A 72,089-nucleotide genomic window follows, 5' to 3' on the forward strand; every position below is an offset into this window, starting at 1 on the left:
AAAAAAAAAAAAAAAAAAAGGACTCTTTCACGATAAGGCTCCCAACTGAGAAACCTGCCTAGCCGAAGCCAAGGCCAGCAATAACGTTACCTTCCAAGAGAGATATTTCAGGTCTGTTCTCGCTAACCGCTCAAAGAGTGACGATTTCAAAATTCCAACACCAAATTGAAATCCCATGGCGCAGTGGGAGGACGAAAAGGGGGCTGTATCCTCAGAACCCCCTGTAAAAAGGTTTGAACCTCTGGCAAGGATGCCAACCGCTGTCGAAAAAGGATGGAAAGAGCCGAAACCTGAACCTTCAGAGAGCCCAGCCGCAGACCTAACTCTAGGCCGGCCTGAAGAAAAAATAAAAGTCTGGATAAGTGGAAGGTCGTTGAATTCCACCCCCGTTCCTGACACCAATCCATGTACCTCTTCCAAATTCTGTAGTAGTGCATGGCTGTGACCGGCTTCCTAGCGGCAATCATTGTAGGAATGGCCGTTCTAGGTATCCCTCTGCTTCTTAAGATCCGGGTCTCAATAGCCACGTCGTTGAACGCAGCCTGTTCAGGTCCGGATGGTGAAACGGTCCCTGAGATAGCAGGTCCTCTCTCTGAGGTAACCGCCAAGGATCGTCCGCTAATAACCCTCGTAGGTCTGAGTACCAACTCCTACGGGGCCAATCTGGTGCGATTAGAATCGCCCATACTCGTTCTCGTTTCAACCTCTTCAGAATCCTGGGTAGGAGTGGGAAAGGTGGAAAGATGTAAACCTTCTTGTAACACCAAGGAAGTGTTAATGCATCCACTCCTTCTGCTGCTGGATCCCTTGTCCTGGACACATATCTGGGCAGTTGGTGGTTCTGCCGAGACGCCATTAGGTCGACTTGAGGTAGGCCCCATCTCCTCACCACCATGTTGAAAATCCGTGGATGTAGGCACCACTCTCCCGGATGCATAGCCTGGCGACTGAGATAATCTGCTTCCCAGTTTTCCACACCTGGAATGAACACTGCCGAGAGGATTATGTTTCGCCTTTCTGCCCACAACAAATTCTTTGTGGCATCTTTTAACGCCATCCTGCTCTTTGTTCCTCCTTGACGGTTTATGTAAGCCGTCGCTGTGACATTGTTCGACTGAATCCTTACGTGTTGACCCATGACCAGGTCTTCGGCTAAGAGAAGCGCATTGTAAACTGCTCTTAGTTCGAGAATGTTTATGAGTAATCTGCTCTCCTGTAACGTCCGTCTTCCCTGGAACCGACGGTCCTCTAATTCAGCACCCCAACCTCTGAGACTGGCGTCCGTTGTCAGGATCCTCCAATCCCAAATGCCGAATCTCTTTCCTGCTGCGAGATTTCTGTGAGCAATGAGGTTCATCTGGAATGGTCGGGAATGAAGTCCGCCGTACTGGAGAGCTTCGAACGACGCCACCATTTTCCTGAGAAGTTGCACACAGAGGTGCAGAGACACCGTCGGTGTCCTTAGTACATGAGCCACTAACTTCTGTATGTCCTGGATCTTGGACTCCGGCAGGAAAATTCTCAATTGCACCGTGTCCAGGATGAGACCGAGGAACTGAAGCCGTTGAGTTGGAATGAGGTTGGATTTCTGGAAGTTCACAATCCACTCATGTTGAATGAGAAATCGGTGAGATGTCTGAGCATCCTTCATCAGCTTCTCTGGAGAGGAGGCCTTGATCAAAAGTTCGCCCAGATAAGGTGTTATCGTGACCCCTAATAGCCTCAATCCTACAACCATGATCTTCGTGAAGATCCATTGAGCTGATGATAGACCGAATGGTAAGGCTCTGAATTGGTAATGATCCTTCACCAGTGCAAACCTTAGGTAAGCTTGGTGGGGAGACCAAATTGGGATATGCAGGTATGCATCCTTTATGTCCATGGACACCATGAACTCGCCCTGTTCCAAACCTGCAATGACCGACTGGACTGATTCCATTTTGAATTTGTAGATTTTTAGACACTGGTTTAAAGCTTTTAAATTGAGTATCGGCCTGACCGTTCCATCTGGCTTTGGCACGACGAAAAGCTTGGAATAGAAACCCGTTCCTCACTGAGAGGCGGGAACTGGAGAAATGACCTCTGACCGTAGTCATTTTTGAATTGCTGTCAGTAGAGCTTTTGCCTTTTGAGGGCACCGAGGCAAACCCATTGTAAAAAACTGACTGTGAGGTCTCTGTTGAAAATCCATCCAAAGATCTGGTGAGGTGTTGGCCCAGATGTCCCGAAAATCTTCCAAATGTGCGCCCACTTAGGGTGATCCCAGGTGGGCCGGGAGACCATCATGCCACGGTCTTGTTAGCAGGTTTATCCTGCTTTCTGGCTGCTGCCTGTGAGCGTCCACTACCTCTGCCTCCGCGTACTTGTGCACCAAAGCCTCTTCCTTGGGCTCGAAAGGACTGCAATCTAAATGAATTAAACGCTGGTCCCGAATAACCTCTCCTAACCTGCGGAGTGGCTCTCGTATAAGGAGTAGGCAAAAGGGTGGATTCCCCTGCTGTAGCCTGCGAAATCCACTTGTCCAATTCTGAACCGAAAAGCATGTCACCCCCAAAAGGGATGGCTTCTACCGCCTTCTTGGTTTCAGAGTCTCCCTGCCATTCTCTGAGCCATAAAATCCGTCTAGCCGATATGGCCGATGCGGAGATGCGCGATGCTATTCTGCCAAGATCCTTTGAGGCTTGACACAAGTATGAAGCAGATTCTCGAACGTGTTCCACCAGTTGGGTAATCTCTTCCAAGCTATTTTCCTCCTGAATAGCCTGTACAATACGCCCAGACCATGCACCCATGGCCTTGTTGACCCAAGCACATACGATCGCAGGTCTCTGTGCTGCACCTGCTGCTACCAAAATAGACTTTAAAGCTGTGTCCACCTTTCGATCTGACGTATCCTTTAAAGTCGTCACATTAGGTATTGGTAAGATGGTCTTCTTCGACAACCTTCCTAGGGAAGCATCCACTACAGGCGGATTCTCCCACTTATCCATCACACCCTTGGGTAGGGGATAAGTCGCTTGAAACCTCTTCGGAAATTGAAAGCGTTTGTCCGGCTGTTTCCAAGCCTCCTCCATCTGAGATTGGAGGGATTGTGTAATGGGAAACACTGCTGAACGCGGCTTTTGGGATTCTAAGAAATTGAATTCTTCTGGCTCCTTTACCCCTCTTACCTTAAAGTTTAGGATCTCCTTTACCGCTTCAATTAAAGACTCAATACCCGAGATTGCCGTGTCCTCTTCTGGAAAATCGGCGTCTAGAGTAGATTCAATTAACTCACCTTCCTCTGTATCAACGAGAAGGCTCTCTTCCTCCTCTAATTCCTGTATAATAGGAAGGTCTTTTAACTGCCTTGCGCACATTCGTTTCTGCATGTGCGGGTGGCGTTAACTTGATGAGAAATTCCTCCACTGTCTTAGAGAATCCCGCAGCTCATTCTGATTGCTGCTTCCGTGATTCTGCCATCTCCATGGAGATTCTATTCGCAAGGTTGTATGACCTAGGCGGAGCACTGCTCCCAGGTGGGGCGTCCTTGTCTAAGCAGGAATCGCACACTCCCGAGCTGCCAACCCGCGTGCTCTTCCTGTTACATTTCGTACAAACATAACAGGTCTTGGAAGCCTTGTGCTTTAGACATGTTATTTAAACCCCTTACCCGGGGTATTACACAGCTCTTTCACCCTTTAAACTAGGAAGAGAAAGACTGAGAGATGACGGAAGTGAAGGCGTCGGATCCGGCTGGAATTACCTGTCCCTTCCCTATATATAAAGGGATTAGGCCAATAAATATAAAATAAATAAATAAATAAATAAAAAAACACACCAGCTGACTCACAAATCCCCACACCCTAACTGTAAACCAGTTACGATGTTGGAGTTGGTATCCGCTCACTTCCATGTATTTTCGTCAGGATCTTTGCAATAGAATTCCTTTGAAAATATAAAATTATAATTATATATCAGGAGATCCTCATAGTACTGAACATACAACGTTTTGCCAGCGGAGGGAGCTGTTACTTTATAAAATCGCTCTTCCATCTTATTGGTTACTAATAACAGGGGCAGGGCTCACCCACACCACTCAAATTTGGCACCTGTAAGGAATTATTAAGATGGCCACCACTAAGTTTGGACATCTATTTAATCAATGCCCCATAGATTAGTCTATATGAGCCTTAACCCACTAAACTACAGCGGCACTTCTCTATATAACCGGGGCCCTTCCGCACTGTAATGTGCCCCTCAATTACACCCTCACGCGGCTGATGGAATCTCCTCAGCTGCGCGGTACTTAATTCACAGCAGCGTCTCTCTCCACTGGCTGGCGCGCGCCGGGACTGTTCTCACCAGGTCCCGTAGCAGCGCCTCACACTGTTCTGTACTCAGTCTCTGCGCGCGCCGGGGCCGCTCACACCGGGTCCGGTAGCGGCGCCTCAGTCTTCAACTGGCTGGTCTGCACGCGCCGGGGCCACTCACACCGGGTCCCGTAGCGGCGCTGCTAAACTACAGGGGAGACACTCTCTGCAGAGCCCCACGCTTGCCGCCAGCCCTAGTGGGGGATCTCACACTATTATCTTGAGCTGCCTACAACCAGTACTCACTCACTCAGTTGCCAAGGATCTCCTGTTGAGATACAGATCCCTTCAAAAGGGATCTTTGTCTCTCAGTATTCAATGGTCTTTGTCACCCTTTTCATTAGGGTGACGCAGCCAATATTCCATTTTAGTCAGGAGCTCTGTGCTCCCACGTGCTGTCCCTCCAGCACAATTTTCAAAACTGAGGGAGGAGGGATGTGAAGGGGGAGGAGCCGGCTGTGCAGACAATACTAATTTTAGATTGTGCCACACCTCCGGTTGCAAGCTTCACACCCCTAATATATGAGTGCTCCAGTGTCCCCTAGTGGATGAAAGAGAAAAGGTGGTTTTAACTGTTCCTGGTGCAACCGCTTTAAAAGAGCCGGCTGCCCGCAAGATTGAGACTGCACTCAAATCACTATACACAGTTGCTGGCGTAGCTTTACGGCCCATTATTGCTTGTGCATGGATTTCTAAAGCCATAGTAAAGTGGTCAGGCACATTGCTAGAGGACTTGGATACCATGGATAGGAGTGACATTGATTTGTTCTTGCGTCACATACAGGATTCTGCAGGGTTCATGGTGGAGGCCATGAAGGACCTTGGCATGCTGAATGCACAGGCTACTTCGAGGATGGTGCAGAATCCAAGGGAAGCGTGGAGAACCTACCCTTCACAGGTCAGGCTCTGTTTGGGGACGCATCGGATGCATGGATCTCCACAGCAACTGCAGGTAAACCAAACTTTCTTCCCTCAGCAGCACCACCGGCTAGGAAATATTATCCTTCACCTACACTGCAGTCCTTTCGGACCGCAAAATTTTAAAAATCCAAACCCCGCCCACCTTCTTTAGAGGAGGTCGGGGAAAGTCCAAAAAACCTGCACCATCAGGTTCCCAGGAACAGAAACCAGGTTCTGCTTCCTCAAATTCTTCAGCATGACGGTGGACCTCCCAGCCTGGAGGTCGGGCAGGTGGGAGCGACACTAAAAGCTTTCAGTCACATTTGGGCATCATCATTCCTAGACCCCTGCGTAAAGGATATTGTTGCCCAGGGACACAGACTGGAGTTTCAAGAAGTCCCACCTCACAGATTCTTAAAATCAGGCTTACCAGCTTCACTGACAGAAAGTGCCATCCTACAGGAAGCCATTCAAAAATTGGTTCAAACGAATGTCATTGTTCCAGTTCCACTTCACCTACAACACAAGGGTTATTACTTAAACCTGATTGTGGTACCAAAACTGGACGGTTCGGTAAGGCCAATATTAAAAATTCAAATTCAAGATGTAGTCTCTGAAAGCGGTGATCTCAGGTCTGGAGGAGGGGGAATTCCTATTATCCCTGGATCTGGCCACCTCACCAGGCTTATCTCAGATTTGCACTGCTGGACTGTCACTATCAGTTCCAGGCACTGCCATTTGGCCTCTCCACTGCACTGAGGGTGTTCACCAAGGTCATAGCAGAGATGATGCTACTCTTCCGCAGACAGGGAGTGAACATAATTCCATATCTGGACGATCTGCTGATAAAAGCATCTTCCAAGGAGAAGATGTTGCATATTATTGCTCTCTCAACTACTCCAAGATCATGGGTGGATCCTGAACCTTCCAAAGTCACATTTGGAGCCGACAAAGAGACTGCCCTTCCTCGGGATGATACTCGACACAGAAGTGCAGAGGGTGTTTCTACCGGTGGAGAAAGCGTTGGTGATCCAATCAGTGGTCCAGAAGCTCCTAAAGCCAGCCCGGGTATCGGTTCATCAGTGCATTAGCCTTCTGGGGAAGATTGTTGCATCCTACAAGGCTCTTCAGTATGGAAGAAACCATGCGAGGTTCATCAAACTGGATCTCCTAGACAAATGGTCGGGATCACATCTTTACATGCACCAACGGATACGCCCGTCACCGAAAGCCAGAATTTCACTCCTATGGTGGCTGCAAACTTCTCACCTACTCGAAGGCCGCAGGTTCGGGATTCAGAGTTGGATCCTTCTAACCATGGATGCAAGTCTCAGAGGTTAGGGAGCAGTCACCCAAAGGGGAAAACTTCCAAGGAAGGTGGTCCAGTCTAGAACTGAGGGCCATTTACAACGGCCTTCTACAAGCGGCACATCTTCTGCAAGATCAAGCCATTCAGGTTCAGTCGGACAACGTCACAGTGGTGTTCTACATAAACAGGCAGGGCGGAACGAAGAGCAGAGCTGCGAGGTCAGAGGTAACAAGAATCATCCTCTGGGCAGAAAAGCACACGGTAGCGCTGTCAGCAATCTTCATTCCGGGAGTGGACAACTGGGAAGCGAACATCCTCAGCAGACACGGTCTCCATCCAGGAGAATGGCGCCTCCACCCGGAGGTGTTCGCAGCAGTAACAAACCAATGGTGTGTACCTCAAATAGACATGATTGCCTCTCACCTCAACAAGAAGCTTCGGAGGTACTGTTCCAGGTCGAGAGACCCACACGCAGTGGCGGTGGACGCACTGGTAACTCCGTGGACGTACCAGTCAGTGTATGTGTTCCCTCTACTTCCACTCATCCCAGGGATTCTCAAGCTCATAAAGAGAACAGGAGTTCAGGCGATCATCATTGCTCCGTACTGGCCAACAAGGGCTTGGTACGCGGATCTTCTGGAATTACTGCTGGAGGATCCGAGGCCTCTTCCTCTTCGCGAGGACCTTCCGTAACAGGGGCCGTTCGCCTATCAAGACGTACTGTGGCTACGTTTGACGGCATGGAGGTTGAACGCCAGATCTTAGCTCGGAAGGGCATTCCAAAAAAGGTCATTCCTACCCTGATACAGGCTAGGAAGGGAGTAACGTCAAAACATTACCATCGGATTTGGAAAAAGTATGCGTCTTGGTGTGAATCCAAGAAGTTTCCTACGGTGGAGTTTCAACTGGGACGGTTTCTCCTCTTTCTGCAAGCAGGTGTGGATGTCGGCCAACGCTTGGGCTCCAAAAAGGTCCAGATTTCGGCCTTGTCCATTTTCCTTCAGAAACAATTGGATGCTCTTCCTGATGTTCAGACATTCTTGAAAGGGTTTCTGCATATTCAACCACCCTTTATGCCGGCACCTTGGGATCTTAATGTGGTACTGCACTTCCTGCAATCAGATTGGTTCGAGCCTTTACAGGACGTGGACGTCAAGTTTCTTACTTGGAAAGCGGTCACACTGTTGGCTTTGGCGTCTGCTAGATGTGTGTCAGAATTGGGGGCACTGTCACCCATGAGCCCCTACTTGATTTTATATGAGGATAGAGCGGAGCTCAGAACGCGTCAGCAATTTCTTCCAAAGGTTGTGTCAGCCTTTCATATCAACCAACCTATTGTGGTGCCAGTGGCTACTGACTCCTCAATTACTTCAAAGTCCTTGGATGTTGTGAGGGCTTTGACAATATATGTGAAGAGAACTTCTCATCATAGGAAGTCGGATGCTCTGTTTGTCCTTTATGATCCCAACATGGTTGGGTATCCTGCTTCTAAGCAGACAATTTCTCGCTGGATCAGGTTCACGATCCAGCATGCTTATTCTACAGCAGACTTGCCGTGTCCAAAATCTGTTAAGGCCTACTCTACTCGTAAAGTGGCTTCTTCCTGGGCGGCTCGGCTTTACAGCTTTGCCGAGCAGCAACTTGGTCGAACACGTTTGCTAAGTTCTACAAGTTCGATACTTTGGCCTCTGAGGACCTAGTTTGGTCAATCTGTTCTGCAGGAACCTCAGCACTCTCCCTCCGTACTGGGAGCTTTGGTACATCCCCATGGTACTAAAATGGACCCCAGCATCCTCTAGGACGTAAGAGAAAATAGGATTTTAATTACCTACTGGTAAATCCTTTTCTCATAGTCTGTAGAGGATGCTGGGTGCCCACCCAGTGCTTCGTATTCCTGCTTTGTTACTTGGTTCAGTTTATTGGTTCAGCCGTTGCTGAATTGTTCCGAGTTGGTTAGTTTGGATTTTTGTTGTGTGTGAGCTGGTGTGAATCTCACCACTATGTCCTTCTCCTTGGGCACAGTTTCTAGACTGAGTGGTAGGAGGGGCATAGAGGGAGGAGCCAGCCCACACTATTAATCTCTTAAAGTGCCCATGGGCTCCCAGTGGACCCATCTATACCCCATGGTACTAAAATGGACCCCAGCATCCTCCACGGTCTACGAGAAAAGGATTTACTGGTAGGTAATTAAAATCCTATTTTTTCTTTGGGCACCTTAACAGCAAGCCTAATTTCTCCAAAAATTTGTATTGTAAAAAGAAAAATTATCAGGACTTGCTTCAGAGACCTTAAGACAACCCCCTAATGACTAATTAAGCATTTGACAGTTTCCAAATACATTAATTAGTCCATAATTACTTACATTCTGCAGCGTTGACTTCCTCCATTTCCCCAACATGCTGGTCTGCTGCACCTGTGTGTGAGACCCCCTGTCAGGTGCGACACACGCATGTGTGTGATTCCTATCAGTGAGCTTTGGTGGTGTGCTAGCCACCCCCATCTTGCCGCTGGAGTTCCTTCTAGGTTGGTGCTTGGGTATTCCTGCGGACTCGGAGCTCCTGTACTGGCGGCCATATTTAGTGCACCTGTTGGTGGAGTCTGGCTCCTTCCAGCATAAAGGTTTGCAATAGTATTCTGGCACTCCGGGTGCTTTTCCTGTGCATTGGCTGCCTGATACCTCCCACTCCTGTTGGTAAGCTCTGGTGGTGTACTTGCTGTCGCCATTTTGATGCTGTCTTCTCCCTGCTGTACTGGAACTCCTACGATGGTTGTTTAACACCTTAAAGATGGCTAGCTCCTTACAGCAAATTCTGCAGGCTATTAATGCCTCCACTCAGAGACTTCTCATTAAGACTGAAAACATGCTGACTGCATCCTCAAGTGCTGCAGTTGCTATATGCAACTCTTCCATGAAAGAGCAACTTCTGTATTTATCCTGTCCAAAGGCTGCATTTACTCCTGAGCTGGAAATCCTCTCAGTTTCTGTCTTTATTCCAGTGTGGTTTTTCAAATATCCATTTCACATTTCTAATGGTGGGGTTGAGGCTCCAGGATTTATCATTCAAGTACTCCATGTACTGTTCCTTGGGAGGACAGGAAGCTCCAAGGAGGGGAGATGGGGGGGGGGGAGATTAATTTTTATTTTTTTGGTATGCGGCTATTATATCTGGGATCTATAGTGGTGGGTATTTTGTTTTCTGTACTGCTCTACATCTCCCGCTATGTGAGCCCAAATGGCGCCTTGGGGAACTTGCTATGTATTATTTATACGGTGTGGGGTGCTGTGTATAGCCTGGATCTTGTATTATGCGCTTTAATAGTATATACTGTTCCATGTTATTTTCTCCTGGATGCCCCTTTTGCTTACTCAGTTCTTGCCACATACCCGTTGACTATTTTATTTTAATTGTTGGGTGTATTTAAAAAAAAAAAAAAATCAATAAAGAATAACTCAATTTAAAAAACAAACACGGAATACAATATGTTGAAGACTTTGCTCGTAGTAAGGAAATTATTTAAAAATAAAAAAAAAATCAGATCAGGAAACAAACTCATTTAACAGTTTATTAAAGTAGATAACGTCAGGTTTTGGCCTTTAAAGTGCAAGTCTGTATATTTTACGGAAAGAAAACTGTATTTGCAAAACATGCATCAAATAGTTACATATAATAAATATGCAAAAAAAGGAAAAAAAAAAACAATAATGTCCCTCCAAATCTGGGAGCTTGTGCTGCAATTTACATTTTATTTTCTGTCTTCCTTCTCTTTGCACCCGAGTCTCCTGCCTCACTTCTGTACTGATGCCTGCAAAACAGAGAGACTGCATAAGTCTGCATAGCCGTAGTATTAATGGGCTGATTACCTGCATTCAGGGGCGCCAGAATGTTCAGGTTTGGGGGGGGGGGGGGATACATATTGGCGCTCCCCCCAATCCCCATAACCAGTGTACGGGAGCGCTTACCTCCGATACCCGTGGTGACTTGTCCTTTAAAAGGTCTGCTGCCGCACAGCCGCAGTGTGCTATGCTGTGCGGTGTCCAAGCCGGCTCTTCACTGATGCATTACTGGGAGGAGGCGTGGCCACGCTGAGCCTGCCAGCTTGGACGGCACACAACATAGCACGCCGCGACAGCAGACGTTTTAAAGTACAAGTCACCGCGGGTATCGGAGGTAATTCTGTCATATTGACCCCCCCCCCGTTCCAACGCCACTGCCTGCATTTCTCATACCAGTAAGTGGATGTGATATATTGTACCAAACTCATCTGACCGTTTGTTATTACATGTGCAGTGTTAAATGCTCCTCATTCCATGTCAGTGCATCTGACACTCCATAGGAACATACATAAATCTCAGCAGGGGTGCAGGGTAAATGCAAGGAAGGGATGCGGTCAGCATCCCAGCAGCCGGAACACCGACCGTTGAGATCACGAAGGTAAGTGTTGCGGTGATGTTTATGGTCTGGGGGGCGGGGGCTAGCCGTGATCGCCATGACCTAACATGTCAAAGGGACATTACATGTGGACCTACAGCAGGCATTCCCAACCACGTTCCTCACGGCACACCAACAGTGCAGGTTTTAGTGATATCCAGGCTGCAGCACAGATGGTTAAATCTGAATAACTGAGCTACTAATTAAGTCACCTGTGCTGAAGCCTGGATATCACTAAAACCTGCACTGTTAGTGTGCCTTGGGACCGTGGTTGGGAATGCCTAACCTACAGGAACAGCAGCATATAGTATTGCAGCTCAGCCAGTGCCAATGTTAGACATACAGAGCCGATCTATAATTATATAAATATGTGTTCTTTTTTTTGGCCGCACTATGAAAAACGGGACTAGAAAAACAAAAACAAAAATCTTTGAGATGGAAGAGTAAGCTTCTTCTTTTTTTTAAAGTATTAATGACAATATGCGCACACGTACACAATATAATGGAGACTGGGAAATACAGCACTCTTCTGAGCCAGACAAAACAAGAAGGACATAAGTGCAGCTATCCCCATACTCACCGGGATTGCCACCTCCTTCCACTGTTCCACACCCTACCGAAGGACGGAAGCCAGCCCTCATCTGTTGGGGCACTGTGATCAAAGTTTGCCCCCACTCTGTTGGGAGGAAGCTTTTTCAGCTTCATCTTCTCCTCTGATATAAAACATAAGACGGAGCAGTCAGTCACGGGTGGGGAAAATCCTGATTCTCTAGTCAACGCACCTCTATAGATTTACTCTACGGGAAAGTACAAGATGCCACCATCCAGTTCCACAAGAACTCAACATGCTGCCCCGTGATTTCCACATAGAACAAAACAAGCGAAGTGAACAGAGAGCTGCCCATCGTTTTATAGCGCATGCTGCATTAATGGTACAAGTTTAATAGTCCCTAATTTCCCCGGCCATTCCAGGTTTTAGAATTTAGAGTTTCCCATGAAAATATCAATCTTAGGAATCCAGTATATTATAATGCATAGATTTGTTTTCCTATTATCCGGTCAGTGCACACTGCTGCGCCTACTCTGTATCTGTCGCACAGAATAAAAGCTGTACAGGATGGATTTGGAGGTAACTGGAATGTTGAGTAGTTTTATTAAATCAGACCCATTTACATGCAGTTTACCAACATTAAAAAGGGCATTTTAAAAATACAGCCGTTGTTTGCTTACTGTGCTTTAAAAAGTCCTCGAGAGATGGGCCAATCCCCCGTTGCGTTTCAGTGACCTCTTCATCAGGGACCATCCAGGGAGGGAGGGCACCTGAAACATTCCCAGTTGCCAATGACAAATCTTAAATCACTGCACAGTGCGCATTACAATGCATTACATAGGCATATCACACTTTCGGAGATTTTGCATATAGCAGGGATGGGGAAACTTTGGCCCTCCCAACTATTGCTGAACTACACATACCAGCAAGACCTGCTACAGTTTTGCTATTTGGCCATGCTAAAACTGTTGCAGGGCATGCTGGGAGGTGTAGTTCAACAACAGCTGGAGGGCCAAACGTTCCCCCATCCCTGGCGTATAGCTTCCATAGACTATCACCAATAAAGCGTCTGCCATCTGCAGTCATCACAAGAAAAGCCAGCTTGTGCCAACATCCCTTAGTGGTGTGCCTATGCAGCCTGTTGAACATTGGCATAGTAGAATACAATACAATGTGTTATGTATGGGGGGAGTGGGGATAATTCACTTCAGTTCAATTTGCATGAAACATCTGTTTAGTAGTTTGTCAAACTTTTCCCCATGCATCAACGGCCCCGTGTCCCCGATCTGCCGGCACCCGCCAACCTAGCCCCAGCGATGAGCGACAATCCATTGGGGAAACTAAACATGTTGGGGATGGGGAAACTACACCAATTTCCAGCTGATGTATGCCTGTAACTGTAAACGGGAAGGGGGGGGGGGGGATGCAGCAAGAGGTGGTGTAGACAGGCCAAACACTATCCAACCACACAGTGGCTGCCATCCAGAACCAGTTCTGCTGACAATCCCTAAACACAGTACAGAATATCTCGCACAGACTGGAAGGCAGAAGACGATGGGCTCTTCAGTATAATCAAGACATTCTGCCCCGATGCAGCTTGTAGGCTAATGACACGAACAGTGCCACACAATACAGAAGCCATCAGTGTATTCATCAGGAAACCATCTATCACCTTCCAGGGAATGGATATAGCACAGACCTAGATAATTACTTCCAATGGCTGGAGCTCTAGAGACATTTGTTCTCACCTGTGTGGATGTTACCGTTGTTAGACATCACCTAAGGGAGACAATGGCAAACATTATACCAGCTAGATAAGGAACTTCTAGTAGTAGTATACACCCATCTGCTAAGAAGTCCAACATGATAATTGTTTTTTATACTGAGGGATGTAAAAACACATTGGGCGGTATCCTATTAGGTGCAGTGATTTTCTGCACGGTAATGATGAATAATACTACCCGTTATCGGGCGATAACACATGGAATCCATGATAACTTTGCAGACCCATGTGTTACTGTCTGATAACGGGTTTCCCGGGGCTGGTTATTGGGGCACGTAAAGCAAAATCCCCAATAAGTGCGGGCTACAGGCTAATAGAATAGCCCCGGGGGAACCCATCAGCGGCAGTAACTCACCGCAGCCAATAGGATTCCGCCCATTGTATTTAGTTAGCTGACTAAGTGAATAGATATACACCTAAGACAGGACAGTCATATCTTGTCAGCTTCACATGTTTTACACAATCAGGGAACAGGAGGGACCTTAGAATTTGGAGCAATAAGATTACCTGGTGACCAATAAATGTGAGAAGTGGATCTGATCCCACGGGTTGGTTTGCACGTGGTAGGGTCTGTCCGTTGCTGGGACCGGCGTTCTCCATGTCTAAACCTGGCGTCATTCTGGTAAGAAACAGTCCTTAATAAACACTTGTAGTACTGCGACTTTAGTGCACATGGTTTCCTCTCTGTTATCACAAAATGGAGATAAGATGGTTCGGTAAACCCACTTCTCTCTGAAGCAGAGGAACGCCGACATACTCTATGAAGCCAGCTCACTGTCACTACTTACCAAGGGGGTTATTCAGGTTTGTTAGCAAACCAAAAAAATGACACTAATGGGCAAAACCATGAGAACTGCAGGTGGGGCAGATGTAACATGTGCAGAGAGAGTTAGATATAGGTGGGTTATATTGTTTCTGTGCAGGGTACATACTGGCTGCTTTATTTTCACACTGCAATTCAGATTTCAATTGAAACACACCCCACCCAAATCTAACTCTCTCTGCACATGTTACACCTGCCGTGCACATGGTTTTACCCATGAGTGTGCTTTTTTTGGTTTGCTAACCAACCTGAATAAGGCCCCAAGTTGCGTACACAGGAGAATAAAGGCACATGCAAGGGACTTGGAGCAAAAGAGCCGTAATACTGTATTACCACCACAATTCATGTACCCATCCTTCAGGTATTCTCACCTCAGGATAGGGCAATCCACCTAAAACAAGTTGCTGGGAATAGCGGAATTGCCAGATCCTACTAGAGATAAAAGCATTTGCCAGTAAGATAAGGAACCCCCCACCTCTAACCATTTGGAACTGTAAGACCTACAAGGATGGACATCCCCCATTTAGTGAATCACATGCTTTAATGGACAAATAAAGCCGTCTTCGTATATAAGATAACACACGCAAGCAATATAATCTCAATACAAATATACAATGCTAAGACAGGTACCAGTAACCAATTTTAAAATACTAGGTGAAGGTGCGTCCACAGGACAGGTGAAGGTGCGTCCTCAGGACAGGTGAAGGTGCGTCCTCAGGACAGGTGAAGGTGCGTCCTCAGGACACAGGACAGGTGAAGGTGCGTCCTCAGGTGTGTTCTTACTTTTTTCACATTGCATTACGTCTTCTAGCCCAAGGGTTGGCAACATTTGTTTTTTTTTTGGAATCCCCAAGGTTTAGTATGACACGATACTGGGATCCTCAACTATAGGCGTTCCCCAAAAGAATGTATTACATAACCAACAATTAGAGAACGGTGTTACCAAGTTGTACACGTCTGTACAGTAACATAACTATAATGTACCCCTAAGCATGGCCTATGAGGAAGGAATACAGAGGCAATATGGAGAGGATGGGACTTATTTACGTATAAGCTCCAACCTCAGCTCTGTGACAGCTCTTGAGATGGGGAGACGTTTCCGCCTTCTTGACTCGGTGCTAGCAATATCCACCAAGTGAAGTGGCGAAGGCTCTAATTACACCGCTCGTCATAGTAACTGCCAGCACAGAGCAAAACCCAGGACCATAACGCAACCAGTGCAAGAGGGGAGTACACAAATTAAAGGGGGGGCATGGATGATTGGAAAGCATCATTCTTATTGTTACCAGTAGGTCACTAAATCTAGGATCTAACTGCAGCTACGTGTTGGCCATCCACTTATTCTTGCAGGAGAAATACATTTCAGTGAAAACTCCGATAACTTTGTGACATGTTCCCTAGATGTGTTTTCTTCTGTAAAACTTCCTTTGCCTATGATCAGCAGAATAGTGGGGACCCAGACCTTACAGAGCACTGTAATTTACAGATACCGGTGCTTGGAGAATCCACACCGGGAGTCGGACATACTCTCTGGGTGGCAGGACACAAGTCTTACCATTGTACTACTCAATGCCAAGCAACACATCCACTGGCATACAGACGGCAGAAGGCTTTACATCAAATCTATGCATGTGTATATGTCACAATGCTACAACTTGCTGTCTATTAGGACAACGCTGCCGTAAGGGTCTAATACTACTATTAATATAGTTATGTCCTGCTGGCGCCAACAGTCGTGTCAGCTAGGATACAACAGAAAAGGGAAGATTGTACTATAGCTCATTTTATGGAATATCTCGTCTCATTCAGTTCACCCACTTGGAACATGGCATAAATAATTAAAATGAAAACAATGGAAAATTACAAAAAAAAATAAAAAAAAAAATCTTAAAACCAAACTACAATTCTAAAACAATACCCATTTTACACATAAACCCTGGCTTTAACTCGGCTCGGAGCCGGAACACTGAGCACAGGTTGAAGCCAGGACTTGCCCCCCTTTTACACAAGGGTGAAGGACCTAGGCTATTCCTGGGTTGTCACTGTTCACAGTGGACCTGGATCTTCCAGTGACTAGGGTCTTCTGACTTACGGGTTAATTTACTAAAGCTTCTAAAAATGAAGAGTGGTGATGTTGTCCATTACAACCAATCAGATTCTGTCTATCATTTTCTAGGATGCAGTAGAGACAGGATAGACAGAATCTGATTGGTTGCTATAGGCATCATCAACACCTAAATTTTTAGAAGCTTTAGTAAATTCACCCCTTAAAGTGGACAACATTACTGTGCCCGCCAATCAGCCCCTTTTAGGCATGGCCCGGGTAACGCTGTTCACACTACATCCGGCCCAAGTTGGTCCCAGGAATAACCTAGGGGCCGATGTATTAACCTGTAGAAGGCATAAGGAAGTGATAAACCAGTGATATGTGCAAGGTGATAAAGGCCCCAGCCAATCAGCTCCAATATGTAAATTAACAGTTAGGATCTGATTGGCTGCTGCCTTTATCACCTTGCACATATCACTGGTTTATCACTTCCTTATGCCTTCTCCAGGTTAATACATCTGCCCCCTAGTACCGATCAGGTTTGCAGACCCAGGACACCTGAACCGGGTCAGGTCTGTTCACGCATAGCAGTGGCCCGGTTCTAGCTGCAAGCCCCGGCAAAAACCCAGGTCCAAAGGCTGTGTGTGAAAGGGGTATTAGCCACTGCTTTAAGGCACAGAGATTTAAGGGGACGGTACATCAGCAGAATATCATGGCAATTCTCCTGATGGCTGGGTCGGGAGATTGGGGAATTCCAACATTTTGGAAATTCTCGATGCACAGACTCCAACCAACCGGCTGATGTATGGTCCTCTTTAGCCAACTTCACATTGAAGATCAGACACTGTAGGTGTCATTGTACAGAGTATATAAACAAGTGCGACTTGAGGAAGAGAATAATGTCTCCTTACCCAAATGGCTCTCGTTCAGTGCTGCTCCAGGGCTCCTCTTCCTCTCCCGTAGGCTGTGTCACAGGCTGGGTGCAATTCAGGAATTATTAACAATTTTCTCAATTATTTTGCTTATGGTTCTCAGAGGGCCACTGCCTTACGTGGGAAATACATGAGCCCTGTCCGGACTCTAAAAATACTATGAGATTTGTACTGATCTTTGTCAGATAACGGACTCAAGACAGGGAATAAGGTAGGAAGCAGCGGCAGACAGAAGAGGAGGGACTGTTCAAGACAAATCGAGGAGCTGAACTAGCAACTCTTCCCACTCCATTCTCTACTTAGTGGGTTCTATTAACCAAACACGTCTCTCCTATCTATTAGTGACTGTCTATATTCACATATACTGTGTGTTGCTCCAGCAACACACAATAATAGAGTACAGAACCACATTTTCAGCTGATGATTAAACAAGTGAATTTTAAGTACTGTGTATTCATTTCTGCACAAAATATAACACATTATTGTTCATCAGCAGCTAGTGATAATTGGGGCGGTGTCAGGCAATAATACATAATGGTTAATCAGAGATTAGGGATAACCATAAAACAAACAGGAGGAAATGACAGCCCTCCAGAGCACATCAGCTCCTGAGAGGCCCAGGCAAGGCAATGGCAGCTGTTGCTATACAGCCATGGCAACTATCCAAATGAGTTGGAAACGTGGAATCGACATTCACCATGATATATGAGGTAAACCTCGTCGACAAGCCGGTGTCTGCAATTTGGGATCAACATAGAACTGTTGATCCCATATCTACTTCCCATCCAATCAAATGTGAGCATGTGTTACTCTGACAGTATATGGTTTAAATCAGTGGTTCTCAAACTCGGTCCTCAGGACCCCACACGGTTCACGTTTTCCAGGTCACCCAGCAGCTGCACTGTGTATCACCAACTGTCACTTTTTAAAATCTACAGGTGACCTGCAAAACATGGACCGTGTGGGGTCCTGAGGACCGAGTTTGAGAACCTGTGGTCTAAATAACTGCAGACGACCCACAGAAGGGACCTGGACGTTCTACTAGGTAGGGTGAGGGAATTATATCAAATCTGCTCAAAATGTAGACACGTCCCCCAGTGAAATCTGACTTCATTAAAGGACAACTAAGCGTTACATGCAAACGTATGTATATAGAAGCCTGTTACAGTGGTGTCTATGTATCAGGAATATCGGTCAGACTGCACATCATTGGGACGCCTGTCCTTCTAGGGCATTTGTGCTTTCTATTAGACAGTCTGTTAGATGGGCATTAGCTAGTAATAATATAGATTAGCAGCAATAGGGCCAGAGCCCTTTTTTTCATATATATATTTAACTTAGAATGTATGTTCAAACTGGATAAAAGAAACTTGCATTATCGGTTTAATAACTCTTACATATAAATTACATATTACATGGGCATAGGATTTAACACATTTGTGTAACAAGGTGTCTCAAAAAGGATACTGGGAATCTGAAGACAATTTAAATAGAACTATCGTGATGGCCAACGCTAGGGTTATATAGTGGCAGCTTATGTACACTCTTAGGTGGGTATCCAATTAGCCGTGACTACGCGATCCGGGCTAATGTTATCGCACCTATCTCCCGAAAAATTGTGTTATTGCAGCCTGCACGCTTCCATTTATCACACCTATTCCAAAACGGCAATAACGGGATTTGCTAAATAAATCTAACCAACAAAAGCGGAGATAAGAATAGGAGAAAGTGGGGAAATCTGCCTGTACCCCTAAAACAGCCAAACTAACATAGGAAAACAGTATAGAAGTCTGTCAGTGGCCATAATAAAACTATTTGGTGTCATTAAATTGGGTCAAATGGCTGTTACATTAAAAAAAAAAAAGGGGTAAAATAGAAAGCTTTTTTTTTCAGCAAAATCAGTGCTCTCATTAAATTTGGGGAACATAAAAATTGGTATGAGTGTATATTTAGGTCATTCTAGGGTACTGTAAAAAAATAAATGTGGAAACGGACCGATTACTCCCACCTGCAAGTCTAAAGCACTCCAATATACCTGTCCCATACCTTGTACCCCAATTTCCAACATTTATCATTACATCATTCTTAAATTAAAAACTTCCAAGTACCTAATGAGTCATTCAGGGGGGTGTCCCAGGGGTTCAGAACCAAATCCTGACATTTTTAGCTTAAAATAAGAATTTACTTACCGATAATTCTATTTCTCGTAGTCCGTAGTGGATGCTGGGGACTCCGTCAGGACCATGGGGAATAGCGGGCTCCGCAGGAGACAGGGCACATCTAAAAAAGCTTTTAGGTCACATGGTGTGTACTGGCTCCTCCCCCTATGACCCTCCTCCAAGCCTCAGTTAGGTACTGTGCCCGGACGAGCGTACACAATAAGGAAGGATCTTGAATCCCGGGTAAGACTCATACCAGCCACACCAATCACACCGTACAACTTGTGATCTGAACCCAGTTAACAGTATGATAACAAAACGAAGTAGCCTCCGAAAAGATGGCTCACAACAATAGTAATAACCCGATTTTTGTAACAATAACTATGTACAAGCATTGCAGACAATCCGCACTTGGGATGGGCGCCCAGCATCCACTACGGACTACGAGAAATAGAATTATCGGTAAGTAAATTCTTATTTTCTCTAACGTCCTAGTGGATGCTGGGGACTCCGTCAGGACCATGGGGATTATACCAAAGCTCCCAAACGGGCGGGAGAGTGCGGATGACTCTGCAGCACCGAATGAGAGAACTCCAGGTCCTCCTTAGCCAGAGTATCAAAATTTGTAAAATTTTACAAACGTGTTCTCCCCCGACCACGTAGCTGCTCGGCAAAGTTGTAATGCCGAGACTCCTCGGGCAGCCGCCCAGGATGAGCCCACCTTCCTTGTGGAATGGGCATCTACATATTTCGTCTGTGGCAGGCCTGCCACAGAATGTGCAAGCTGAATTGTACTACAAATCCAGCGTGCAATAGACTGCTTAGAAGCATGAGCACCCAGCTTGTTGGGTGTATACAGTATAAACAGCAAGTCAGACTTTCTGACTCCAGCCGTCCTAACTATATATTTATATATATATATATATATATTTTTAGGGCCCTGACCACGTCTAGTAACTTGGAGTCCTCCAAGTCCCTAGTAGCCGCAGGCACCACAAGAGGTTGTTTCAGGTGAAAACGCTGACACCCCTTTATGAAGAAACTGGAGACGAGTCCCAGTTCTGTCCTGTTCAAATGGAAAATTTTAATATGGGCTTTTGTAAGACAAAGCCGCCCATTCTGACAATCGCCTGGCCGAGGCCAGGGCTAACAACATGGTCACTTCCCATGTGAGATATTTGTCAACAGCATGGTCACTTTCCATGTGAGATATTTCAAATCCACAGATTTGAGCGGTTCAAACCAATATGATTTTAAGAAATCCCAACACTATGTTGAGATCTCACGGTGCCCCTAGGGGCACAAAAAAGCTGTATATGCAATACATCCTTCACAATCTGGACTTCAGGAACTGAAGTCAATTCTTTCTGGAAGAAAATCTACAGGGCCGAAATTTAAATGTTAATGAACCCCAATTTGAGGTCCAAAACACTCCTGTTTTCAGGAAGTGTAGAAATCGACCTAGTTGAATTTCCGTCGTGGAGCCTTCCTGGCCTCACCCACGCAACATATTTTCACCACATGTGGTGATGACGTTGTGCGGTCACCTCCTTCCTGGCTTTGACCAGGGTAGGTATGACCTCTTATGGAATGCCTTTTCCCCTCAGGATCCGGCATTCAACCGCCATGCCGTCAAACGCAGCCGCGGTAAGTCTTGGAATAGACATGGTACTTGCTGAATCAAGTCCCTTCTTAGCTCCCCAGGCCCTTAGTCCTCTGTGAGCATTTCTTGAAGTTCCGGGTACCAAGTCCCTCTTGGCCAATCCGGAGCCACTAGTATAGTTCATACTCCTCTATGTCTTATAATTCTCAATACCCTGGTTATGAGAAACAGAGGAGGGAACACATACACAGACTGGTACACCCACGGTGTTACCAGAACATCCACAGCTATCGCCTGAAGGTCTCATGACCTGGCAGAATACCTGTCCCGTTTTTTGTTCGGGCGGGACGCCATCATGTCCACCTTTGGTCTTTGCCAACGGTCCACAATCATGTTGAAAAACTTCCCTATGAAGTTTCCACTCTCCCGGGTGGAGGTCATGCCTGCTGAGGAAGTCTGCTTCCCAGTCGTCCACTCCCGGAAAGAACACTGCTGACAGTGCTATCACATGATTTTCCGCCTAGCGAAAAATCCTTGCAGTTTTCACTGCCCTCCTGCTTCTTGTGCCGCCCTTCTGTTTACGTGGGCGACTGCCGTGATGTTATCCCACTGGATCAATACCGGCTGACCTTGAAGCAGAGGTCTAGCTAAGTTTAGAGCATTATAAAATTGCTCTAAGCTTATTTATGCGGAGAGAATTCTCCAGACTTAATCACACTTCCCTGGAAATTTTTTCCCTGTGTGACTGTTCCCCAGCCTCTCAGGCTGGCCTCCGTGGTCACCGGCATCCAATCCTGAATGCCGAATCTGCGGCCCTCTAGAAGATGAGCACTCTGTAATCACCACAGGAGAGACACCCTTTTCCTTGGATATAGGGTTATCCGCTGATGCATCTGAGGATGCGATCCGGACCATTTGTCCAGCAGATCCCACTGAAGAGTTCTTGCGGGAAATCTGCCGAATGGAATTGCTTCGTAATAAGCCACCATTTTTACCAGGACTCTTGTGCAATGATGCACTGACACTTTTCCTGGTTTTAGGAGGATCCCGATTAGCTCGGATAACTCCCTGGTTTTCTCCACTGGGAGAAACACGTTTTTCTGGACTGTGTCCAGAATCTTCCCTAGGAACAGTAGACGTGTCGTCGGAAAAAGCTGCGATTTTGGAATATTTAGAATCCACTCGTGCTGTCGTAGAACTACTTAAGATAGTGCTACTCCGACCTCCAACTGTTCTCTGGACCTTGCCCTTATCAGGAAAGCGTCCATGTTTCTTTTAAGAAAAATCATCATTCCGGCCATTACCTTGGTAAAGACCCGGGGCGCCGTGGACAATCCAAACGGCAGCGTCTGAACTGATAGTGACAGTTCTGTACCAGGAACCTGAAGTACCCTTGGTGAGAAGGGCAAATTTGGACCTGTAGGTAAACGTCCCTGATATCCAGTGACATCATATCGTCCCCTTCTTCCTGGTTCGCTATCACTGCTCCGAGTGACTCCATCTTGATTTGAACGCTTGTATGTAAGTGTTCAAATATTTCAGATCTCACCGAGCCGGTTGGCTTCAGTACCACAATATAGTGTGGAATACTACCCCCTTCCTTGTTGTAAGAAGGGTACTTTGATTATCACCTGCTGGGAATACAGCCTGTGAATTGTGTGAGGGGGAGACGTCTCGAATTTCCAATGTACACCTGGGATATTACATGTAGGATCCCGGAGTTCCCTTGCGAGTGTTGCTGAAACTCTTGAGATGACCCCCTACCGCACCTGAGTCCGCTTGTACGGCCCCAGCGTTATGCTGCGGACTTGGCAGAAGCCGTGAGGAGCTTCTGTTCCTGGGAATGAGCTGCTTGCTGCAGTCTTCTTCCCTTTCCTCTCCCCCTGGGCAGATATGACTGGCCTTCGCCCGCCTGCCCGTATGGGGACGAAAGGACTGAGACTGAAAAGACTGTGTCCTTTTCTGCCAATATGTGACTCGGGGTAACAAAAGGTGGATTTTTCAGCTGTTGCCATGGCCACCAGGTCCAATGGACCGCCCCTTTATACGGCAATACTTCCATATGCCGTCTGGAATCTGCCTCACCTGACCACTGTCGTGTCTTCGTCTGGCAGATATGTACATCACATTTACTCTTGATGCCAGAATGCAAATATGCCTCTGCGCATCACACATATATAGAAATGCATCCTTAAAATGCTCTATAGACAATAAAATCCTGTCCCTGTCAAGGGTATCAAAATTTTCAGTCAGGAAATCCGACCAAGCCCCCTCAGCGCTGCACATCCAGGCTGAGGCGATTGCTGGTCGTAGTATAACACCAGTATGTGTGTATATACTGTTATGATATTTTCCAGCTTCCTATCAGCTGGCTCCTTGAGGGCGGCCGTATCTGGAAACGGTAACGCCATGTTTTTTATAAGCGTGTGAGCGCCTTGTCCACCCTAAGGTGTGTTTTCCAACTCGCCCTTACTACTGGCGGGAAAAAGGGTATACCGCCCATAACTTTCTGTCGGAGGAACCCCACGTATCATCACACACTTCATTTAATTTATCTGATTCAGGCAAAACTACAAGTAGTTTATTCCCACCCTACAAAATACCCTTATTTGTGGTACTTGTGGTATCAGAAATACGTAACACCTCCTTCATTGCCCTTAACATGTAACTTGTGGCCCTAAAGGAAAAATACGTTTGTTTCTTCACCGTCGACACTGGGGTCAGTGTCCGTGTCTGTCGACCGACTGAGGTAAATGGGCGTTTTTTCAAGCCCCTGACGGTGTCTGAGACGCCTGGACCGATACTAATTTGTCCGCCGGCTGTCTCATGTCGTCAACCGGCTTGCAGCGTGTTGACATTATCACGTAATTCCATAAGTAAGCCATCCATTCTGGTGTCGACTCCCTAGAGAGTGACATCACCATTACAGGCAATTTTCTCCGTCTCCTCACCAACATTTTCCTCATACATGTCGACACACACGTACCGACCTACAGCACACACATACAGGGAATGCTCTGATAGAGGACAGGACCCACTAGCCCTTTGGGGAGACAGAGGGAGAGTTTGCCAGCACACACCAAAAGCGCCATAATGTATATAACAACCCTAGAAGGTGTTGTTTCTATATATGGGCTCTTAATATATAATTATATCGCCAATTTATGCCCCCCTTCTCTTTAACCCTGTTTCTGTAGTGCAGGGGAGAGTGGGAGCCTTCCTCACCAGCGGAGCTGGTCAGGAAAATGGCGCTGAGTGCTGAGGAGAATAAGCTCCGCCCCTTTCACGGCGGGCTTTTCTCCCGGTTATTAGGAAAACTGGCCTGGGTTAAATACATACATATAGCCTTAATGGCTATATGTGATGTATTTATTTGCCTCTAAGGTAATCTATATTGCTGCCCAGGGCGCCCCCAGCAGCGCCCTGCACCCTCCGTGACCGAGATCAGTGAGCCGTGTAGCAACAATGGCGCACAGCTGCAGTGCTGTGCGCTACCTTCATGAAGACTGAGGAGTCTTCTGCCGCCTGTTTCCGGACCTCCGTTCTGCCGTTCTTCAGCGTCTGTAAGGGGGATCGGCGGCGCGGCTCCGGGACGAACCCCAGGCTGACCTGTGTTCCGACTCCCTCTGGAGCTCAGTGTCCAGTAGCCTAAAACTTCAATCCTCCTGCACGCAGGTGAGTTGCAAGTCTCTCCCCTAAGTCCCTCGTTGCAGTGATCCTGTCGCCAGCAGGAATCACTGATTAGAAACCTAAAAAAAAACTTTTCTAAACAGCTCTTTAAGAGAGCCACCTAGATTGCACCCTCTCGGACGGGCACAAAAACCTAACTTAGGCTTGGAGGAGGGTCATAGGGGGAGGAGCCAGTACACACCATGTGACCTAAAAGCTTTTTTAGATGTGCCCTGTCTCCTGCGGAGCCCGCTATTCCCCATGGTCCTGACGGAGTCCCCAGCATCCACTAGGACGTTAGAGAAATAGGGATTTTGCACTTCTTATCCCCCTGCTCAGAGATGGTGAAGAGAAATCCGCAATAAACCCAATGGAGACTTATCACCGATAATAGGATACAGAATTATCGCAAAACCGCAATATCGCGGCTAACTGTATACCCAACTCAGTATGGTTAACACACACCCTGCATAGTTCATACACACAAATATATGTAGCTGGTTTATGCCTAGACAAGAGACTTATGTAGCTGTAACTAATGTACTGTACCCTCCTCATTATACTAATCTCCTTACCAACACAACAGCTCTCACAATGACAAATGTCACATGACCAAAACTAAATTTCATGTGGATACTGATCTGCGGATCTCTGAAAACAAACCTCTAGGACTGTTTGTAATAGATCCAGCCTGGTCTGTTCAACCTCCCGAATCTGACCAGCAACCTGAGAACGAAAGCAGTCATTTAGGCTTTGCACATGCTACAGCTATACACACAATTCGCAATGATCATTTTGTAACCTCTAAGTTACTAAGGGGTCTATTTACTAAGCCTTGGAATGAGATAAAGTACCAACCAATCAGCTCCTAATGCTGGGCACACACTTAGAGATGTATACCCAGCCGCCGGGGCCCGGCATGCGGCAACTGCATACACCCTTGCAGATGCCGGGTCCGAGTGGGGGAAGGGGGAGGGGCACGTGATACGCTACATTCTGCAGCTTGCAATTACTTGCGACATCCCCCATCGGGCCTGATAGGGAATGTAGCTAGCTACCCGCGGGGGGCACGCATAACATGGGTACACACTAGACAATGTACCCGATATGTCACTCCGATCCACGGGATCACATATCGTCTAGTGTACACCCTGCTTAACGGTCAATCCAGTCCGTAACATTGCAGTTAGGAGCGGATTGGCTGGTACTTTATCTCTATCCAAGGCTTGGTACATAGACCCCAATAGTTGGCCATACAACTTAAGAGTCAACCAACCAATTCACCTGTTGGAACAAAAATTTGGTAATGGATGGGAGCTGATGACAATTGGCTCCCAAACACTGGAAAATGCCTCAACAACTGTTTTTAACCTATTTGTCAGAATGGCCGGTTTTGTCCATTTTCCGACGTTTGGGAGCAAATGGGTCATTGTCATTTGCTCCCATCCACTACCAAATTTTCGTTCCAACCAGCGAGTGAGTGGTTGGTGGGATAGAAAATCTTAAGCTGTACGGCCAGCTCGACAGAAACCTGTGTCAGTGGCAGATAATATGGCTATATTTTTTTTTACAGTACTGAGGGCATTAAATGGGAACACATTTTCCCATTTAAACGCAATGGGTAATTCAGACTTTGACAAGAGAAGCTGGCGCTTGTTTTATATTCCAATGAATCTGGGTAGATGTTCTTGCATATCATTACATTTACCTGAAGGATGATAGTTGTGGTGCATAAACATATGCAATAAAGAGTGTATATTAAACAATGGGGGTAATTCTGAGTTGATCGCAGCAGGAACTTTGTTAGCAGTTGGGCAAAACCATGTGCACTGCAGGGGGGGGGGGGGGGGGGCAGATATAACATGTGTAGAGAGAGTTAGATTTGGGTGGTTATTTTGTTTCTGTGCAGGGTAAATACTGGCTGCTTTATTTTTACACTGCAAATTAGATTGCAGATTGAACACACCACACCCAAATCTACCTCTCTCTGCACATGTTATATCTGCCTCCCCTGCAGTGCACATGGTTTTGCCCATCTGCTAACAAAGATCCTGCTGCGATCAACTCGGAATTACCCCCAATGTCTCACTGGGTGATGAGGCATGATAAAGGTAGTAATATAGGGACCCTTGGTATTCAGTCTATGTAGTTTTAGCCTGCTACTGCTTTCTTCATGCAGATAGGAACGAAAAGCTTGGGCAGGCTGTAACATACCCACATTGATGAAAATGTTAGTAAGCTACTTCTATTTAAATTTCTGAGCTTTCTGGCTTTAGTTTACTATAAACAAATCATTAAGATGCCTCTTTTTTACTCTCTCATACATCCTCATTATTCTTTCAGCTACAACGCTTTAACCGTCTCTCCCAGTATCCCTAGAGCAGCGCTGTATACTAACTTACTGTGTATAAAAGGTGTCTGCTATATACTAACAAATCTACATTTGGGGACAAAATAAGAGCGAAAGCAGCAGGATTACTGTACCTCTATCACAATTACTACTACTACTACTACTAAAATATTTGAAATGCCAGCTACTGGAGACACTATGGGGGAGATTCAAATGTTTGAAAAGTCAGTTGGGAGTCTGTTTTTTCCTATCTAAGAGACAGGAAAAAAAACAGACAACCCAACTGACTTTTCAAACATTTGAATCTCCCCCAATGAGTGACATTGTTATGACACCTCCAGGACCAATCCCTGCTATATGAAGTGTGTTTTTAACAGTTTATGTTAGTTTGGCTACCACCTTATATCCACTTTAAAGTCTTATTTCCGGGACAGAAGAAGTAGCATACAAATCATAGAGGGGCATTTGGTCATCTTACCATCCTGTACCCACCTGTTGAATAAGAACATCTTCTGTTTCTTCGTAGCTTTCAAGTGCTTTGGTTACTGAGGACTTGAACCTATTGGCACAAAAATAGTATAAATGGACAAATACATTTTCAAACAAGACCAAGCAGACCGCAGTTGTGTTAACTAAGAATATCACATTCAAGAACTTAACATTATCTGGAAGACAGAATAGTAAATCTGCCCCTACCTGCAGTCATTTGGTAGATTTAGGCCAAAACACAACTACCTCTGAAAATCCGGTTGCTAGATGACAGCAGATAGGGATTATTGCTAACAGGCAGGAACTGCCATTTATAAAGTATATTGTATGGATTTTTGTTTTTCAGGCAGATAGAGGGAGTAGACCCCACCCGCGATGGATTTCAAGCATTTAACTTGCGTTAAATGGATTAAGAGACGTTCTTACACCCGTGACACTACGCAAAGCACTTGCACACAGTTAAATGAGTAGACATGGGTTCCAATGTCAGACCTACAGAAGGAGCCACGGTTATCTTGGCTTCTCTGCTGCGCCTAGGCACACCATGGTTTATTAGCATAAGACCTTCCTTTATTGTTCTCAGCTGCAGTACAATACAATCATTACAGCAGGGGATTACGTCCGACAGCCCTGGTTCAGTTAATCCTATTAAAGGCCAAGATAAATGTGGCTCCATCTGTATCACCTGCTTTCTATTAGGAAAAAGCTAGTACACTCATGTATGTTAAGGTGTGGTTCTTAAAGCTCGGTGTTAATGTTTACACAAAGATTCAAGTACATGCCAGGTCCTGCTGAAGCTTTGTGTAATGTGCTCCTCTGCACAATTACCGCACAGTTGTGTGTGTTTCAGTAACATTACATACAGACACATCACATGAGGCTCCAATGGGGATTTGAGCTTAAAGCAATCTGTCCCCCAATAGGGCATCTACACAAACTCTGGCATAATACACATAACTGTAGATCTAGGTGTTCCGTGCTGAATTTGTAAAGAACTCTTCCATTCCTCTTTTTCAGTGTGTAAAAAAAAAAAAAAACTTACATTCCAAACTCATCTTCAGTGATCACAAAGTGCGCCTTCAGTTTGCCGTCAGCCTGGTGCGTCCACCAAAACTTGTTCACCGCCTTTATGTGGCTTGGTCTGCCAGATAAATGTACAGAAGATTCATAAGGAGTTCATTCACAATGCCTCAATCAGAGTAACATTTCTCAGAATGTAAGTGTAGGCTTCCATCCAAGAGTTTGGGAGCATAGTTCTAAATATTACACACTAGACCAGGCTTTTTCAACCGGTGTGCCAGGACTGGTTGGTAGGTGTGCAACAGAGTCAAAGACGCACCAAAGTCCCACCAGCCCGCCCGCATCCACACCTTCCCGCCCGCCCGCTGCAGAGTGCTCACAGCACTGTAAGCAAACCCCACCACTGAGGGACATGGTGGAGCACAGATGACGGTAGGGGCCAATATTTGTTATTTTATTTTTCCTGTAGAAAGGAATGTAGCTTATGTGGGGAATAGTGGATTGTAAGTGGGGAGCAATGTTATTGTTTTTTTCAGTGGAGGCCAATGTGTGAGCTTTTTTTTTTTTTTTTTTTACTGTGGGGCAAATGTGTGGTTTTGTTTCCCCGGGGATGACTGATGTTGTGCCTTGGCAATTTTTAAGTATTGTTGGGTGTGCAGAGTTAAAAAAAAAAAAAAAGTAGAGAATCACTGCACTAGACGATATTGTCAATGATGTGCCCGATTCCAGCGGATAAGAACGCCACATTGTTCAACTCATCACGTGTATACGCGCTATGTCGCTGACGATGCACGCTCCCGGCACATCATTAGGGCCAATGTAAGACATCGCTAGCGAGGGGCGTGCGCCCCCGGAGTCTCTCCATCGCTGCCGGCATCGGCACGTGTGTATGCACTTGACAATGTCTGCTTTCCCGTCGCTCGCGATATTGCTGGGTCCACAAAGTTGTAAAGCTCGGTACACACTAAACAATGTGTGTACCCAGTGACATCGCAGGTGTCGGGACCCAGCAGCAAAGGTGGGGAAAATACTGCGATGGTGGGGACCATGTTGCATTCGGCAGCATGACCCTCGCTAGCGATATCTTCCGCCAGCCCTACATGCCAATGCGCGTGTGGACAATGTCATAGTACATATACACTTGATGATTTGAACAATGTGGCTTTCCAATCCGCCGGAATCGGGTACATCATTAACAATATCGTCTAGTATGTGCCCAGCATAATTCATAATAAACAAAGATCTAGAAGGTACAGTTATCTAAAAATACTATGGGGTAGATGTATTAAGCCTCGGAGAGTGATAAAGTGGAGACAGATTAAGTACCAGCCAATCAGATCCTAACTGTCATGTTACAGGCTGTGTTTGAAAAATGACAGTTGGGAGCTGATTGGTTGGTACGTTATCACTCCCCAAAGCTGAGTATATCTCCCCCAATGTATGAGCATTGGATATACACTATACCAGCTTACGCTACACTGTGGGAGTCATTGCTCGGATGACAGGTAGATGTGTGACTCAGGACAGAATATTCTCTCTTTACAGAGGGTAAGTGGTGCATGTAACCAAAGCCTGCCGGACCAATTCCAGATGCCACATAGGAGTCAACAAAAGATGCAAGAGAGTGTTTAATGGGCCCTACACACATGGCCAAGGTGGCAGACGGGCAACCCGGTGGCGGATGGGGGTGGGGGGGAGTGACAGGGGGGGGGAAGACAGGGTGAGTGAAGTTTCTTCACTTCCCCTGTCACCATAGCAGTGCATACTAATATGGACGAGATTGTCCATATTGGCCTGCATGCATAAGTGATCCAGCACCAACGATGAACGAACGCGGGGCCGCACATCGTTCATCGTTGGTGCCTACACACTGAATGAGAACGTTCAGATCGTTTAGTGGTATGATCTAGTGCACAGGTTCTCAAACTCGGTCCTCAGGACCCCACACAGTGCATGTTTTGCAGGTCTCCTCACAGAATCAACAGTGACATAATTAGCTCCACCTGTGGACCTTTTAAATGTGTCAGTGAGTTATTAATACACCTGTGTACCTGCTGGGTTACCTGCAAAACATGCACTGTGTGGGGTCCTGAGGACAGAGTTTGAGAACCACTGATCTAGTGTGTAGGGCCCTTTAGAGCTGGCCATACATCAGGACGATATCTTTCCAACCAGCCAACTAGTTGGCTGGTTGGAAAGATAATCTGGCAGTGTGTGGGAGCAAACGATTATCAGCCGTTTGCTCCCACACGCTGAAAAACGGACAGAAACGGTCTGTCCAACTAGTTGGGAAAATCAAACCTGTTTGATTTTCCCAACCAATCGTTCAGGTGTAGGGGAAACTTTCCCCCCAACTGAACGATAAGTAGGCGGACACTGCCTGCTAGTGTCCGCCTACTGTGCCGGCAGCATGAAAAGCCCCCCTCCCCCCCCCCCCCCCCCAATCACCTGTGACAGCGGGCTGTGCAGTGCGGGGTCTGAAAAAGGGGCGGAGCTATGGCGGCACGAGGGGGCGGGGCTACACGGAATAGAGGGGCGGAGCTACACGGGACCAGACAGTTTTGCAGTGACGGCCAGCCAGACTTGGTAAGTGGAGGGTGAGAGAGAAGTGAGTGTGAGTGTGTGTGTGTGTGTTTGTATATATGTGTGTGTGTGTGTGTGTTTGTATATATATATGTGTGTGTGTGTGTTTGTATATGTGTGTGTGTGTGTTTGTATTTATGTGAAGTGTGTGTGTGTGCAAGGTGGGGTGTGTGTGTCTGTATATATGTGTGAATTGTGTGTGTGTGAGGTATGTCTGTGTGCGCGCTTTATGGACGCCACTGCTAGGGGGGCCATTACATGCAAGGACGCTACTACTATAGGAGGGGCATTACGTATAAGGACGCTACTACTATAGGGGGGGCATTACGTATAAGGAGGCTACTATTGCTGGGGGGGGGGCATTACATATAACGATACTACTGCTGGGGGGGCATTATGTATAAGGACGCTACTATTACTGGGGGGGCATTACCTATAACAATGCTACTACTACTGGGGGGCATTATGTATAAGAACGCTACTACTACATGGGGGCATTACATATAACGATGCTACTACTACTACTGGGGGGGCATTATGTATAAGAACGCTACTACTACAGGGGGGCATTACATATAACGATGCTACTACTACTGGGGGGGCATTATGTATAAGGAGGCTACTAATACTGGGGGGGCATTACATATAAGGACGCTACTACTGGGGGGGCATTATGTATAAGGACTCTTACTACTGGGGGGCATTATGTATAAGGACTCTTACTACTGGGGGGCATTATGTATAAGGACGGTGCTACTACTACTGGGAGGGCATTACATGTAAGGATGCTACTACTACTGGGGGGGCATTATGTATAAGGGCGGTACTACTACTGGGGGAACATTACGTATAAGGATGCTACTACTACAGGGGTGGCATTAGGTATAAGGACGCTGGATCAGATGAGTATAATTATCTTTTATTTTCAGGTACCCGTGGATTCTACTTGGAGAAGAGGACCGACTGCTTCGTGTCAACATAGGTAAGTATGTGTGTGTCGACATGTGTGAAATAAAGTTTTACTGTCACGGTGTGTGTCTCCTGTTTTTATTTGGGTATTTTTTTTCCATTAGAACTGCAGGTACCAGCGGGCCCGTTTTTCTCCCGCATGCTGGTACTTGTGGTTCTCCAAGTACCAGCTTGCGGGGGAGGCTTGCTGGGACTTGTAGTACTACTGGAAAAACAATATTCTTTACCTTTTCTCAAGGCTATCAGCCCCCCATCCGCAGCCTTTGGATGGGGGAAACAGCCTCGGGCTTCACCCCTGGCCCTTGGGTGGCTGGGGGGGGGGGGGACCCCTTGATTGAAGTGGTCCCCACTCCCCCAGGGTACCCCGGCCAGGGGTGACTAGTTGGATATTTAATGCCATGGCCGCAGGGCACTGTATAAAAGTGACCCCCGGCTGTGGCATTATCTGTCCAGCTAGTGGAGCCTGATGCTGGTGTAAAAAATATGGGGGACCCCTACTCTTTTTGTCCCCCGTATTTTTTGCACCAGCACCAGGCGCAGAGCCCGGTGCTGGTTTTAAAAATACAGGGGATCCCCTGTCCGTTTTCCCCCCGGATTTTTAGAACCAGGACCGGCTCGAAGAGCCCGAGGCTGGTTATGCGTTGGAGGGGGGACCCCACGCAAATTTTTTTCGGGTTTTTCCCATTCCATTTAAAAAAAAAAAATATATATATATATATATATATATATATATATATATATATATATATATATATATATATATATATATATATATATATATATATATATATATAATAATAATCTTTTTAAAAATATATAAATAATACTTGTGCCTCCAAAAAAGAGGGCACCAGGCAAGCTGTACATTTTACTACATTGGGAGTGCCGAATATCTACATCTTTTATATATATATATATATATATATATATATATATATATATATAGAAGTCCAAAATGACACAGCGGCACTCGAGGATTTTTTCGTGCAGTAAATGAAGTTATATTTCAAAAGAAATTACAAGTAGCCAACGTTTCGGGGCTTACATGCCCCTTTGTCAAGGTGTATGATCATACACCTTGACAAAGGGGCATGTAAGCCCCGAAACGTTGGCTACTTGTAATTTCTTTTGAAATATAACTTCATTTACTGCACGAAAAAATCCTCGAGTGCCGCTGTGTCATTTTGGACTTCTGTATTATTTCTTCAGAGGGCACCGGGGTAACTTCAAGCCAGTTGGGAGAGTGCCAGACCTATTTGGGATCCATATATATATATCTATATATATATATATATCTATATATATATTTGCCTTGGCAGCCCACCCATGCTGGTATCCATAGTTCAGTATAAAAATAAGTAAATCTAATAAATGTATGGTGGTGAAAGAAAAGCCCAGTTTCACTGAAAAAAAGACACTTCTGCATGTTTTGAAATTAAAAAACAAAACAAAACTGAAGAACTGTAGGCAGGCACTGTCCGCCTACTTCGGTGACATCACAAGTTGGACAGAAGTTGGAAGGTTGGTTGGTCTGATGAAAAGTTGGTTAGATGTGTGGAGCACTGGTAAAAAGTTGGTGAGATGTGTGGGGCACTGTTTTAGTTGAACAGACAAGTTGGATGGTTGGAAGTTTGGAGTGTTGGAGAAAAGTTGGTCTGATGTATGGCTAGCATTAGGGAGAGATTTATCAGATCTTGGAGATAAAGTGAATTTGCTCATAGCAACTAATGATCTTCACCAGCCTGTAACATGACAGCTGGAAGCAGACTGGATGCTATGCACAACTGCTCCACTTTCTCTCTTTACAAGATTTGACAGATCCCCTCAATAGTGCCGACAATACATACTAAGCATTGGAATGGGTTTTTAACAAATAGCCATTAATAGAAAACATTTCCACAGTATACCAGAGACTGACAAACCTGTAGCTCTGTTATTTCAAAGATGGTGAAAAAACAGTAAGCCCAAAGCACAAGCCACAGAATGTCCTTGCTGACAAATACCTGTAATAAGCAGGGTTTTTTAATAGAAATGCCGACTTCACTGAAGTATGTTTAAAAAGCAGGAGGACAGTAAATAAGTATATTAGTATGGCGTGACATTGGCAGCAGCATAAAGCATTAGCTATACCTGTGTAAGTGCTCCAACATCCCCCCATAGAGTACGGTCAGGCTGCCATCACTTGTGTGTCTCTGTACTTCTTCCTCACAACAGTGACACCAGAATTTCCGCTCGTGCTCCTGAGGATCAAACCTTACTATTGTGGCCCCTTTAATCATCTTCCGTGCGGGGGTCACCTGGAACAGACATGGGCGGTATAACACATACACATCATCATGCAGCACAGTATACTGGGTGTGCGGGGTCACCTGGAACAGACATGGGCGGTATAACACATACACATCATCATGCTGCACAGTATACTGGGTGTGCGGGGTCACCTGGAACAGACATGGGCGGTATAACACATACACATCATCATGCTGCACAGTATACTGGGTGTGCGGGGTCACCTGGAACAGACATGGGCGGTATAACACATACACATCATCATGCTGCACAGTATACTGGGTGTGCGGGGTCACCTGGAACAGACATGGGCGGTATAACACATACACATCATCATGCTGCACAGTATACTGGGTGTGCGGGGTCACCTGGAACAGACATGGGCGGTATAACACATACACATCATCATGCTGCACAGTATACTGGGTGTGCGGGGTCACCTGGAACAGACATGGGCGGTATAACACATACACATCATCATGCTGCACAGTATACTGGGTGTGCGGGGTCACCTGGAACAGACATGGGCGGTATAACACATACACATCATCATGCTGCACAGTATACTGGGTGTGCGGGGTCACCTGGAACAGACAGACATCACCGTGCTGTACAGTATACGGGGTGCGTGGGGTCGCCTGGAACAGACATACACATCACCATGGTGCACAGTATTAGGGGTGTGTGGGGTCACCCGGAACAGACATATACATCACCGTGCTGTACAGTATAAGGGGTGTGTGGGGTCACCCGGAACAGACATATACATCACCGTGCTGTACAGTATAAAGGGTGTGTGGGGTCACCTGGAACATTCATGGGTGGTATAAAAAAATACACCCCACCGGGCACAGCGGGTGTGCAGGGGGAGCATGGCATGACTGATTTGGTGCCCTAGACAATAGGTGTGCTGGGTAATGACATGACACTGACTGGTGCGGGTCACACTCACCTTGTCACTGAAGGAACGTAGCACCAAGGCGAGCTGCTCCCGATGTGCCTTCCCATAGGCATGCTTCCTCCTGCCGCAGAAGACGGTTTTCCGACACACTGCGCACAGAAAGGCAACCATCTCCCCCTAGCCGGCGACAGCTTTGCTGCTTCCGCTTCCGGATCTGACTAGGCACGCCCACGCAGCATGTAATTCGTCTACGCAGCATGGGAATACGCCCACTCAGCATGAGATACGCCCACACACCCCAACTGGCTGTCGGTGTCCCCAACTGCGACAGATGTGACTCGACCCGCCGCGGGTGGGTGGGGCGTTGGCAATCGAGTGGCGCAAACCATCGATGGTTTAAGTACCATCAATAGTTAACAACTGCGTTTGCAATATCGACGGCAACCATCGATGGGCAACCCACGATGGCCATCCCTGGGCCCTGCTCACAAGGTTACAATTTATAGGGAAGTACTGTAGGCATTAAAACACGTATTGCGTATTGGACCAGCCAGATTGCAAAATATCTTTGTGGGCTGTATTACCAGTTACGATGTTGACCAAAGGTCAGGACTCAGGAGGATGTGAAAGGGAAGAAAGTGAAAGTATGTAAAGTCATGTGTGGACGGTATAGACTCGGGTATGTAATTGGATGGGATAGCTTATGAAGGCAATGTGGGTAGTTCTGGAATATGATAAACTGCCTGAAGTTTCCAGGGAACTTTTGAAGGTGTGGAGACTAGAGGAAAGTCTTGTGCATGGGAGTGGCTTCAGCCCAAATAAAATCCTGTAATTGTGGGAGCAAGTAATGTGTGTGCATGAGAGATGCAGATCTTGGGGGTAATTCCAAGTTGATCGCAGCAGGAATTCTGTTAGCAACTGGGCAAAACCATGTGCACTGCAGGGGAGGCAGATATAACGTGCAGAGAGAGATAGATTTGGGTGTGGTGAGTTCAATCTGCAATTTAATTTGCAGGGTAAAAATAAAGCAGCCAGTATTTACCCTGCACAGAAACAAAATAACCCACCCAAATCTAACTATCTCTGCACGTTATATCTGCCTCCCCTGCAGTGCACATGGTTTTGCCCAACTGCTAAAAAATTTCCTGCTGCGATCAACTTGGAATTACCCCCTTTGTGCAGAGCGGAGAGGTCGGGTTGGGAGACACTTTGAGATGAGTGAAGAGATGTATGTTGGTGCAGTTTGGTTAATGGCCTTGTACGTAAGTGAAAGTATTTTATATTGAATTTGGTTGAATACAGGAAACCAATGAAGCAACTGACAGACAGAGCAGCAGGCGATGAACGTTTAGCGAGAAAAATCAACTTTGCAGGCGCATTCAGAATGCATTATATATTTATATATTCATTTTCTTAACGTCTGATTTTTTCCCAACACATTTTTTTACATTTTCAGGGTCTGCTTAATAAAAACAAAAAACAAACACATTGATTCCTGCGCTAATTAATTATACAAATGATATGGCTCAGAGTTTGCTTGACTCAATAAAAACAAAACAAGAGGATAATTTAATATATTTTATATGATTCTTTTTTATTTTTATCACACATACATACATGTATGTTAAGAATTAATTATGAATAAATTAATTAGACCGGTCTAAATAAAACATTAATCAAAAAAAGCAAAAAACAGAACATAATAATAAGATAATAATAAGCTAAAGGAGGTGGATCATAAGTAAACTACTGTGCACAGAAAAATCAATAAAATTGGTAAAAATCAGTCCATATGTAGGATCGTGCAGATAATTTAACCAGCTATAAATTGCAACAGTGTCTCATTGTGTTTTGTAGTGTTAGACACTCTTCATCAAATTGCCACTCAGCCAAAATGCAATAGGTAAGTGCAACAAACGCTCCACAACGGAGCTTTAATATGATTCGCACCTGAAGCTGACATGCGGAACAGGAAAATAATATATGAGACGGTCTCGGGCTGCGGGAGGGCGCTTCACTGGCGCCTGATGTATTATTATTGTTAATTACCCCGACTTCCAGGCTCTGTGAGTCCACGTCTCCGGGTGCCGTATGCAGACACCTACGTCCCGTTGGTGAGCACACACTCACCGTTGATTCTCCCGGTGATGCCGCTGAAGCCCGACTTCCAGGCTCTGTGAGTCCGCGTCTCCGGGTGCCGTATGCAGACACCTGCGCTTTGGTGGTACTCACACGTTCACCATTGATTCTCCAGATAATGTCGCTGGAAATGATGTGCTATAAAAGTGCAATTTAGCTGGTGCAAAAAGGTCCAAATAAGCTGCTTCTCTGACGCGTTTCGCTCCTCTTATGGGGGCTTCCTCATGAGGAAGCCCCCATAAGAGGAGCGAAACGCGTCAGAGAAGCAGCTTATTTGGACCTTTTTGCACCAGCTAAATTGCACTTTTACAGCACATCATTTCCAGCGACATTATCTGGAGAATCAATGGTGAACGTGTGAGTACCACCAAAGCGCAGGTGTCTGCATACGGCACCCGGAGACGCGGACTCACAGAGCCTGGAAGTCGGGCTTCAGCGGCATCACCGGGAGAATCAACGGTGAGTGTGTGCTCACCAACGGGACGTAGGTGTCTGCATACGGCACCCGGAGACGTGGACTCACAGAGCCTGGAAGTCGGGGTAATTAACAATAATAATACATCAGGCGCCAGTGAAGCGCCCTCCCGCAGCCCGAGACCGTCTCATATATTATTTTCCTGTTCCGCATGTCAGCTTCAGGTGCGAATCATATTAAAGCTCCGTTGTGGAGCGTTTGTTGCACTTACCTATTGCATTTTGGCTGAGTGGCAATTTGATGAAGAGTGTCTAACACTACAAAACACAATGAGACACTGTTGCAATTTATAGCTGGTTAAATTATCTGCACGATCCTACATATGGACTGATTTTTACCAATTTTATTGATTTTTCTGTGCACAGTAGTTTACTTATGATCCACCTCCTTTAGCTTATTATTATCTTATTATTATGTTCTGTTTTTTGCTTTTTTTGATTAATGTTTTATTTAGACCGGTCTAATTAATTTATTCATAATTAATTCTTAACATACATGTATGTATGTGTGATAAAAATAAAAAAGAATCATATAAAATATATTAAATTATCCTCTTGTTTTGTTTTTATTGAGTCAAGCAAACTCTGAGCCATATCATTTGTATAATTAATTAGCGCAGGAATCAATGTGTTTGTTGTTTCTAAGTCACCGGAGACTTTAAAGTGCCGGTTTCTCTCTTTTTGACTTGATTTACCCCAAGTCAATTTTTTCTTGCAGCTTGAATATATATTGTATTGTTTCAAATATCGATACTAAATACTATAGCAGCACAATCATTATAGTTGGGTTGTGATATATTAGCGCCTGGTTAATTTTTGCATGCTTAATAAAAACAAAAGTTAAAAACTTTGCATTGTCTATGAAATCTCTATTAAGGCCCATATAGACTGGCCGATGTGGGAGAGATGTGTGCTAAGCGAACCGCTCAGCACACATCTCTCCCGCCGCTCAGCACAGCGCGATCTGTGCTGCGCGTGCGGGGGGAGACGGGGGGGGGGGCGCTCATTTCACCCAGCGGGTGAAATGAGCGACCCACTAGATTGGCCTGCACGGCAGGCCAATCTAGCACCAACGATAGCGATGCGCGGGGCTGCGCATCGCTATCGCTGTATGAGGTACACACGGAGCGATCCTGCTTAAATTCTAAGCAATCTAGTCAGATTGCTTAGAATATCGCTCTGTGAGTACCCCCCTTTAGTGTACAGTCAGGCCCAGGGCCGTAACTAGGTGTGTGCGGTGTGCTCCACACATAGCGCTGCAGAGTAGGGGGCGCTGTTGGCAGCACTTGTCAATTATGAATGATCTAATTACTTTTAATTCCAGCTTCCCCCCCTTTTTGAAGCCCAGCATCTCCTGACGGTCCCTGTCTCCTACCCCCACCCCATTTTTGTCACTAATACCTATACAGCATTCATGGACTTGACTTGATAGCTCTTTGTTGTTCAGTCGCACTGCCTTTTATGACAATTCGGGATGCTGATGTGCCTGGGATTCGAATCCGTTGCCTATGACATTGCAATCAGACATTTTCTTCATTGGACTATCTGCCTAGAAAGCTAGCGAATTCCAAGCTGGAGAGTTTTAACTATTTGAAGCTTACCTTGTACTTTGTGAAGGGGTGATCAGCGTTGTGGCTGGGCGGATCTATGTAGTGTGTGGCTGGAAGAGATTGGATGTGTGGCTGCACACTGCATGGATCTGCTCGATTATGGGGCTGGTTATTTTTTTACGGGGTACAGGTAGTTTCATATGGTTAGAAATCTCTTAGTTTTATGCGGGATCAAGTGGCTCAGTGGGTGGGGTGTTTGGCTGGGATGCAGCAGGTTGTGGGTTTGAGTCCTGGCTGTGGAAATATATGAAAATGTGTTATTTAATGAGGGGTATTGTGGCTGAATGGCAGCGAGCTCTCAGGTTGAGTGCATGATTGTGGAATAAAGAGGATTTGTGTCCAAATCCATATTCTATGTGTGTGGGAAGGGACATCATAGCATGGGCTTTCTCTGGGATCAATTGTGTCGTGTCCCTTCCCTATGAGGAATGCACTTTATGTTCCTATTGAAAAAATGGGGGGCGCCAATTCTCTTCCTGGCACAGGGCACTAAGAAGTCTAGTTACGGCCCTGGTCAGGCCCAACAGGCGGGTGGGGGTGGGGGGTCAAAGGGGGCACAGGTAATGGGCCGTGAGATTCCAAGGGATCCCCGAACCCTCAGGAATCTCATGAGTCCAGTCCATGCGTCCCCCATGCCTGTGTCGTGCAATAGTAATCAGTAAAGCAGACAGTCTCTGTTTAATATAAGCTGAAAGTAACTGTCGAATCAGCTGCTGTGAGGGGACACTGATACATATGAATACAAAGTTGCAAGTTGCTACATTCTAGTTTAGAAACAATGGGGGTCATTCCGAGTTGTTCGCTCGTTATTTTTTTCTCGCAACGGAGCGATTAGTCGCTAATGCGCAATGTCCGCAGTGCGACTGCGCCAAGTAAATTTGCTATGCAGTTAGGTATTTTACTCACGGCATTACGAGGTTTTTTCTTCGTTCTGGTGATCGTAGTGTGATTGACAGGAAGTGTGTGTTTCTGGGCGGAAACTGGCCGTTTTATGGGTGTGTGTGAAAAAACGCTACCGTTTCTGGGAAAAACGCGAGAGTGGCTGGAGAAACGGAGGAGTGTCTGGGCGAACGCTGGGTGTGTTTGTGACGTCAAACCAGGAACGACACTGACTGAACTGATCGCAGATGCCGAGTAAGTCTGGAGCTACTCAGAAACTGCTAAGAAGTGTCTATTCGCAATTCTGCTAATCTTTCGTTCGCAATTTTACTATGCTAAGATTCACTCCCAGTAGGCGGCGGCTTAGCGTGTGCAAAGCTGCTAAAAGCAGCTTGAGAGCGAACAACTCGGAATGACCCCCAATGTTGCTGATCTAACCACAGATCAGGACAGTATGATGTAAGAGAGGTTATTCATATGCATACATTATTAAAGCTAATTAAAGGGCCCTACGCACTGGCAGACAACACTGCACGATATGAACGTACTCGTTCATTAATGAACGAGAACTCGTTCATATCGTGCAGAGATTGTCCATATTAGCATGCATTGCTATGGCGCCGGGTGACGGGGTGAGTGAAGAAACTTAACTCCCCCCGTCACCTCCCCCCGCCACCGGGTCGCCCATCTGCCGTATCGGTGGTTGGGCAGGTCGCCCAGTCTGTAGGGCCCTTAAGTTGCTTTGATCAGATGCTATCAGCACACCTCAAGGGGAATTTAACCCTATTTAATCAGTCATAGATGCTGGTATTGTGTTGTGTGACACACTGATATTTGTAAAAATAAAGCACTGACAGCCAGCGGCGGCTCCTACCTCGGTGGAGGAGGGGGGCTGCTGCTGGGTGTGCTGCCGACTCCCTGCTCCCTTGACCCTGCCGCTGGGTCCCTGCTCCCTTGTCCCCACTGCCAGCCGGGTCCGGGCATCTGTAGTGTACAATGTAGTGCACAGATGCCAGGACTGGTGCATGCGCAGTAGCGGCGACGGTACTGCATATGCGCAAACTCCCGACTTCTATGGACTGCATCTGCTGCAGCTTATAGGTAAAATCCACCACTGCAGTCAACACATTTCATGGAAAATTATTATTTTTCTGACGTCCTAGTGGATGCTGGGAACTCCGTAAGGACCATGGGGAATAGCGGCTCCGCAGGAGACTGGGCACAAAAGTAAAGCTTTAGGACTACCTGGTGTGCACTGGCTCCTCCCCCTATGACCCTCCTCCAAGCCTCAGTTAGATTTTTGTGCCCGGCCGAGCTGGGTGCAATCTAGGAGGCTCTCCTGAGTTTCTTAGTAAAAGTTTAGTTTTAGGTTTTTTATTTTCAGTGAGACCTGCTGGCAACAGGCTCACTGCATCGAGGGACTAAGGGGAGAAGAAGCGAACCTGCCTGCTTGCAGCCAGCTTGGGCTTCTTGGCTACTGGACACCATTAGCTCCAGAGGGACCGAACACAGGCCCAGCCTCGGAGTCCGGTCCCAGAGCCGCGCCGCCGGCCCCCTTACAGAGCCAGAAGCAAGAAGAGGTCCGGAAAATCGGCGGCAGAAGACATCCAGTCTTCACCAAGGTAGCGCACAGCACTGCAGCTGTGCGCCATTGCTCCTCAGGCACACTTCACACTCCGGTCACTGAGGGTGCAGGGCGCTGGGGGGGGGGGCGCCCTGAGCAGCAATAGAAACACCTTGGCTGGCGAAAATACATCACATATAACCCCCAGGGCTATATGGATGTATTTTAACCCCTGCCAGAATACAGCAAAAAGCGGGAGAAAAGTCAGCCGAGAAGGGGGCGGAGCCTATCTCCTCAGCACACGGGCTCCATTTTCCCTCACAGCTCCGCTGGAAGGACGTCTCCCTGACTCTCCCCTGCAGTCCTGCACTACAGAAAAGGGTAAAACAAGAGAGGGGGGCACTAATTAGGCGCAGTATAAATAAAACAGCAGCTATAAGGGGAAAAACACTTCTATAAGGTTATCCCTGTATATATATAGCGCTCTGGTGTGTGCTGGCATACTCTCCCTCTGTCTCCCCAAAGGGCTAGTGGGGTCCTGTCCTCTATCAGAGCATTCCCTGTGTGTGCGCTGTGTGTCGGTACGATTGTGTCGACATGTATGAGGAGGAAAATGGTGTGGAGGCGGAGCAATTGCCTGTAATGGAGATGTCACCCCCTAGGGAGTCGACACCTGAGTGGCTTAGCTTATGGAAGGAATTACGTGACAGTGTCAGCTCTTTACAAAAGACGGTTGATGACATGAGACAGCCGGCTACTCAGCTCGTGCCTGTCTAGGCGTCTCAAAAGCCATCAGGGGCTCTAAAACGCCCGTTACCTCAGATGGCAGATACAGACGCCGACACGGATATTGACTCCAGTGTCGACGATGAAGAGACGAATGTGACTTCCAGTAGGGCCACACGTTACATGATTGATGCTATGAAAAATGTTTTACATATTTCTGATAATACAAGTACCACTAAAAAGGGTATTATGTTTGGTGAGAAAAAACTGCCTGTAGTTTTTCCTGCATCTGAGGAATTAAATGAAGTGTGTGATGAAGCGTGGGTTTCCCCCGATAAAAAACTGATAATTCCTAAAAGGTTATTAGCATCATACCCCTTCCCGCCAGAGGATAGGGCACGTTGGGAAACACCCCCTAAGGTGGATAAAGCGCTCACACGTTTGTCAAAACAGGTGGCACTACCGTCTCCTGATACGGCCGCCCTTAAGGAACCTGCTGACAGAAAGCAGGAGAATATCCTAAAATGTATATACACTCACACGGGTGTTATACTGCGACCAGCAATCGCCTCAGCCTGGATGTGCAGTGCTGGGGTGGCTTGGTCGGATTCCCTGACTGACAATATTGATACCCTAGATAGGGACAGTATATTACTGACTATAGAGCATTTGAAAGATGCATTTCTATATATGCGTGATGCACAGAGGGATAGTTGCCGACTGGCATCAAGAGTAAGTGCGCTGTCCATTTCTGCCAGAAGAGGGTTATGGACGAGGCAGTGGTCAGGTGATGCTGATTCCAAAAGGCATATGGAAGTATTGCCTTAAAAAGGGGAGGCGTTATTTGGGGTAGGTCTATCAGACCTGGTGGCCACGGCAACTGCTGGGAAATCCAAATTTTTTACCCCAGGTAGCCTCTCAACATAAGAAGACGCCGTATTATCAGGCGGAGTCCTTTCGGCCCCATAAGGGCAAGCGGGCAAAAGGCTACTCATTTCTGCCCCGTGGCAGAGGGAGAGGAAAAAGGCTGCAGCAAACAGCCAGTTCCCAGGAACAGAAGCCCTCTCCCGTTTTTCTGCCAAGTCCTCAGCATGACGCTGGGGCTTTACAAGCGGACTCAGGCACTCCCCCTCGCCGTTTCCAAAAGTCTGCTTTACCGACGTCTCCCTCCGACAGGGAGGCGGTATTGGAAGCCATTCACAAGCTGTATTCCCAGCAGGTGATAATCAAGGTACCCCTCCTGCAACAGGGAAAGGGGTATTATTCCACGCTGTTTGTGGTACCGAAGCCGGACGGCTCGGTGAGACCTATTTTAAATCTGAAATCCTTGAACACTTACATACACAGGTTCAAATTCAAGATGGAGTCATTCAGAGCGGTGATTGTGAACTTGGAAGAAGGGGATTATATGGTGTCTTTGGACATCAAGGAGGCTTACCTCCATGTCCCAATTTACCCTTCTCACCAAGGGTACCTCAGGTTTGTGGTACAGAACTGTCACTATCAGTTTCAGACGCTGCCGTTTGGTTTGTCCACGGCACCCCGGGTCTTTACCAAGGTAATGGCCGAAATGATGATACTCCTTCTAAGGAAGGGAGTTTTAGTTATCCCGTACTTGGATGATCTCCTGATAAGGGCAAGATCCAGGGAACAATTGGTAGTCGGGGTAGCACTATCTTAAGTAGTGTTGCGGCAGCACGGTTGGATTCTCAATATTCCAAAATCGCAGCTGATCCCGACGACACGTCTTCTATTCCTAGGGATGATCCTGGACACAGTCCAGAAAAAGGTGTTTCTCCCGGAGGAGAAAGCCAGGGAGTTATCCGAACTAGTCAGAAACCTCCTAAAACCAGGCCAAGTGTCAGTGCATCAATGCACAAGGGTCCTGGGAAATATGGTGGCTTCCTACGAAGCAATCCCATTCGGCAGATTCCACGCAAGAACTTTCCAGTGGGACCTGCTAGACAAATGGTCCGGATCGCATCTTCAGATGCATCAGCGGATAACCCTGTCACCAAAGACAAGGGTGTCTCTCCTGTGGTGGTTGCAGAGTGCTCATCTTCTAGAGGGCCGCAGATTCGGCATTCAGGACTGGGTCCTGGTGACCATGGATGCCAGCCTGCGAGGCTGGGGAGCAGTCACACAGGGAAGAAATTTCCAGGGCTTGTGGTCAAGCCTGGAGACATCACTTCACATAAATATCCTGGAGCTGAGGGCCATTTACAATGCCCTAAGCCAAGCAAGACCTCTGCTTCAAGGTCAGCCGGTGCTGATCCAGTCGGACAACATCACGGCAGTCGCCCACGTGAGCAGACAGGGCGGCACAAGAAGCAGGAGGGCAATGGCAGAAGCTGCAAGGATTCTTCGCTGAGCGGAAAATCATATGATAGCACTGTCAGCAGTGTTCATTCCGGGAGTGGACAACTGGGAAGCAGACTTCCTCAGCAGGCACGACCTCCACCCGGGAGAGTGGGGACTTCACCCAGAAGTCTTCCACATGATTGTAAACCGTTGGAAAAAACCAAAGGTGGACATGATGGCGTCCCGCCTCAACAAAAAATTGGACAGGTATTGCGCCAGGTCAAGGGACCCTCAGGCAATAGCTGTGGACGCTCTGGTAACACCATGGGTGTACCAGTCAGTGTATGTGTTTCCCTCCTCTGCCTCTCATACCCAACGTACTGAGAATTATAAGACGAAGAGGAGTAAGAACTATACTCGTGGCTCCGGATTGGCCAAGAAGGACTTGGTACCCGGAACTTCAAGAGATGCTCACAGAGGATCCGTGGCCTCTACCTCTAAGAAGGGACCTGCTCCAGCAAGGACCCTGTCTGTTCCAAGACTTACCGCGGCTGCGTTTGACGGCATGGCGGTTGAACGCCGGATCCTGAAGGAAAAAGGCATTCCGGAAGAAGTCATTCCTACCCCGATCAAAGCCAGGAAGGATGTGACCGCAAAGCATTATCACCGCATTTGGCGGAAATATGTTGCGTGGTGCGAGGCCAGGAAGGCCCCAACGGAGGAATTTCAACTGGGTCGATTCCTGCATTTCCTGCAAACAGGAGTGTCTAGGGGCCTAAAATTAAGATCCATTAAGGTTCAGATTTCGGCCCTGTCGATTTTCTTCCAGAAAGAACTGGCTTCAGTTCCTGAAGTTCACACGTTTGTCAAGGGGGTGCTGCATATACAGCCTCCTTTTGTGCCTCCAGTGGCACCTTGGGATCTCAATGTAGTTTTGGGGTTCCTAAAATCACATTGGTTTGAACCGCTTAAATCTGTGGATTTGAAATATCTCACATGGAAAGTGGTCATGCTGTTGGCCCTGGCTTCGGCCAGGCGCGTGTCAGAATTGGCGGCTTTATCTTATAAAAGCCCTTACCTGATTTTTCATACGGACAGGGCAGAATTGAGGACTCGTCCACAATTTCTCCCTAAGGTGGTTTCAGCGTTTCACCTGAACCAGCCTATTGTGGTACCTGCGGCTACTAGGGACTTGGAGGACTCCAAGTTGCTGGACGTTGTCAGGGCCCTGAAAATATATGTTTCCAGGACGGCTGGAGTCAGAAAATCTGACTCCCTGTTTATCCTGTATGCACCCAACAAGCTGGGTGCTCCTGCTTCTAAGCAGACTATTGCTCGTTGGATTTGTAGTACAATTCAGCTTGCACATTCTGTGGCAGGCCTGCCACAGCCAAAATCTGTAAAAGCCCATTCCACAAGGAAGGTGGGCTCATCTTGGGCGGCTGCCCGAGGGGTCTCGGCTTTACAACTTTGCCGAGCAGCTATTTGGTCAGGGGCAAACACGTTTGCTAAATTCTACAAATTTGATACCCTGGCTGAGGAGGACCTGGAGTTCTCTCATTCGGTGCTGCAGAGTCATCCGCACTCTCCCGCCCGTTTGGGAGCTTTGGTATAATCCCCATGGTCCTTACGGAGTTCCCAGCATCCACTAGGACGTCAGAGAAAATAAGAATTTACTTACCGATAATTCTATTTCTCGTAGTCCGTAGTGGATGCTGGGCGCCCATCCCAAGTGCGGATTGTCTGCAATACTTGTACATAGTTATTGTTAACTAAATCGGGTTATTGTTGTTGTGAGCCATCTTTCCAGAGGCTCCTCTGTTATCATGCTGTTAACTGGGTTCAGATCACAAGTTGTACGGTGTGATTGGTGTGGCTGGTATGAGTCTTACCCGGGATTCAAAATCCTTCCTTATTGTGTACGCTCGTCCGGGCACAGTATCCTAACTGAGGCTTGGAGGAGGGCCATAGGGGGAGGAGCCAGTGCACACCAGGTAGTCCTAAAGCTTTACTTTTGTGCCCAGTCTCCTGCGGAGCTGCTATTCCCCATGGTCCTTACGGAGTTCCCAGCATCCACTACGGACTACGAGAAATAGAATTATCGGTAAGTAAATTCTTATTATTACACCAAATGTAACAAAGCCTCTCTCAAGTATGACTCCTTAGTGGAGAAAATGTATATTTTTATAAATATATAAAAATCATCACTAAATTATACCCTATAGACTTTCTAGCTAATGAATAGAAGGTGATCATTTAATATGCGTAAAAGAATATTTTTGACTGCACAGTGATCTATATTAAAAGGGGAGGAGGAGAAAGAGAGACACTGAGGGATGGGGGGTGGAGGGTGCTGAGAGACACAGGGGAATGGAGGCTGCAGAGAGACACAGGGGGATGGGGGGGCTGAGAGACACAGGGGGATGGAGGGGGCAGAGAGACACGGGGATGGGGGGGCTGAGAGACACAGGGGGATGGGGGGGCTGAGAGACACAGGGGGATGGGGGGGCTGAGAGACACAGGGGGATGGAGGGGGCAGAGAGACACAGGGGTTTGGGGGGGCTGAGAGACACAGGGGGATGGAGGGGGCAGAGAGACACAGGGGGATGGGGGGCTGAGAGACACAGAGGGAGACAGAGAGACACGGGAATGGAGGGGGCAGAGAGACAGGGGGATGGGGGGGCTGAGAGACATAGGGGGATAGGGGGACTGAGAGACATAGGGGGATGGGGGGGGGGGCTGAGAGACACAGGGGGAGACAGAGAGACACAGGGGAATGGAGGGGGCTGAGAGACATAGGGGGATGGAGGGACTGAAAGACATAGGGGGATGGGGGAGCTGAGAGACACGGGGAGACAGAGAGACACGGGAATGGAGGGGGCAGAGAGACACAGGGGGATGGGGGGCTGAGAGACACAGGGGGATGGGGGGCTGAGAGACAGAGGGAGACAGAGAGACACAGGAATGGAGGGGGCAGAGAGACACAGGGGGATGAGGGGCTGAGAGACACAGGGGGATGGGGGGCTGGGAGACACAGGGAGACAGAGAGACACGGGAATGGAGGGGGCAGAGAGACACAGGGGAATGGATGGGGCTGAGAGACACGGGATGGGGGGCTGAGAGACACAGAGAGAGACATAGGGGAATGGAGGAGGCTGAGAGACACAGGAATGGAGAGGGCTGAGAGACACAGGGGGATGGGGGGCTGAGAGACACAGGGGGATGGGGGGGCTGAGAGACACAGGGGGATGGGGGGGGCAGAGAGACACAGGGGAATAGGGGGGCAGAGAGACACAGGGGAATAGAGGGGGCTGAGAGACACAGGGGGATGGGGGGCTGAGAGACACAGGGAGACTGAGAGACAGGGGAATGGTGGGGGCTGAGAGGCACAGAGAGAGACCGAGAGACATAGGGGAATGGAAGGGGCTGAGAGACACAGGGGAATGGAGAAGGCTGAGAGACACAGGGGAATGGGGGAGGCTGAGAGTCACAGGGGAATGGGGGAGGCTGAGAGACACAGGGGGATGGGGGGGCTGAGAGACACAGAGAGAGACCGAGAGACATAGGTGAATGGAGGGGGCTGAGATACACAGGGGAATGGGGGGACTGAGAGACACAGGGGGATGGGGGGGCTGAGAGACACAGAGGGAGACTGAGAGACACAGGGGAATGGAGGAGGCTGAGAGACACAGGCAGATGGGGGGGGGGGGCTGAGAGACACAGAGGGAGACCGAGAGACACAGGGGAATGGAGGGGGCTGAGAGACACAGGTGGATGGGGGGCAGAGAGACACAGAGGTAGACCGAGAGACACAGGGGAATGGAGGAGGCTGAGAGACACAGGCGGATGGGGGGCTGAGAGACACAGAGGGAGACCGAGAGACACAGGGGAATGGAGGGGGCTGAGAGACATAGGGGGATGGAGGGGGCTGAGAGACGCAGGGGAATGGAGGGGGCTGAGAGACGCAGGGGAATGGAAGGGGCTGAGATAACCTACCGGTAAATCCTTTTCTCCTAGTCCGTAGAGGATGCTGGGGACGACATCAAGACCATGAGGTATAGACGGGATCTGCAGGAGACATGAGCACTCTAAAGACTTTTCATTGGGTGTGAACTGGCTCCTCCCTCTATGCCCCTCCTCCAGACCTCAGTTGTAGGAATTGTGCCCAGGGAGACTGACATTTCGAGGAAAGGAATTACTTAACTAGTGGTGAGATATCTACCAACTCACACCCTCAACCATGCCGCACACATGGCATTCAACATAACACATGCCAACAGGCATGAACTAATTGCAGCAACATGCTGAAACCAAGATAACACAACTTGTGTAACTGTAATAACTAAACTGCAGGTAAAGTACGCACTGGGACGGGCGCCCAGCATCCTCTACGGACTAGGAGAAAAGGATTTACCGGTAGGTTATCAAAATCCTATTTTCTCATACGTCCTAGAGGATGCTGGGGACGACATCAAGACCATGGGGTCTATACCAAAGCTGCAGTACGGGCGGGAGAGTGCGGATGACCCTGCAGTACCGATTGACCAAACTTTAGGTCCTCATCGGCCAAGGTGTCAAACTTGTAGAACTTAACAAATGCGTTTGACCCTGACCAAGTAGCTGCTTGGCAAAGTTGTAATGCCGAGACCCCCCGGGCAGCCGACCAGGATGAGCCCACCTTCCTAGTGGAGTGGGCCTTTACCGACGTCGGTAACGGCAATCCAGCCATAGTATGAGCTTGCTGAATCGTATTTCTAATCCAACATCCAATAGTCTGGTTGGAAGCAGGACAGCCAATCTTGTTGTGATCATACAGGACAAACAGAGCCTCTGTTTTCCGTATACGAGCTGTTCTAGCAACATAGATTTTCAAAGCTCTAACCACATCTAGAGACTTTGAATCAGTGAATGTGACAGTAACTACTGGCACCACAATAGGTTGGTTTATGTGAAAAGCAGAAACCACCTTTGGAAGAAAAGGTTGGCGAGTTCGCAACTCTGCCCTATCTTCATGGAAAATCAGGTAAGGGCTCTTGTGAGACAAGGCCCCCAATTCCGACACCTGCCTTGCGGATGCCAATGCCAAAAGCATCACCACTTTCCAAGTGAAAAACTTCAACTCTACCTTTTGTAGAGGCTCAAACCAATCCGATTGAAGGAACTGCAATACCACGTTAAGGTCCTATGGTGCCACTGGAGGCACGAATGGAGGCTGGATGTGCAGAACCCCTTTCACGAAGGTCTGAACCTCTGGAAGAGAGGCCAATTGTTTTTGGCAGAACACTGACAAAGCCGATATCTGGACCTTGATTGATCCCAATCGCAGGCCCGTCTCCACACCATCCTGCAAAAAATGGAGAAAACATCCTAAGTGAAACTCTTCCATAGGAGCTTTCTTGGATTCACACAAAGACACATATTTTCTCCAAATACGGTGGTAATGTTTTGACATTACTCCCTTTCTGGCCTAAATAAGGGTGGGGATGACCTCCTTAGGAATACCCTTCCTGGCTAGGATACGGCGCTCAACAGCCATGCCGCAAACGTAGCCACGGTAAGTCTTGGTACAGACACGGCCCCTGCTGCAGCAGGTCCTCCCGAGGAGGAAGAGGCCGAGGATCTCCTATGAGTAACTGCTGAAGATCTGGGTACCAAGCCCTTCTTGGCCAGTCTGGGGCAATGAAGATTGCTCGAACCCTTGTCTTTCTTATGATCCTGAGTACTTTTGGGATCAGCGGAAGTGGAGGGAAAACATACACTGACGGAAACACCCACTGGGTCACCAGTGCATCCACTGCTACTGCTTGAGGGTCTCTCGACCTGGAACAGTATCTCTGTAAGCTTCTTGTTGAGACGAGACGCCATCATGTCTATTTGGGGAACTCCCCAAAGACTTGTCACCTCTGCGAAGACTTCTTGGTGGAGGCCCCACACTCCTGGATGGAGATCGTGTCTGCTGAGCAAGTCTGCTTCCCAGTTGTCTACTTCCCGGAATGAATATTTGTCGACAAAGCTTGTAGATGTTTATCTGCCCACCGAAGGATTTTTGTCGCCTCTGCCATTGCCGCTCTGCTTTTCGTTCCGCCCTGCCTGTTTATGTATGCGACTGCTGTTACATTGTCCGCCTGGATCTGCATGGGACGGTCTTGAAGAAGATGTACCGCTTGTCGAAGGTTGTTGTAAATGGCTCTTAGCTCCAGAACGTTTATGTGAAGGCAGGCTTCCTGTTGTGACCAACGACCCTGGAAGTTTTCTCCCTGAGAGACTGCTCCCCAGCCTCGGAGACTTGCATCCGTGGTTACTAGGACCCAGTCCTGAATCCCGTACCTGTGTCCCTCCAGCAGGTGAGAGCTATGCAACCACCACAGAAGCGAAATCCTGGTTTTTGACGACAGGATTATCTTTCTGTGCATGTGTAGGTGTGACCCCGACCACTTGTCCAACAGGTCCCACTGGAATACTCTGGCATGGAATCTGCCAAACTGTATTGCCTCATAGGCCGCCACCATCTTCCCCAACAACCGAATGCACTGATGGATCGACACACTTGATGGTTTCAATATCTGTTTTAGCATTTTCTGGATTTTCAGAGCCTTTTCCAGCGGAAGAAATACTCTCTGAACTTCTGTGTCCAGAATCATCCCGAGGAAAGACAACCTTGTCGACGGTTCCAACTGTGACTTTGGGTAATTTATGATACACCCGTGTTGTTGGAGTATTGACAGCGAGAGGGATATGTTTTGTAATAACTGCTCCCTGGATCTCGCCTTTATCAGGAGGTCGTCCAAATAAGGGATTATATTGATTCCTTTCTGACGAAGGAGGACCATCATCTCCGCCATCACCTTGGTGAATACCCTCGGTGCCATGGAGAGACCCAAAGGTAACGTCTGGAATTGGTAATGGCAATCCTGAATCGCAAATCTCAGATAAGCCTGGTGAGGAGGATAAATGCGAACATGCAGGTAAGCATCCTTTATGTCCACCGACACTAAGTAGTCCCCCTCCTCCAGACTGGCAATCACCGCCCGAAGTGATTCCATCTTGAACTTGAACCTTTTCAGGAAGAAACTCAGATCTTTTAGATTTAGGACCGGTCTGACCGAGCCGTCCGGCTTCGGAACAACAAAGAGGCTTGAATAAAAACCCCGCCCTTGTTGTGACAACGGTACCAGGACTATAACATGGTCTTGACATAATTTTTGGATTGCCGCTGTTACTGCTTCTCTCTCTGGTGGAGAAGCTGGCAAGGTTGATTTGAAAAATCGGCATGGGCAAACATCTTGAAACTCTAGTTTGTATCCCTGGGATACTATTTGCAACACCCAGGGATCCAGGCCAGACAGAATCCAATCTTGGCTGAAGAGTCTGAGACGTGCCCCCACCCGAGCGGTCTCCCGCAAGGGAGTTCCAGCGTCATGCTAGGGATTTGGCAGAATTAGGGGTAGACTTCTACTCTTGGGAACCTGGAGCCGGTGTGAGCTTCTTTCCCCTTCCCCTACCTGCAAAGAAGGGGGAACCTCTCGCTTTTTGTATTTATTGGGCCGAAAGGACTGCATTTGCGGGTGATAGGTCTTTTTTGCCGGAGCAGGCGCAGAGAGCAAAAATGTTGACTTACCTGCGGTAGCCGCCGAGACTAACGCATCCAGGTCATCGCCAAATAAGGCCTCACCTTTATATGGGAGAGCCTCCATGTTTCTTTTGGAATCTGCATCCGCGTTCCACTGGCGAATCCATAATGCCCGCCTAGCCGATACTGCCATGGTAGTGGCTTGTGAACTCAAGAGTCCAATATCCTTCATTGCTTCCAGCATGTAGGCGGCAGCGTCCTTGATATTCCCAACTTAAGGAGTATCTCATCTTTATCAATCGTGTCAATTTCTGATGACACGCTTTCTGACCATTTTTCAATAGCGCGACTCGCCCATGTTACAAAAGAAAAAGGAGGTCCCTGTGGCGCAGATAAGAGTTACATGTATCACGATATATATTGGAAACCAATCCTTAGTCTCAAATCCTTCAGAGCAAGTCCTTGTTGTTGTTCAACTTGAGGTACCTCAAACAGGAGAGAGACACTTAGTGTAACACCATTTTAACAACACACAAGATCAATAATGTGGTACGGTATCACACTCACATTTGAGTAGTATAATACATGCTCATCATCCCCCAAAAATGATAGTGGTATCCTGAAAAGTCTTCCTCCAATGGGGTATATAAAAATCAGAGGAGAAGAATATAGTGCAACACTGTTTTTCATAAATACCATAAATTTAATAACACCATTACCCTCACATTCTTTAAAAACATAAAAGCATATAACCCTCCATGGGAGTAACAGCTCACACTTGGACGTAAGTTCCAAACCGACAAGTCAGAGTCCTCGTTTTCCAGATGTTATCAGAAGAGGCTGATAATGTCGATTATCTTTACAGGAATAAAAGCTATACCTTAAACACACCATCAATACACTTTAAACCTTTAGCCGCTGCGGCCGCTATACTTAGTTCACACTCTACGCACCTTTTACGCTATTTGCGGACAGAGTCTCGTACAGTGTACGGACTTTGCGTACACACACCGCGCTGACGGTACAAAGTACTCTCAGCGCGTACACACCCAGAGATACACTTTAAACCTTCTACAGCAATGCTATGCAATAATAGTACACTTTAAACCTTAGCAGGGCAATGAGGACACAACACCAATTGTGATTAACCGCTGGGTTCCAACACCACAGTGGATTATTTCTGAAAGGGGGTTTACAATACAAATTATACACTACAATACAGACAATATATATAACAGAATAATGGCTACAGTCAATGTACATACGTGAGAATATTCGCGTGCGCTTCCTGGTCCAGTCCTCCGTAATCAAATAGATAACGTTGTGAGTCTTGTGTCTGGCCGCTCTGCAGCAGGCTTTATTTATACAAGTCAACAAAAGCAATACAATGGATACTGTAATCCCTTTGTCCATTGGACACAGGGATGCACCTTTACAGTACAGGAGAGGTCATAGGTTGATTTGAAAAGGTAGGCGACGTCTTTCTCAACTGTTCTTGTGGGTGGTCTCCTCTGGATTCCCGCCGCATACATAATATACAGTAAATACAGTTTATATTTATATTCTGCTTCTGCACATAACTATCCACAGGAACATGCTATGGTCTATCCACAGGAACATGCTATCTTCCGCAGACCAACACCGGAATGTTTCCCTTAAAATACCCCACAGCTGGATACCAAATACCACCTTATAACCTTAGTCTGTCCCCTCTTATCCTGTAAAGGTGAATCCCTTTGTTCTGCAACCATTTAAACAGCTATAACTTTCTGATGTGGTGCAAGGAGACTATGTGTACACTGTGCACCACTTGGACTAAATATGTAATGTGTTCTAATGGCCCTCCATATGTACAGAAACTCTGCCGTAAATACCCATACCACGCGCCGATGCGCAGGTCACGCGGGAGCGACCATACGCAAATTGCGGATATGTGCACTCACGGCAGAACAAGTGCACGCGCAGTGGGCATGTGTGTGCAGTTTATATGTGCTGTGTATTCTTCAATATTTTTCGACTTTGACAAGGCTGTGTGCTGGTCCCAAGGAAGTCATCTGAAGAACCACCTGCTTTACGCGTTTCGGACTATGAAAGTCCTTCGTCAGAAGCATGGTGGTAGAGTACACAGTTCATCTATTTATACTTTGGATAATTAGCCTAAGTACAATCCTAGACCGGCCTCTCACCCCCTGTGTTTCCGGTCGCCAAAAAACTACTGCTATTTAGTATTCTTCCGGATGGATGGTTTACAGAGGAACGCATTATGCGACACACCCGTCGACCGGAAATGATGTAGCGGGATCTCACGTTATTGGAACGCAAGATGTGGTTTCCGCCAGTTACCGGAAGTGACGTTACGATTGCTTATACGCCATTCCTTGTTTTGAATGTTGTTTTTTGGCGCCCGAAAACACAGGGGGTGGGAGGCCGGTCTAGGATTGTACTTAGGCTAATTATCCAAAGTATAAATAGATGAACTGTGTACTCTACCACCATGCTTCTGACGAAGGACTTTCATAGTCCGAAACGCGTAAAGCAGGTGGTTATTCAGATGACTTCCTTGGGACCAGCACACAGCCTCTTCTGATAACATCTGGAAAACGAGGACTCTGCCTTGTCGGTTTGGAATTTACGTCCAAGTGTGAGCTGTTACTCCCATGGAGGGTTATATGCTTTTATGTTTTTAAAGAATGTGAGTGTAATGGTGTTATTAAATTTATGGTATTTATGAAAAACAGTGTTGCACTATATTCTTCGCCTCTGATTTTCATATATCCCATTGGAGGAAGACTTTTCAGGATACCACTATCATTTTTGGGGGATGATGAGCATGTATTATACTACTCAAATGTGAGTGTGATACCGTACCACATTATTGATCTTGTGTGTTGTTAAAACGGTGTTACACTAAGTGTCTCTCTCCTGGTTGAGGTACCTCAAGTTGAACGACAACAAGGACTTGCTCTGAAGGATTTGAGACTAAGGATTGGTTTCCAATATATATCGTGATACATGTAACTCTTATCTGCGCCACAGGGACCTCCTTTTTCTTTTGTAATTCTGTTGTATGGTTTGGTGTACCTAGAGCAACCTGGGCTGCATTTTGAGTGTATTGCGCAGTGGTAAAGGTGTTTCTCTCTTTATTCTGGCGACTCACCCATGTGTAGGCAATAGTGGGCCTGAGCAGTGTACCATTGGTAACATAAATGGATTTTAATGTCGTTTCCATTTTGCGGTCTGCCGGCTCTTTAAGAGAAGCCGTGCCAGGAGCAGGGAGAATTACCTTCTTTGTCAACCTGGAAAGTGCACTGTCTAACACAGGGGGTGACTCCCATTTTTTCCTGTCTTCCACCGTGAAAGGATAAGCTATGTGAATCCTTTTGGGAAGACAAATTTTTTTTTATCAGGATTCACCCACATCCCTTCAAACAGAGCATTTAGTTCGTGTGAAGGAGGGAACGTGACTTTGGATTTCTTTTCCTTACAAAAATAAGCTTTCTCCTGAGGTACAGGAGTGCTTTCTGTAACCTCCAACACGTCCCTTATAGCCACAATCATATATTGTATACTTTTTGCCAATTTATGATCTATCTCTCTGGATTCACTATTGTCGACACAAGAATCAGAATCCGTGTCGGTATCAGTGTTTACAACATTTGCAAATGGTCTCTTATGTGACCCAGAGGGGCCGCCCGCATAAGGAATAACAGCATCCTGAAAAATCACATCTTCCACAGATTTTCTCCAGCATGCAGCCTTAGATTCAGACTTATCCAATCTACGGTTAATCAGATGCATACTGTCACATAGCTCTTTCACCCATGCAGGCTCTTGGTGTGCCAGTAGCGCCACCACATTACAACTTTGTGTCCCCAAAAATGGCTTCCTCCGGGGAGGAACCCTGCCTCAGACATGCCTATTTTGGGGACAGACCCACAGTAAAATCTGTCAGAGGGACACAGGATAGGAGCAGCCCCCTCACAAACCCAGCGCCAGTATTGCCTGTGAACACAGTATATCCACAGCCCAAAAGCACTTTTAAATAGTAATATACACTATCAAATGCACCACAATCGCTTTGTGCCCCCCCTTTATAGCACCCTGTACTTGTCAGAAGTGGAGGAGAGGACCAGCGTGTTCTCTGCAGCCTGAGGAGAGAGAGAAAATGGCGCTGAGTAGTGTGCTGGCTGCCTGAGGAAGAAGCTCCGCCCGCACAATGGCGCGTCCCTACACTCCGTATATTGACTTATTAATTATACTGGCGGGGGTAGGGCTGTGCCAGCGGCATCTTATGCCCCCTTTTAGCCAGTTTGAGGTATTTTTCTTGCTGCCCAGGGCTCCCCCCCTCCGCGCCCTGCACCCTGCAGTGCCTGTGTGTGTGGGCAGCAATGGCGCGCTGCGCTCCCGCCAGCTGCGCCGCACCTCAGCCGTCACTTACTTGATTGAAGATCATTCTTCTCATACTCACCTGTCTTCTGACTTCTGGCTCTGTGAGGGGGGTGACGGCGTGCTGTGGGAGTGAGCATCTAGACACGGCTAGCGTTCAATTCCCTTAAGGAGCTAATGGTGTCCTGTCAGCCAGAAGCAGAGCCATTAAACTCTGAGGAAGTTGGTTCTGCTTCTGCCCCCTCAGTCCCACGAAGCAGGGAGTCTGATGCCAGCAGATCTCCCTGAAAATAAAAAACCTAACATATAAGTCTTTTCAGAGAAACTCAGTAGAGCTCCTCAGAGTGCATCCAGTCGACCTGGGCACATTTCTAAAACTAAGGTCTGGAGGAGGGGCATAGAGGGAGGAGCCAGTTCACACCCAATGAAAAGTCATTAGAGTGCCCATGTCTCCTGCGGATCCCGTCTATACCCCATGGTCTTGATGTCGTCCCCAGCATCCTCTAGGACGTATGAGAAATGTAGGGGCTGAGAGACACAGGGAGATGTGGGGCTGAGAGACACAGGGGAATGGGGGGCTGAGAGACACAGAGGGAGACTGAGAGACACAGGGGAATGGAGGAGGCTGAGAGACACGGGGATGGGGGGGCTGAGAGACACAGAGGGAGAGAGAGACACAGGGGAATGCAGGAGGCTGAGAGACACGGGGATGGGGGGGCTGAAAGACACAGAGGGAGACTGAGAGACACAAGGGAATGGAGGGGGCTGAGACACAGGAGGATGAGGGGCTGAGAGACACAGAGGGAGACTGAGAGACACAGGGGAATGGAGGGGGCTGAGAGACACAGGCGGATGGGGGGCTGAGAGACACAGATGGAGACCAAGAGACACAGGGGAATGGAGGGGGCTGAGAGACAGGGGGATGGGGGGCTGAGAGACACAGGAATGGAGGGGGCTGAGAGACACAGGCGGATGGGGGGCTGAGAGACACAGAGGGAGACTTAGAGACACAGGGGAATGGAGGGGACTGAGAGACACAGGGGGATGGGGGGCTGAGAGACACAGGAATGGAGGGGGCTGAGAGACACAGAGGGAGACTTAGAGACACAGGGGAATGGAGGGGACTGAGAGACACAGGGGGATGGGGGGCTGAGAGACACAGAGGGAGACAGCAGGGACGTGCAGTCAGGAGAGGCAGTGCCTCCCCTGTCTTCAATGGTTAAAATAATATAAAGAAAATACTTATGACACATATTCTGTGTCATAAGTAATTTCTTTATATTATGCTATACATTTCAGAGCTTAAAAGTACTTTGGGAGGCACTGATAGCAGTGCCTCCCATTTACAATTGGAAAAGGCTAAAGCAGGTGGGCGGGGCAAAGCACTGGGCTGTAAAAGCCCATTAAAACCAAAGGGGAAAGCGGCACTTCTGCAAGTGCCTCGTTGACAGGGGAACCCGCCCCTGTCAGCGAGGCAGATGTGATTGGACAGCGAATCCAGTGCTGGATCCGCTGGTCCAATCACCCATAAGCGGCGGGGAGCTGCTGCGTCTGTCAGAAAAAAAAGAGACATTCTCCTCCTGGTGTTATCAGTCACTGTCTCCCCTTACCGTGCTGTGTATCATAACAACAGCAGCGCTGGCCACCCGCTTGCAATGTTTGCGGAAGTTCCCCCACACTCAGGGCCGGTGCTAGGGTGTTCGGCGCCCTCCTGCAAAATATAAATTTGCGCCCTCCCATACTTTACATGCAGGGCCGGAGGGTTACCATGGCCTCTTGGGCCCCTGAGCTGCAGGAGATCCGTGTAAGCCTATGGATGTGAACTCTCTGCCCATACACACCCTGTGCAGCGCTAGTTACGGCCCTACACACAGACAGTGCCGTAACTAGACATTTTAGCGCTGTGTGCAAGAGAGGGCATTGGCGGCCTCCCTGTATGTAGAACAGGGGCACTGCGCGCCTCAGGCGCGCGCAAAAAAATTAGGGGTGTGGCTTCATGGGGAAGGGGTGTGGCCACAAAATAACACCAATTCATATTACATATTATAGTAGTCTCCATTATTCAAACTACGCCGCACAGCAGCGCCACTACACCAGGTAGAACCCCTTTTACACATTACGGCAGACAGATTTCCCTTTTTACACATTACGGCAGACAGCACCCCCCTTTTTACACGTTAAGGCAGACAGCATCCCCCTTTTTACACATTACGGCAAACAGCGTCCCCTTTTTACACATTACGGCAGACAGCGTCCCCCTTTTTACACATTACGGTGGACAGAGTCCCCTTCTTACACATCACGGCAGACAGCATCCCCTTTTTACACATTACGGCAGACAGCGTCCCCTTTTTACACATTACGGCAGACAGCGTCCCCTTTTTACACATTATGGCAGACAGCGTCCCCCTTTTTACACATTACGGCAGACAGCGTCCCCTTTTTACACATTACGGCAGACAGAGTCCCTTTTTACACATTACGGCAGACAGTGTCCCCTTTTTACACATTACGGCAGACAGCGTCCCCTTCTTACACACTACGGCAGACAGCGCCCCCTTTTTACACATTACGGCAGACAGCGTGCCCCTTTTTACACATTACGGCGGACAGTGTCCCTTTTTTACACATTACGGCAGACAGTGTCCCCCTTATTACACATTACGGCAGACAGCATCCCCCTTATTACACATTACGGCAGACAGCGTCCCCTTTTTTTGAGAAATTTTTTTTTATTGAGTTTTATACTTTTAACAAGATATTCGTAAAGTATGTATTACAGGTATCACACATTGGCACATAACGCAGTCAATAGTTAAATAGCTGTAACGGGATATCTACCTAGGTACGACAGCGGATGTGCGGAAGGTCAAACAAATATGTATGCCTATGTATGGAAAACCATCAATAGTTGGTGTTGCGCATCAGGTATGTACCGTAGCTAAGGGTGAAGGAATATCTCTTAGTGAAACAATATAGCTTATAAAAGAAGAGCAGGAAGTAAACATAACGATAGAGAAGAAAGAGAGGAAATAGAAAAAAGGGGGGGAGAGAATTGGGGAGGGAGGGGGGGGGGATGGTCGGGTGGTCCCAGGCGCCTGGGCAGTGCGTCAGGTTATTCTTAGTTGGATAGGGTAACATGATGGCTCACATTATCTTATATGGTAGTTAACGGAGGTTCAGCACCGAAGTGTGTCGTCCAGGGTGACCACGTGGTGGTAAAGTTGTCCGGGGTATCCCGGAAAACCGCAGTAATACGTTCTAGTCTATAGGTTTTCCATATAGCATTTGTGGTAGCAGGGATTGTGGGGGGTGACAGAGATTTCCAGTTAGCCGCGATTTGGCATTTGGCCGTATTTAGAATATGCTTAGTTAGCTTCTGTTGGTGGCGAGGGGTGTAAGGTATTGGGCGAGAGAGCAGGGAATAGAAGGGTGACATCGGGACCGTCAGTCCAAGGACATTAAAAATAAGTCTATGGACCCTAGTCCAATATCCCTTAATCTGCGGGCAGTTCCACCAAATGTGCAGCAGGGTTCCGCGTTGGCCACATTGACGCCAACATCTATCCGAGCAGGAAGGGTAGATGGAATGGAGACGCGAGGGCACCAAGTACCAACGATAATATAATTTGTAGGCATTTTCTTTAATTCGGACCGAAATGGAGCTCGTGGAGATTTCCTGCCTAATCTCAGACCAATCATCTGGCGTCAGGGTTTCACCCACCTCCCGCTCCCACGCCACTTCGTGGGGTTCTTTCAGGGGCGAATTGTGGGCCAACAAGATTTGGTATATAGTTGAGAGCAAGCCTTTAGTTGATCGGAAGTACAGCACAGGGATTCAAAGCTCGATTTACCTCCCATGGGTGGTGGTCTGGGGGTAGAGGTAAAAAAGTGGCGTATCTGTAAGAATTGATAAAAGGTTGAGCGTGGGAGGGAGAAACGGGATTGCAAGTCGGCATATGTGGGGAACGTGTGTAGCGGAGCAATGTCCAGAAGGAAGAGTGTGTTATGGTTGGTCCATGAATCAAAAGCCTGATGGTTTTCCCCCGGCGGGAAAGCAGGGTTGTTCCATAGAGGGGTGAGTAGAGGATGGAAGGAACGTAGCCGGTAAAGTCGTGAACAAAGGTCCCAGATGGAAAGGGTAAATCTCGCTGTGGGTAACAGCGAGGAAGCGGGGGGACGGCTATTTGGTCGACACCAGAGCAGGCTATAGGGGGAATATCTGTGAAGTGTGGTAGCCTCCAAGTGTGTCCAGATTCTGTGTCCGGGTTTATCGTGCCAAAGGACACACGTGGTTAGGTGAGCAGCTCTATAGTATTTAAGGAGATCAGGGACTCCCAGGCCCCCCTCTAGGCGGTGCTTTTGGAGGATTCTCATCTTTACTCTGGGCTTCCGCCCTGCCCAGATAAATCTGGTAAGGTCTGCTTGGAGATTTTTGAGGATTGAGGTGGGGACGTGGATGGGGAGAGTTTGCCACAGATATAGCAGGCGGGGCAGTAAAGTCATCTTAACGGCTGTCATTCGTCCAAACCAGGACAGAATATATTTATTCCACTTGGTCATATCGTGTTTAATAGAGGTTAATAATCTGGGAAAATTAGCAGCATAAAGACCAGAGTAGGACTTCGTTAAATAGATGCCCAGGTATTTGAGTTTATCAGCTCGCCAAGCACATGGGAAGGAGGCCTGTAGGAGCCGAAGATCTGGGTCCGCGACATGCAGGGCTAGGATTTCGGTTTTGGTAATGTTGTAATTTGAAAACCGGCTGTACGTAGCTATCTACTCCATCAGATGTGGGAGGGAGGCAGATGGGTCGGTCAGGGTAAGAATGACGTCATCGGCATATAGTGCAATTTTGTGATTTTGGGTTCCCGACATGATACCAGATATGTTACGGTTCAGCCTAATTCTAGCTGCCAATGGTTCCATAATGAGGGCGAAGAGCAGGGGGGAAAGGGGACAGCCCTGTCGGGTGCCATTACGTATGGGTAGAGGGTCGGAGGAAAGGCCATTAATTAAGATGGAGGCTGAGGGGTTCTGATATAGCGATGTAACGCCTTTATAAAAGGCGCCATGCAGGCCCATATTTAGAAGTGTCTGTTGTAAGAATGGCCAGGCCACCCTGTCGAAGGCCTTTTCTGCGTCGAGGGCCACGACTAGCGTCGAGAGAGATTTGTCTTGTGCCAGCTGGATGAGGTCAATGAGACGCCTAGTATTATCTGCGGCCTGTCTAGAGGGGATAAAGCCGACCTGGTCGGGGTGAATGAGGGAGGGCAAAAATGGAGCTAGTCTGTTTGCCAGGATTTTGGCAAAAAGCTTTAGGTCGACATTTAGGAGCGAGATGGGTCGATAGTTCTTCATCTCCAGCGGGTCCCTATCTGGCTTTTGGATGAGGATAAGATTGGCCCTGGTGGTGGCTGCATCGAATGAGCCCCCGTCCAGGATTGCGTTAAACAGAGATTAAAGCATGGGGAGTAAAGGGGTTGTAAATTTTTTATAATACAAAGCGGTAAAACCATCAGGGCCAGGGGCTGCGGTACGGCGTAGCTGTTGAATGGCCACTGAGATTTCCTCTGTGGAGATTGAGGCATTAAGCGTCGATATGTCCGAATCGGAAAGTTTAGGGAGTTTGCAAGTAGATAGATAGTCTCGGAGCTTAGAGGCGTGATCAGGATCATCATCTAGAGTGGAGGGGAGGTTGTATAGTGATGTATAATAATCCTGAAATTGGGAAGCCATTCGTGTTGGGTCAAATGTGGTGGACCCATCAGCACAGCGTAGGGATACAATGCGATTTTGAGTACGTTTTGCTCTGAGTTTCTGGGCAAGTAAAGTGTCAGCCTTATCTGACTTCTCGTAGAACCTCTGGCGTGCCCATAAGAGTGCCTTGACTGCCTTTTTGGTGAGGATCTGGGATAGCTGACCCTTAACTGCTAGGAGTTTGGAGTACGTTTTCTTTCTGGGGCGACGTTGATGCAGAAGGGTCAGGGCGGCAAGTTCTGATTCTAAGATTCGGATCCGTTGTGCTTCAATTTTCTTTTGGGCAGCTGAAAGGCTTATAAGGTAGCCTCGGATGGTGGCCTTATGTGCCTCCCATATCAGGGAGGGAGGAATGTCTGGGGTCGCATTGTCTGCATAATAATTAGCTAGTGCGGTGGCAATATCAGCTACCGTGCATTTCTTAAGTAGAAGAGATTCATTTAGGCGCCAGAATCGGGGGGGGGGGGGGGGGGGTGAGGAGGACGAAATCTCAAGCAGAACAGCAGAGTGATCCGACCAGGGGATAGGGAGCGTCTGGGCACTGAGGAGTTTACGGGTAGTGTCCCGGTCGATGAACACATAGTCTATACGGGTATAGAGATCGTGGGGTGGGCAGTAGTGTGTAAATCCCCTCGCCGAGGGATACAAAGTCCTCCAACCGTCATACAGATTATAAAGTGATAAATGTGCTTGTAGACGCTTGGCCAGTTTGGCGGGAGTAGAGGCCGTAGGGCCGGGGCGAGACCTGTCTTGGAGTGGGTCCAAAGTGACATTGCAGTCTCCACCAATTATAGTCATGCCCATAGGGAGGTGGGAAAGGCTATCAAAGAAGGCTGTGAAAAGAGAACCCTGCTGCGCATTAGGGGCATATATGGAGGCCAAGATCAAAGGAGTCTGGTTATAGGAACATGAGAGGATAACGTAACGGCCCTGGGGGTCCGAGATAGTATCGTGAACAGTTATAGGGAGGCCTCGACGAATCATAATGGCAGTTCCCCTGCGCTTGGCGGGCATGTTTGAATAATAGACATGTGGGAATTGTTTGCAGGACATGGAAGGGTGTGGGGGTTTAAAATGGGTCTCTTGGAGCAGTACCACATCAGATTTTTGTCTATTAAATAATTGGATGGCCATGGCTCGTTTAGTGGGAGAGTTAAGGCCGTTAGCATTGACCGAAATTATTTTCAAGGTCATGGTGGTAAGAAATGTGGGCGACGCAAAGTGAGGGGCGGGAAGGGACCGTACCGACCATGGGGATGGAAAGGAGGAAAGGAGGGAAAGGGAAAGAGAGAGAAGGGAAAAGAGTCTGTATAAGAATACAGAAGGAGAAAACCCTTTCCTGTAGGAGGGCCGGGTTTAACATGTAAAGGATAAACGCCGTCCTGGCGCATCCTTCGGTGGGGGACGTGGGTTTGTGATAGAACGATAAGGGAGGTGAGGAGAAGCATAGGGGGGCAGAGGGTATAATAGAGGCGACCAAGTGACAGGGGGAATTGAGGAAGCTAGTAGAATTGCATTATGGAGACAGATAGGAATAGTTTGAGCGGAAGAAACATAATGAGGGAGTGGGGTAAAGTGTGCAATGATATCGGATACTAAACCGACATCAGTCTTACCAGGAGATTATGAATAATAACAAATAAACACCATGCTAATCATGGACAAACATGAAAACAAACTTTTAGAAATAAAAAGCTACTTGACTCTCACGTGTAACCAAGTGGATAGTATCGTCCATGGCGTCACAGCCAGTGGGTCACGCTGAGAGCCTGAAAAAACATATGTGAACCCATAGCAAACCGAGAACTTAGAGTACTCAGAAATTATTGAGATCACATTTAACAAAGGTTATATCATGTAGTGTCTGAGAACGTTCAGGTAGAAGACCATTCCGGGGCCGGGGCCCTTGGGCTTGAGACTGGGGGTGACATCTGATCCTGGGTCGATTCAGGGAGATCTTCAAAAATGCCGAAAGTTTTAAGTAAATCAGCTCCTTGCGTTGGGGTCTTGACTGTGAAAGTCTTCCCATTCTGCGTGACCTGTAGGTGGAAGGGGAAGCCCCACTTGTATTTTATGGAATGGGCTCGGAGTACTTTGGTGATGTGGGCTAGATCTCTGCGCTTTTTGAGGGTGGAAGGGGCAAGGTCCTGGAACAGCTGTAACTGGGAGCCGGCATAAGAGACCAACGGTAACCCTCTAGCCGCCATCATGATTCGCTCTTTGGTAGCATAGTAGTGAAAGCGTATAATTACGTCACGTGGCGGTTGAGTCGGGGGCGGTCTAGGGCGGAGGGCCCTGTGGGCACGGTCCAGCTGGAGAAGGGCCTCGGGAACATTCTGCGTCAGTTGTAAAAAAAGGTTCTCTAGATACTCGGGGAGAGAGCCAGAGGATACACTTTCAGGGATGTTGCGGACTCGGATATTATTCCGACGATTGCGGTTGTCCATATCTTCCAGTTGGTCCTTGTACGCTTCCATATCTGCCCGAATATCCAAAAGTTCCTGTTCTACCACCGTTTGAAATTGGCAGACGTCGTCTACCTTGCGCTCCAGTGTATCTGTGCGGGAGCCCAAGTCGGCTATTTCGGACCTGAACTCAGTTAAAACCGATCTCATTTCTGACTGGATCGTTTTCGTAACGATGGCCACCACGTCCTGAGTGGTTAGTGGGCTGCTGGAGGTGGTGATGTCAGCAGGATCAAAGGATTGTTCAATTGATGGCGAGCTCCGGGTGGAGGAGCCGGCCTTCTCCCAAGCACGCAGGATACTAGCTTTAGGTGTTTGAGAGTTCTTGCGGTTCTTTTGTGACATTGTAAATACAGCGCTTCGTATCAATGTAGTAGAATAATGCAATATGTACGGCAGGGCCCCCTGTCACTTCGTGGTCGTTATGCTTAAGGAGCCATGAGCTCCATGTGGCTCACCGAGCGGTGAGAGAGGTTTGGTTTGGTAACAGCGTACAGGTCACTCCTGCGGTGGGCAGGTAGGGGTAGGGGCTATCTACACACCATCAATGTGGGTCCGCAGCTATCCCCGCAGTTATCCGTCGGGCTCGTAGCGGCCGAGTGGGCGCTGGCTTCCGAGGAGCGAGCACCACAGTGTGTGAGGAGGGCAGTCGGGTGTGTGCAAGGCAGGTCAGGCCCCTATCCGGGCAGGGTATCCCGGGTAACGAGGAGTGCCTGTGGTTGACAGGGAGGAATCTCTGCTTTAGGCTGGTTGAAAGCGACGGTGGGGACAAGCTGTGGATGTGGCCCAGTAATGGAGGCCCTCCCTCCACTGGTCTCAACTGCGGTAGTGCCCGAAGGGTCTGACTCTGTTGCTGTGTGCAGCGGGATCCCAAGGGGTGCGGGAGACCTGGGATTTAATGGGGGGAGGGAGAGGGGTAGGCGGATTTGTGCCTTCAGAGCGTGGGGGTCCCCCGGGTATTCAGCCCAGGGCGCCGTGTCGCAGGAGGCCTGGGAGTCATGTGCCGCCGGTCCCTCTAGGCCGCAGCTCGCAGGGGTAAGATAGAGAGATTGCGGGTCCTGCGACAGGCATCGGGCCTCGTGAGGACTCACCCGCCAGGCTAGAGGGCGCCCCGTGGATGCTTCGGCAGTCGAGATGCAGCGGGGGTGGCCGGGGGCCTCCGGGGGATCCGGCTAGATGGCCGCCGCACGTCTCCCTCGTCTGGCACGCCGGCCGGAGCTCGTCTTTCTCCTGGTCGGCGAGCAGGGCTGGGGTACCAAGGGCTCCTCCAGGCAGTGCCCGCGGTAGTGGAAGGTCTTATGAGCGGTACCAGCGGCCGGTGAGTAGGTCCAGGTCTCCGGGGATCAGCGTCGGCAGCGGGCACAAATCGAGTCCCCGGGCTAGGAGGAGCGAGTGGGCCGCAATCCGCAGGAGCTCCAGATTTGCTCCCCGATTCTGCTGCTCACACCCGGATAGTTCAGAGAGGGATAGGGGGTCTCTAGACACCTCCTGGGATCAAGAAGGTGTAGGAGAGGGGTCTTTTATTAGCAAGTGCTGCAGGAGCTCTCCTCAGGCACTTCCACTCTCTCGACAGCATCCCCTTTTTACACATGACGGCTCTGCATACAGATACACACATACATAAATACAGTATATACATAAATACAAACACACACACACACACACACACACTTTCTCTCTCACTCTTTTTACATCCACTTACCACAGCTGTGCTGGCCAGATCTTCAATAGCATGATCCTGTGTAGCTCCGCCCCCTTAGTCCTTGTAGCTCCGCCCCTTTTTGGCCGAACTATCACTGACACTCTTCTCCCTGTCACAGGGGAGAGAGGAGAAGGCTTCATGCTGCCGGCGCTGCTGCGGCTGCCTGTCAGTGTGACAGGGCAGGCGCAGCAGCAGGGGGGGACAGGACGGCGCTTCAGCTGGGATGCAGAGCAGTGAAGGCGCCTCTCCTGCCCGGTGCCTACCTGCACTGCATCCCTTTGCTGAGCGGGTAGCGCCGGGCCTGCCCACACTGAAGCAGCACGTCCACGGCACCAAACTACAAGCCAGCTGCCAGCTAGAAGCTCCCGGAGTTATTGCAGCACTAACGAGTGTCAAAAGGTCACTTTCCTCTGCCTTTTCCCTACCCTACAGTATAAGATAGCATCCCAGCACACAGCACCACAGTGTGAGTACTAACGCTGACAGCCAGCAAACACTTGTTAACTATTTCCTGCCTTGCTCAATCCACATACAGTACTGCTGCAATTCCCTGCAGTCTGTAGCAACACTGCATCACAGACTGTTTATATTCAATGGGAGCTTGATCTGAATTGCTCTGGTGATCAACTTATGGGAGACCTTGGGGTAGATGTATTATACCCGCACATATCGTGTTGGTATAGCAATTCCTGCTTCGCCTCTTTACTGAGGCGAAGCAGAAAGAGGTAGCGACAACGTGTATGAACATCTCGGCTGCCGCAGACCCCAGACCCCCCAGCACTAGGCTGATGCGCTGTGTCTCACCCCAGCCGGCTCACTGGACATGCACGAGATCTCGCTATTATCACGAGATCTCACATGCAGCCCAGAGCTGGCAACCACCACAGCCAGGGACAGAGCTGTCCCTGCTGTGGTGATGGGGCAACGACACATGTAGCTGTCAAAATCAATTGCTGCAGGTATCGGAACGGTCAGTGCCACTGACCATTTATACGTTGCCCTGCATATTGGCGTGCTATCTTGTAGCTAGCAGTGCTGATAATGAGCGCCACTGTCATTTACCACACTTTGCCTTTCCCACAGTCCAGTTTGATCCCGGGGGCATTGTTTGTACAGGTCATACTTACCTACTCTCCCGGAAGCTGCAGGAGGCTCCCATTTTTGGGGGTAGCCCCCCGCACCCCCGGAAGAGTGGGCAGGTCTCCCGCATCCTGCTCGCACCCTAGTGATGTGAGCAGGATGGAGAGAAAATCTCCCGTATTCGTGGGTCCGTCGGGTGGAGAAGGGGTTAAAATGACGCAAATTGCGTAATTTTAGCCCCGCCCCCTTCCCGCAGACCCACGAATTGCGCCATTTTCCGATGCGGAGGCGGGGCTTAGTGATGTCACAGTCTGGCCCTGCCCCCCGAATACTCCTGCAGCGTGTCCTCTCCGGGCTTCTCCCGGAGAGGAGAAATACAATGTAGGCAAGTATGGTACAGGTCACACACTAGGGACAATATAAGAGCTACTTCTGTATTGTGTAACGTGAATAAGGGGTACTTATGTGTGGTGTAACGCGAACTGGCCAGGCGCCAAATTACTGCCTTGCCCAGGGTGATGGAAATACTAGTTTCGGCCCTGCTGTGGAGCTGTGACTACAGCAGTGGCAGCCCCGGAGCCAGCGGGACCCGGCATTACTGAAGTGGAGCCCCAGAGATGGAGAGCATGCAGCGGCGACCTCTCCCTACTCCTCATCTGCCCTCTTATGCAGCAGCATCACTGCCGGTGATTCACCGGCACCTACACTCTCCCTTGACCTGGGGCCCGGGACCCCCCAGGTCAGAAAGGTGGGGGGGGGGGGGGCAGTTGGACTGGGTGGGAAGTGACTGGGCAGCTCACCCCCATAACACTTGGGCTGCAGAGACGGACAGGGAGGTGAAATATACATATATATATATATATATCTCAGTGCCTCCCCATCCAATGACCTCACCGCACGCCACTGGGAGACAGAGAGACACAGGGGAGTGGAGGGGGCTGAGAGACACAGGCGGATGGGGGGATGAGAGACACAGAGGGAGACCGAGAGACACAGGGGAATGGAGGGGGCTGAGAGACACCGGGGGATGGGGGGCTGAGAGACACAGGGGGAGACTGAGAGACACAGGGGAATGGAGGGGACAGAGAGACACAGGCGTATGGGGGGCTGAGACACACAGAGGGCGACAGAAAGACACAGCAGAATGGGGGGCTGAGAGACACAGAGGGAGACCGAGAGACACAGGGGAATGGAGGGGACTGAGAGACACAGGCGGATGGGGGGATGAGAGACACATATGGAGACCGAGAGACACAGGGGAATGGAGGGGACTGAGAGAGACAGGCGGTTGGGGGGATGAGAGACACAGAGGGAGACTGAGAGACACAGGGTGAGACTGAGAGACATAGGGGGATGAGGGGACTGAGAGACACAGGGGGATTGGGGGCTGAGGGACACAGAGGGAGACTGAGAGACACAGGTGAATGGATGGGGCAGAGAGACACAGGGTGAGGCTGAGAGACACAGGGGAATGGAGGGGACTGAGGGAAATGGAGGGGCTGAGAGACACAGGGGAGGCTGATAGACACAGGGGGAATGGAGGGGGCTGAGAGACATAGGGTGAGGCTGAGAGACATAAGGGGATGAGGGGACTGAGTGACACCGGGGGATGGGGGGCTGAGAGACACAGAGGGAGACAGAGACACAGGTGAATGGAGTGGGCTGAGAGACACAGGGTGAGGCTGAGAGACACAGGGGAATGGAGGGGACTGAGAGACAGGGAAATGGAGGGGCTGAGAGACACACAGGGGAGGCTGAGAGAGACAGGGGAATGGAGGGGTCTGAGAGACACAGGGGAATGGGGGGCTGAGAGCCACAGGGGGATGGAGGGGGCTAAGAGACACAAGGTGAGTCTGAGAGACACAGGGGAATGGAGGGGGCTGAGAGACACAGGGGAATGGAAGGGGCTGAGAGACACAGGGGAATGGAAGGGGCTGAGAGACACAGGGGAATGGGGGTTGAGAGACACAGGGGGATGGAGGGGGCTAAGAGACACAGGGGGATGGAGGGGGATAAGAGACACAGGGTGAGTCTGAGAGACACAGGGGGATGGAGGGGACTAAGAGACACAGGGGGATGGAGGGGGCTAAGAGACACAAGGTGAGTCTGAGAGACACAGGGGAATGGAGGGGGCTGAGAGACACAAGGTAATGGAGGGGCTGAGAGACACAGGGGAATGGAGGGGCTGAGAGACACAGGGTGAGGCTGAGAGACATAGGGGGATGAGGGGGCTTGGAGACATGGGGATGGGAAGAATGGTGCTGGAGAGTCACAGGTGAGGATGAGGCTGGCGTGATACAGCTGAGGAGTGAAGATGGAAAGACAGTGAGGCTGAAGAGAGACAGGGGGCATGAGCCAATGGCCAACCAGCCTGTACCTAACTTGGAGGGATAGAGGGCCCCAAAAATATGAGTGTACTGGGCCCCAAGATTTCTGTTGCCGGCCCTGTGTGCAGTTTATGTACAGATATGATGAAGCTGTGCATAAAAGAAGTTCATTACAAGCAAATAGTGAAACCTCTAAGAAACAGTAACATCTAACACGCCGCAGGGTTTTCAGCTCTGTAAAGACTGGCTGAGCACCGGAATAGCGTTCCCACGACTTGCAGTATTACTGTACATTAGAGTGTAAAATAGAATAATAAATGATTCATATACTTCACATAACAATTACAGAATGTGTGTGCTTAATGTTTATGCTTACAATTTAATTATTTTATTTTCCCTTTACAATTCCTCAGAGAAAATAACATTGCTGAGTTTGAGAAGGACAAGAATGGGCTGGACCCCAATTAGGGTGGTAATAAGGACAGGTCTTTGATGAGTATCTTTGTAGTGGCCATTAATCCAGGTGGACCTGCTGGAAGAGATGGGAGAATCCAAGCTGGTGATGAGCTGTTGGAGGTTACTATATATTGTTCATACTAATGTGTCCTTCTGCTGAGGGCTGAGGGTAAAAGGGCTGTCTTGTTGCTAACCACTATACCTGATATTGGGGGTCATTCAGAGTTGATCGCTCGCTGCCGATTTTCGCAGCACAGCGATCAGGTGAAAAAACGCGCACTGATGGCCGCAAGAAGATTGACAGGAAGGGGGCGTTTCTGAGTGTCAACTGACCGTTTTCAGGGAGTGTCTGAAAAAACGCAGGCGTGGCTGGGCGTTCACTTGGCAGGTGTATGACGTCAAATCCGGACAGGAGTAGGCTGAAGTGATCGCAAGCGCTGAATAGGTTGAGAGCTACTCGGAAACTGCACAAACTGTTTTTGCAGATCTTGGCTGCACATGCGTTCGCACTTCTGCTAAGCTAAAATACACTCCCCAGTGGGCGGCGGCATAGCTGCTAAAACTAGCTAGTTTGCTCGGAATGACCCCCATTGTGCTTAAATGAAGCCACCAATACGTTGCTCATTCTGTGCTGGCATCAAATCTTTTGTTGTCCAAGCGGTTAAAAGGTTCTTCTTTTAAATTATGCATAAAGTACCAAAACTGTGAAATTGTCCTGTTTACAAGGGTATGATATACCCTTTGGTCATGGAGGTGTTAAACCAGGGATGGGGAACCTTTGGCACTCCAGCTGTTGTTAAACTACTGTCAAAGTCGAAAAATATTGTAATACATACATCATGTACTAACCACTCACACATGCCCGCTGCGCGTGCACTTATTCCGCCGTGCGTGCACATATCCGCAATTTGCGCATGATCGCTCACGCGATCCTGCGCGTGGTATGGGTATTTACGGCGGAGTTTGTGAGCGCGTAGAGGGTTATTAGAACATTACATATTTAACCTAAATAGTGCACTTTGTACACATAGCTCCCCTACACCACATCAGCAAGTATCAACAGTTTAAACGATTCCAGGACTAAGGGATTCACCTTTGCATGATATGAAGGGACAGACAAAGGTTATAGGGTGATGTCTAGTATCCAGCTGCAGGGTATTTTAAGGGTAACATTCCGGTGTTGGTTAGAGAAAGATTGCATGTTCCTGCGTATAGTTATGTGCAGAAGTAGAATATAAATATAAACTGTATTTACTGTATATTATGTATGCGGCGGGAATCCAGAGGATACCACCCACAAGAGCAGTTGAAAGACATCGCCCACCTTTTCAAATCAACCTATGACCTCTCCTGTAATGTAGAGATGCATCTCTGTGTCCAATAGACAAAGGGATTACAGTGACCATTGTATTGTATATGGAAGTTGTGTATAAAAAGCCTGTTGTTGCCTGGCCGGTCAGAAGACTCACAAAGTTATCTATCAGATGACCGG

General features: G+C 48.1%; 1 protein-coding gene across 1 annotated transcript; it reads right to left on the bottom strand.

Annotated features, from left to right (window-relative positions):
• Positions 1-10,111: 10,111 nt before the first annotated feature.
• On the bottom strand, positions 10,112-35,491 carry CENATAC (centrosomal AT-AC splicing factor). The gene is made up of 11 exons (XM_063943483.1): positions 35,210-35,491; positions 34,099-34,265; positions 28,439-28,537; positions 27,400-27,466; positions 25,221-25,283; positions 17,106-17,170; positions 13,832-13,943; positions 13,290-13,320; positions 12,222-12,311; positions 11,572-11,704; positions 10,112-10,365 (listed from the first exon to the last, which is right to left on the bottom strand). Exons 1-11 carry the CDS (start codon positions 35,327-35,329, stop codon positions 10,299-10,301), a joined length of 1,014 nt encoding a protein of 337 aa, XP_063799553.1. The 5' UTR covers positions 35,330-35,491; the 3' UTR covers positions 10,112-10,298.
• Positions 35,492-72,089: the final 36,598 nt, after the last annotated feature.

Source organism: Pseudophryne corroboree, chromosome 10 (genome assembly GCF_028390025.1).
Source record: "Pseudophryne corroboree isolate aPseCor3 chromosome 10, aPseCor3.hap2, whole genome shotgun sequence".
Taxonomy (NCBI): Eukaryota; Metazoa; Chordata; class Amphibia; order Anura; family Myobatrachidae; genus Pseudophryne; species Pseudophryne corroboree.

What these genes read in the sequence shown, in the direction of transcription:
- CENATAC (XM_063943483.1), bottom strand. Translation starts at nt 35,329, where the DNA reads ATGGTTGCCTTTCTGTGCGCAGTGTGTCGGAAAACCGTCTTCTGCGGC. An exon ending in CAACGGTAACATCCACACAG is followed by an intron (nt 12,312 to 13,289) that starts GTGAGAACAAAT and finishes GGAATGTTTCAG; the next exon opens with GTGCCCTCCCTCCCTGGATG. An exon ending in GGAAGGAGGTGGCAATCCCG is followed by an intron (nt 10,366 to 11,571) that starts GTGAGTATGGGG and finishes TCTGTTTTGCAG; the next exon opens with GCATCAGTACAGAAGTGAGG.